Genomic DNA, 71,922 nt, shown 5'->3' with positions numbered 1-71,922 from the left:
GAAGCCATCGTTGCCTTTAAACCTTTAATCTCTTCATCCCGAAGAACTAAAGCAGCTGTGGCGGAAGCAAGATCCGCGTTTGCAGAGGCAATGGTGGAATTGGCATTCGCTATCTCTTTTTCTAACCTTTCAATGGTTGCCCTGTCCGCCACGTTCTGAAGAAGCCCATTTTCCAAAGTACGCAGACGGGCATACAGCTATAAAAGACAAAATGATTTAGTCCAAGGGCGAAAAAGAGGTGAAGGAATTACCATTATCTACATTCTTTTTGAACTCACCGAAAGAAGCTCCGATTTCCCCTTCTGGACGTGAGTTGGCCCAGGGATTTGGTTATAGTTCCTTTGTACCTCTCCCACCTGACCCAAGGCCTCATCCAGATCATTCAGAAGGGATTCATTCTCAAAAGAACCTTGGGCCCCCAATTTGGCGGACCAGTATCCTCCAATATCGGGCTTCGCCATCTGCACAAACAGAGAAGAGCCATACATCGCTTTAGAATCGGATGAGCAACAGAGGAAATCAAAAGATGGATTACCTGAACAATCTTCTCAGCAGGTTTGGCGGATCGTATCGCGTCCGCCATAATCTTGGTACTACCCATAGTGTTGGGCCGCCTCTTCTTCAGTGGTGGATCGACAGCTATCTCTGCAGGACGTTTGCCCGTATCGGCTTGAGGATTAGCCGCTTGACTTTTCTTGCGCGCTTCATCTTCCAAAAGCTTCCTGCGCATCTCTGCAAGAGCGTGATTGGCCTTAGATACACCCCTGCCAAAGAAGACATCAAGATAATCAAGACTTCTGAAGTAACAGAAAGGTACCTTGATCAAACTGAGTAATTTTCGAATAAATAAATTGATCCCCTTCTCGGCAAATCAATGGAATGTCACTCATCATGAAGGCTAAGGCATCTGCATAAGTCCATGCATCCGCCTTGATCTGCTTCATGAGATCCGCCACCTCTTCATCACTGCTTGTTAAGATCCGCATGTCACCCGCCATATGTAGCGGACGAGAATTCCAAACTGAAGGGAAACCTAACGGTTCATCCTCCTTTATCTTCACATAGAAGAAACTCTCATCCCAGCTATGAACGTTGGACATTTTGTCGTAAAAGGGCGAATAGACACCAAATTTGGCAAATGTAAGATAAGATTCTGACTTCCTCTTGGAAGGTTTATGAAAGGCCCTAAAAATACGGCCCGTATAAACAACGCCTAAATTTGAAGCGAGATAGCAGTCTAGGGCCATGTCGAGCCAGCCATTAGGATGTAGCTGACTGACGGCAATGTCAAAGTATGAGAGGATATCCGCCATCATCTTGGGAAGAGGAAGGCGAAACCCTCTCTCTACATGACTACAGAATACAGTAAAGAAGCCGTTAGGCGGATTGGAGGGGCGTTGATGAGAAGCAGCAAGTTGGGTTTCGTAATTTTTGATCCACGGAAAGCGATCCGCCAGATTCGCCAGATCCGCGGCATTCATACGGGATGGAGTGGACTCCGCTCGAGGATTCTTTTTCTTAGCAGGGAAGGAAAAAGTGGCCATTGAACCCAAAAACCGGTTACGAGCACCGGCCGGAACGACACCGGAAACAGAAAAAAAGAAAGAGGGATTTCTGGTGGAACGAGTCTGGTAATGGTTACGCGCCGAGTTATTGAACTCAGCTAAACCGGAATTAATCGCACCTACAGAAGATTGGGAGTCCTCCGACGATGAAGTTGTCCAACTAAAATCTACTTCAATCTTAGGAGGAGATGTCGAGTTAAAAAGTTCAGAAGTCGACCCAGAAGACGAGGATGAACTTCTAAACATTCAAGATAAAAGGAAAGGGCACTTACATGGAAACGTAGAAGTTTGAAGAAGAACTCTGGAAAACTTCTAGGAAAAGCTTCGAAGACGGAGAGAGATGAAGAAACGAAGAAGAAAGAGAAATTAGAAGGAAAAAAAGGTTTCTTTTGAACTTGCCTAGGACAGTGTGCCACCACACGTGTCAACCATCAAATGGCGTTGAACAGAGCGCACATTAATGATGGAGCATATGACGGCGCGCGGAAGTCTAAAAGCCCTAAAGGACTTTAAAGGCATTTTAGGGGGGCTTCTGATAACATCGAGATATTATCATGAGGACCAAAAGAGATATTTTCCTTTAAGTATGCCACATAGCAAAGGAAGTCAGCTGGCGGATCTCCCTGGACTAGCTCTAGGAGATCCGCTGGCGGATCTCTAAGGCGAATCTCTCCATTCACCTTGGTAACGGCTGGCCGCCGGTTCGGCCATAAAGGATCATTAAATGAATCATTTATTGTTTTACCCGCCAGGTTAAGAATAACATGTAACCGCCATTAAATGAGCATTAATGGAGACTCTCTAGCTACCTAGAGGTTACGAACTTCTCAACTATATATAGCCTACTATCTTGGGCTACCAAGGTACACACACACACATTCCTATATTCTCTAAGCTTTGTCAATACAGTTATTTCTCCATACTCTATACTGAATTTAGCATCAGAGTTTCCCCCGTCGAACCCAACGACGCCCCCCACAGGGACGATCTCCGATCAGAAGTTTCTCCCTTGTTATCACTCACGATAGAAAATAATGCTCGCCTTTGATTTATCCCTTAACCGAATAAAGTGTTTAGCTACACATAGTCATGAATTCGACTATGATAACCATTAAAGACAAAAAATAAATAAAGCTAACTAAGAATCCAAAAAGAGAAAAAAAAACCTAAAAAGAACTTATCCCCTAAGGTGTAAATTCTCATCTATTTATAGAGAAAAACCCCCTCCTAAAAGTTGGGTAACAAAATAATATCTATCTAAATCATCAACCTCTTTTACAAATTTCAAATCCCTGATTTTCTGCCTTCTATTTCGAGTTGGAAAAGGTCCTGGTCAATTTGAACATCAGAAGATTCGGAGGTCCTTAGTCTTGGGCAAGACTAACTCCAATTTCGCTTCAGCTCCTTTAATTCAGCACCAAATTCCTTTCTGGTCCAAAGTTTCTCCAATTAAGCCCAATTCTGCTCCTTTTAATCATTTAAGTCCTGTGGAGGCAAATCAAACCAAAACAAGCAATAATACCCAAAATAACACCAAATTAATTAATAACCTAGCACTAAAGTGGACATTTGAACGTTGAATTGGAGACTTATCAGAGCCTCTGAGTCATCAATACAAGGGCTGACCAAAGGTAAGCAAGAAATTGAAATAACCTTTGCTGACCAATCTATTCCTGCAGAGATTGTAGAAACACCTGTTCCAAACAACTCAACATTGCCTAAAGAAATAAAAATCCCAAGAGGACATTCGGAGAAGTCCATTCTTGATGTTGCTGACAACAAGCTGATGACAAGAGATCAGCTTAGGAAGTATCTCAGCAATGTTGCCTTCGTCTCAATGCATGAGCCAAAGAATTTTGCTGATGCTGAGCACGATGAATATTGAATCAACGCTATGCAAGAAGAGCTTTATCAATTCATAAGAAATGAGGTATGGGATTTAGTACCTAAACCTAGAAATCAAAAGACCATATGAACTAAGTGGGTCTTTAGAAATAAATTAGATGAGCAAGGAAACGTAGTCAGAAATAAAGCCCGACTTGTAGCCCAAGGCTATAGTCAGCAAGAGGGCATTGACTACGGTGAAACCTTTGCACCCGTTGCTAGGTTAGAAGCTATACGTATACTGTGTGCCTATGCTAGTTTTATAAACTTTAAATTATATCAAATGGATGTTAAGAGTGCATTTCTTAATGGCTTTATAAACGAAGAGGTATATGTTAGTCAGCCTCCAGGGTTTGAAGATCCAAAATTTCCAAACCACGTTTATAAACTCAAAAAGGCCCTATATGGCCTAAAGCAAGCTCCAAGAGCTTGGTATGAGAGGTTGACCAACTTCCTGCTGACCAGGAATTATGTCAGAGGCAAAGCTGACACAACCTTGTTCATTAAGAAAAAGGGTAAAAATACCCTACTTGCACAAATTTACGTAGATGACATAATTTTTGGTGCTACTGACGATTCTATGTGCAAAGAGTTTAGTAAACAGATGCAAACTGAGTTCGAAATGTCTATGATGGGCAAACTCAACTTCTTCCTTGGACTTCAAATCAAGCAAGGTAAGAATGGCATCTTCATTAGTCAGTCTAAGTACGCCAAAGAAATGCTAAAGAAGTTTGATATGGAAGAATGTAAACCCATATCAACCCCAATGGGTACTGACACTGTCCTTTGTGCTGACGAAAAAGGTAAGTCTGTAGATAGCAAATTATATCGAGGTATGATAGGCTCTCTACTCTATCTTACTGCTAGTAGACCTGACATTCAGTACTCAGTATGTTATTGCGTAAGATATCAAGCTGACCCTAGGGAATCTCACTTAATAGCTGTAAAAAGAATTTTCAGATATTTGCAGAGCTCAATTAATGCAGGTTTATGGTATCCAAATATAAGTGACTTCACACTGATTGGATATACTGATGCTGACTATGGGCGAGATGAGCTAGAACGAAAAAGCACTTCAGGAGGATGTCATTTCTTAGGAAGCTGTCTGGTTTCGTGGTTCAGTAAGAAGCAGTCATCAGTGGCCTTGTCTACAACTGAAGCTGAGTACATTGCTGCTAGAAGCTGTGTGGCCCAAGTCCTATGGATTAAGCAACAGCTTGAGGATTATGGTGTCAAAACAGAAACAATAGAGGTCAAATGTGACAACAAGAGTGCCATTGACTTATCTAAGAATCCAATCCAACACAGCAGGATGAAGCATGTTAGCATAAGACATCACTTCATCAGAGATCATGTACTTAAGGGTGAGATCAAGCTGACCTATGTATCAACAAACGAACAACTTGCGGATATCTTTACGAAGCCCTTGGCTCGTGAGCAATTTAACATATTAAGGGAAGCTATCGGTATGTCTAATCCTCTTCAATAATTCTATGTGCTTAATTGAATGTTGAGTGATTACCATGCTGGGTGATTTATGCTAAATTAGTAATCATTGCATGCTGAGTCAAAATCACCCTATGCTGAGTAGACATACATACTAAGTGATTATTCCTATGCTGTGTTACTAAGCACGCTGAACAATTCATCCACACAAAACTGACTACTCAAAGTTCCAAAACGTTTGATATTCCAAATGTTGAGTAAAGTTTCGTTACGTAATTAATGCTAGCACGCGTATTGAATAGCCACCTAGGATGACGTAAGCATAATTATTGGAAAGATACATACGTCGTATGTGTCATAAATGTTAGAATGATTGTCGATTTATCATCTCGAGGAAAAATGGCCAATTCAACGAATCAGATCTCCTCGGTAATAATATAAATAGTGGAAGAATCCCCATTTCCTACTCTTTACGCTCAAAAATCTCTGGCATTCTATTTCCAACTCTCAAATATCCCAGATCCTTCAAAAACTCTTAAGAAAATGTCTGACTCCCAAAATCTCTCCGGAGCTGATTACGATCAAAATCACTCCGATGAAAATCCTTCATCTTCTACTCAGGAGGAGTATGAAGAAACATCAACAGAATCCCAAGAAGGTGGTCAGCCTGACCAAACTCAGGTCAGCACCGTCGCCAAAAACCCCAAAACTGACCAAGCTGGCTCGTCGAAGGAGACTCAGAAGGAGAAAGGCAAGAAACCCAGAACCTACTCACTAGTGTACAACCACGTTAAGGGGGACAAGATTGATCATTCACGTTGGTTCTCAAAAGGGTTTGTGGAAGCAGAGAAACCCTTCTGCGAATGGATATCTAAGAACGGCTGGAAAGAACTATTCTCCATTCGTGAGGCTACTTATCCTGAACTGGTGAAGGAGTTCTACACCAACCTAAAAGTAGCCAACGATAATAGGGATTACTTGGTCACTGAGGTCCGGGGAAAGGAGATTTTCATCAATCCTCCCTATCTGGCTAAGTTGCTGAAGCTGAAGAACAAAGGGATAGAACTTCGAACCACAAACGACCATAGTAAGATTAAATTCCCAGCTGAATTCTGTAGACCTCCTGGTTACGTAGGAGAAGTATCTAGTACTTGCATGGGTCGAGACCAAAAGATGGCCCATTACATCCTGACCAATTTTATCTTCCCGAAAGTCAACTGTTCCTCCTCAGCAACGAATTTCGAGCAGTGCTTCATCTGGCACATGCTGACCTACCAGCCTCTGAATATGCCAGTCTTTCTCATTGGTGGATTTCTACGAAGTTCTGGTACGCTTAGGTTAGGATCCCTCATCACCAAAATCCTCAAGGATTATCAAGTCAGTTTGGTTGAAGAGATCGAAGTCTGGGGAACTGAGATCACTGCTGGTATCCTGTTTGGTTTGGCTTTTGACCAACCAACAAAGTTGAAAAAGGGAAAGAAGGTAGCAGGGGAAGCTGAGGAAGATAAGGGTATGCTGACCAGGAAGGGAAAGCAAGTGAAAAAGGCTGATGATGACCGAAAAAGGAAAGCTCTGCAAACCTGCTCAAAAGATGTACTTGCTGTCCCAAAGAAGTTTAGAATTGTATCAAGGTCAAAGCAAGTTGCTGCAGAGGAAGGTCATGAAACACCTAAGTCAGCAGGCAAACTCAAAAGGCAAGCTGAGCCTGAAGAAGAGAGTCAAGATACTCTTAAGATGCCCCTGAAGAAGAAAAAGAAGTCCTCTGAACCCAAACCGATCGAAGCACTTCCTACTGACTTCGTCATACCTGAAGACTAATACTTTGTGAGAAGTTAGGAGGATAATGTTGAAAAATCATCTACTGACCAAGGTGATGACTTTGAAAATCTTGGCGGTCAGTTTAATGATGATGCTGACGCAGAGAACGAAGTTGATGCTGAGCCAACTAATGAAGCTGATGCTGGTCAGGTTGAGGACACTAATCAAGTTGGGGATGCTAATCCCGTAGGTGATGCTGAGCAAGTTAGGCACACTGAGCAGGTTGAAGAGGCTGAGCAAAGTGAGGATATTGAGAGAATTGCCGCTGATCCCTCTCCTCCAAAGAACCGTAAAAGAAGAAGACTCAGGAAAAAGGCTCAAAAGTCTTCTGTAGAGGATATCCTGGATGACTCTCCACCAGAAATCCAACTAGCTGCTCTGACCAATTTCTTCAACAAACCATGTCCTGACAAGCCAAAGGAAAATCCAGTCTTTGTTCATTATGCTGAGGAACAAGCTGCTCCCAAAACTCCTGCCGAGCAAATACTCGATGATTCTGCTATTCCAGCTAAGGAACCTCCTACTCAGGTCAGTTCTAAACCGTTTGGTCAGCTTCAGACTGATCCTGCGTTAGTGAATACTTCTGCTAATCATCCCCTTCCAAATCCATCCACACAGCCTGAAAACCAGTCAGTTCCTACTGGTAATCAAAATACAAGTCCAGTTGCTGACCATGCTGGCAACTCCAACTCTGACCAGCCACAGACCACTCCGGTCGCTGAGCAAAATCCTCCCACTTTCACCTACCTGAATGCAACTGCATCTGGGCGAGGAATCATTGACTCTGCTCAATCCTTGCTTCAGGATCTGAATCAGACTCATACTTAAGCTGCTGGATCAAGTCGTGCTGAGCCAAACCAACTCTCATCTGTCACACAACTTTTAGCTGAAATCAAAGGACTGAAAGATCTTCTAAGTGTCGTGACAACCTTCCAAGCTCAGCAGTCCAAGCAAGAATCTGTTGAAAAGCTGGTAGAACTTCAACTCAAGATGGTGCAGCACATGGATTCCCTTCAAGGGCAAATCAACAATCTTCCTGCTGCCCACTCAGCATATGCAACCTCTGCTGAGATTCATCAACTCTTCATCCAGCTCAGTTCTGAACAGAAACGGACAAGTGAGTTAATCTCCTCCACCTCCCAATGTTCCATTGCACAGATAAGTGAAGTTGTCCGCATACTCAACCTGAATAAAGCAGAAATGGACACTGACCAACTGAAGACCAATGAGCTTCTGCGATACACCCAAGCTGTTTGGAAACATGTTCGGCACACTAACGGACGACGTCAGTATTATGATGCAAACTTACTCAGGATGTTTCATAAATCTTTCGCCACGCTGACAGATTCTATGTCTTGGGTGACCAAATCTCATGAATATTTGTTGAATATGATCAGTGCTGCTATCAGAATACCAAGTGCAACTGTCGATGATGGTGTAGCCATTTTTGATGGTCTTCGGGAGAGTATTTATCAGTTGAAAGAGTATTCCTCCAGACTGACTCGTGCCGTTCAAACCAATACCTTTATTCCTCCTCCACCCGATGCTGGCAAAACGGGGGAGAGACAAACGCAAGCTGATGGAACTCAACATATGGGAGGAGCATCTGGATCAATAAGTCAGCAACAAGGGAATGCCAAAGGCAAAGGAATTCCTGCTCATCATGCACAAGTCAATAGGAAGAAATAGTGTTATCTACTTTACTTTACTTGTAATCTATTTTGGCATATCTATCTTATTGTGCTGACTATCTATACACTTGTTTGGCATCTTTCACTCCAACTTTTATATCTTATGTGATGCTTACTTACTTACTGTACTTTAAGCTGATCTGTCTTAAGATACTCAAACAAGAAGTTGCTCTGATACATTACAATGAACAAACAAAAAGTTAAAATGCTCAGTATGCACTATCATTTTTTTGCTCTAATACATCCTTAGGTTATCTCTGATACCTAAACTGACTAAGTATCAAAACTGAGTAAACAAATAAACTCTTCTGAAAGCTGACCTAGACTCATCTGAATTAGATCTTGGAAGGTCTAAAATTGAACTAAGTCAGTATAAGCATGTCTTAATTTCATTCGATTAAATCTTGAAAGGTTTAGAATTAAGTTAAGTAAACAAATGCAACCCTTACTGGGGAGTAACTTCAGAAGAATGAAATTCAATCATGGGGAATCTCAAAACTGAGTTCCATTAAACTTAATTAAATATTTTGCCAACATCAAAATGGGGGAGTTTGTTGAAACACCTTTCCACATGATTTTGATTTGAAAAAATTATTTAATCCATGATTAAGAGGCAATTAAATTTAAGTGCTTTGATTTAATTGTACTAATATGTTTGTTCAATGTTGAGTATAAATATAGATGTAAACAGAAATAAAAAAGTAAGATAGGACACAGTCAGCACAAACAGCACAGCACGAGCTGAGTAAAGAGCAACTCAGCATCGTAGAAGATAAGTCACCTTCAGAACAGAAGTCTGAAGATAAAGCTAGATATAGAAGCTGAGTGGAACGCAACTCAGTATCAAAAAAATAAAGTCTTCTATACAAATAAGGCATGCAGACCAAGCTGACCACAGAAGCTAAGTAAAGGCAACTCAAAAAGAAAGAACAAGAAGCCACGACAGAGTCAAGCTGAGTGTTCTTCAGGACAGCATGATTTGTCCATTTACTAAAAGACAAATTCTGACATATGTCTGCACCAATAATAGAAACCTTAGAATCTTGCAAGGTAACGGTTTCGAGAGACATGGGTCAACTGGCAGGTTGCTAAAAGATAAACTGCCACTAGAAGACATACTTGCGGAAAAGACAAGCCTGACATCTGCCTGATTCAGACGACAAGATTGGCCTGCACACTGAAGCTGACCAGTTGTCTGAAGATAGAGCCGTTTGGATTCAACGGAAAGATCCAAATTCAAATCATTTGAACCTCTGATCTCAACTATAAAAGGACGAAGATCACTCTTGGATCAAATGCACAAGTACAATAGACAGCCGATCATAGAAAGCCAAAAAGATCTAAAGCCAAAGCACACAAATACAAAAGAGAGATCTTACACCAACTTTCTTATTCTGTGTAAAAGCTAGAGTGAATTTGTGTTCATCTAAAGTGTTCTTCTTCTAGAAAGAACAGTTTTTGTATCAATTGTTAAGATTGAGAGAGTCAAGCTGAGTGCTCGGTCTTTGTACTCAGTGGTAGAGAAAATCTGAGTGTTCGGTTATAACATTCAGTAGGATTGAGTAGACGAATAGAGGACGGTACTCTTGCATACTCAATTTCTTGTAAAGGGTTTGTGCTTTACCTTTAAAGAGCTCAGTATTGGATTCTAAAAGCCCGGAGGAGTCTAGGGACTGGACGTAGGCGAAGAGGCCGAACCAGGACAAGTCATACTGAGTAATTTCTAACTCTCTTAATATATATATGTGTGCTTGTGTTGCTTGTTATATTTACTCAGCATATAAATTGTTTAAAGCTGGCACTGAGTAAATTAGAGTGCTGAGTTGGAAGCTGACCACAAAAGTGTCAATTCCCAACTCACAAGTGAACCAGTCTTAGTCAACATCTGACTAAAGCTGTCTTACACTAAGATCGGCCAAGCTGACCAAAGCTGAGTTGATAAACTCACTAAAATTATCAAGTCAGCAAGATTAGTTAACGAAAAAGTTACATTAGTTCCTAACCCCCCCCCCCTTAGGAACTAATCACACGGGACCAACAGAAAGCTGGGCTATATTGCCTTGCACAAGAAGGTTTCAGATTTGTGGAAACCGATTGCCAACTTTAAGATGATGGAAGTTGGGAATGGTTTTTATGTTGTTAAATTTGATGACCCCCTGGACAGAGAGCATGTAATACTGGATGGACCTTGGATTGTTCAAGGAAATTATCTGACAGTTCATACCTAGTCCCCCACATTTTCTCCTTCGGACTCCCTGATTGAATCTACCCTTGTGTGGCTTAGGTTCCCTCAAATACCATTGTTCTATTATAATCAAGATGTTCTTTTGGCTATTGTCGAAGCTATTGGAAAGCCTATTAAGGTCGACGATAACACGGCCTTTGCTGATCGTGGTAAGTTTGCAAGGGTCTATGTTGAGATTAACCTGCTGAAACCCCTTATTGCTTGTTTTGATCTTGATGGGATGGAGCAGAGAGTAGAATATTAAGGTTTACATACCGTGTATACTGGCTGTGGTTGTTATGGTCATCTTAGACAGGTTTGCTCCTGGCCTAGTGTCAATGAAGTTTTGTGCACAAGAGTGACACGAGCTGAGAGTGATACAATGGAGCAGACTAAGAAGCCTATAATGGACCCTATGATTGAAGGAAACAATAGTGAGTCAATTTCGATTCCCGCTGCTACTATTTCAAGTCGGGAGGAGTATGAGTATGGACCTTGGATGGCTATGCCCCGAAGGAAGCAAGCTTCTCATGTCAGAGTCCCTTCTAAGCCGCTTGTTGTTGACCCTGGGAATGTTGATGTGAATCCCTTTAAGGGAGTCCACTCGGATTGGGGCAAGAGTAAATAAATTGGTAGCAAGGTCTTTGCTAGCTCAGGGCTAAATGAGGCTGCTGCGAGTCGAAACAAGAAAAGGAAGAGGTTGAATGTGGTTACAAGTAGCAGCTCTTTTGTGAGCAAGAACTCTTTTGGGGACTTGGCTGGTCCTGAGTCGAATGAGGCTAACAAGGCCTTGAAGTTGGCTCCAACTGGCTTTGATGCAAGGAAAAATAAAGGCAAACGGATTCAGTTGCAGTCGGATGCTGGGGGACAGACTAGCGGCCTCCATCCTAGTCAAAGTGAATGTTTGGCTACTGGTAAGATATCTGAGGAATTAGAGAACATGGAAGGAGTTGTGGAAGAGAGGTTGCACCTCCCTAGATAAGCGTTGTTGGTGCTCTTTGCTTCTCTTTTTGTTTTTCCTTTAATGCATTTTGTCATTTGGAATTGCTTTGGCACTGGAGGAAGGGTCTTCCAAAGGTCGTTGTTTCATCTTATTAGGACCCATCGTCCTTCTATTGTTGTTCTTCTTGAACCTAGGATTCCTGGCTCCCGTGCTGACCAAATTCGGAAAGGTATGGGGTTTAGTTCTATGGAGATTGTGGAAACTGATGGCTTCAGGGGAGGGATTTGGATGTTCTGGGACGCTGCTGAGGTGCTAGTTGATGTTCAATACAAAAATTACCAGTTTATTCATGCCTGTGTCACTATCCTGGTTGGTAGCTTACTGTTGTTTATGTAAGACCCCAGGGCGCTGCTAAAAGTCAGTTTATGGCCGATATGGTGAGTGTGAAGTCCTCTATCAGACTTCCCTAGGTTATTGCAGGAGACTTCAACTGTATTAAATCCGCTGAGGAAAAATTATGAGGCTCAAGTGTTTCTGCTTCTCATTGTGCTTCTTTTTCTAATTGGATTAACTCTCTCCAGCTCATTGATGTGGGGTTTGTTGGCCCCCCTTTTACTTGGTTCCGCGGGTGCTCCCCTCGCACTCGTGTTGCCTGTAGGTTGGATCGGGCTCTGTGTGATTTTGGCTGGAGGCATTTGTTTCCTAACGGGATTGTTCGGTATCTCCCGAGACACAACTCTGACCACACGCCTGTTTTGATTGATGTAATAGATGGTAGCCCGAGGCGTAGCCGCACTCCGTTTAGATTTCAGGCTGCTTAGGCTGAACACCCTGGTTTCGCTGCTGTCCTTAGAGATAACTGCGATGGGTCGAATGGGTTGGTTAAGGGCCTCCAGCATCTGGCTTCTAGTCTTCAGAATTGGAACTCTAGAACTTTTGGTAATATCTTCTATAGAAAGAAAAGGCTTATGGCTCGTCTTGATGGTGTTCAAAAAAGGTTATGTCAGGTTAATGATGGAGGCCTATTTAAACTGGAAAGACGATTGTCTAATGAGTTGTCGGCGGTTCTTCTACAGGAGGAACTTCTTTGGTTCCAGAAATCCCGTGTTCAATGGATTAAATGTGGTGATCGGAACTCTAGGTTTTTTCATACTTCGACCTTGATCTGTAGGAGGAGAAATCGCATTGATGGCCTTCAAGATATTGGGGGTGAGTGGATTTGGGATGATAGTCGTCTGAAGCAGCTGGCAGTTAGCTACTTTCAGGGGGTGTACACGGATGACGTGAGGGGTAGACCAAAGCTCAGGACTTGTCAGAGTTTTTCGAATTGGAATGCTACGGCCATTGATGGTCTGAACAGGTTGTTTTCTACTGAGGATGTCAGGAGAGCAATTTTTGCTATGCCCCCTTTTAAAGCGCCTGGTAAAGATGGGTTCCAGGCTTTTATCTACCAGAAGTTCTGGGACATCCTTGGGCCTGCTTCTTACACTTGTGCTCTGAAGGCGCTCAATTTGGGAGTTTTGGAGGAGGGTTTGAACACAACCCTGATTACCTTTATTCCTAAAGTGGGTAATCCTGTTAATCTGACCCAATTTTGGCCCATTAGCTTGTGTAACGTGTTGTACAAGGCCATCACTAAATGCTTAATTCTAAGATTAAAAGAACACCTCCAGTATCTCATTGGCCCGTGTCAGAGTAGTTTTGTTCCGGGTAGGCAGATTTCTGATAATGTTATTCTTATGCAAGAGGTTATGCATTCCCTTAAACGAAGATCAGGTAGAATGGGAGTCATGATCCTTAAGCTTGATCTAGAGAAAGCTTATGACCACATTAATTGGGATTTTCTCCGTGATACGTTGGTGCTTCTTAATATTCCTCCTCATTGGGTGGACTTGATTATGACTTATGTTTCCACTCCGCGTATGTCAGTTCTGTGGAATGGAGAAGAGTCTTAGGAGTTCAGCCCGAACCGTGGTCTTCGTCAAGGGGATCCTCTGTCCCCTTATTTTTTTGTGCTTTGTATTGAGCGGATGAGCCATCTTATTGGTGATTCCATTGGGAATGGGAGTTGGAAGCCAATACATGTGTCTAGAAGAGGTCCTAAGCTCTCTCATTTGATGTTTGCTGATGATATCGTACTGATGGCGCAGGCGTCGGTAGATCAGGCCATCATGATGAAAGGCGTCCTGGACAGTTTTTGTTTTGCTTTAGGGCAGTGTGTTAGCTTCTCCACATCGAGGGTCTCCTTCTCCTCTAATGTTCTGGAGTGGGTTGCTTCTAGGATTTGCGCGGTGTTGCAAGTGGCACCGACTACGAACCTGGGTAAGTATCTGGGAGTGTTTCTCTTCCATAAACGTGTGGATCGCAGTGACTTTTAGCATGTAGTGGATAGAGTGCAGAACATGTTGAATGGGTGGAAGAGTCATTGCATATCCCTTACTGGTAGAACCACCCTGATTCGTTCTGTTGCCTCCTCTATTCCTTTTTACATTATGCAGACGAAGATTATGCCGATAAATGTGTGTCGCCTTTTGGATCGTTTGAATCGTCAATTTTTGTGGGGTAGTGTGGGTAGCCGGTGTAAAATTCACCTTGTCCAATGGGACATTGTGTGTCGGCCAAGATGTTGGGGTGGCCTGGGAATTCGCCCCACGCGGGAGTTTAATTTGGCTATGGTGGCGAAGCTTGGTTGGAGGTTAATCATTGAAATTCGACCCTTTGGGTTCAAGTTTTGAGGAACATGTATATGAAAGGTACGTCTGATCTTAAGGAGATTCGTGCTAAGAAAAATTCTAGTCATGTTTGGAAGAGCATTGTGCAGGGTTCTGTTTTATTGAATCATGGGCTTGAAAGGCTCATCGGGAATGGTACATCAACGAAATTCTGGACTGATAGATGGGTAGGGGATAGCACTCTTGAGGAAAATTGTATTTCAGTGATTCCTGAGACTGTTAGAGGTAGATCTATAGCTTCCTATTGGAGGAGGGAAGGGGGCTGGGATTGGGAGATGCTTCATGGTCTGATTCCGAGCTCTACTTTGTTTCATCTGGCATCAATGGTTGTTTTTCCTGGCGATGAGCAGCAAGATTCCTAGAGGTGGCGGCTCACTAGTTCAGGTATGTTTAGCGTCAAATCTGCGTTTAGTTTAACCCAAGTCCAGGGGAGGGATTTGATGCATACTAAGAATTAGAAGATGATTTGGAATTTGCGAATCCCGGAGAGATTGAAATACTTTATTTGGTTACTAATGTATGAAGCTGTTTTGGTTAATACGGTTCAGATGGTGAGACATCTGAGTGAGTCTGATGTGTGCTTAGCGTGCGGTTTGTCGGAGTCATTATTGCACGTTTTGAGGGACTGCAGTGAGGCTGTGGGGCTTTGGCGGATCCTAATACCTGCTGCGGATTGGATTGAGTTTTGTCGCGTTGATCTTAGTTCTTGGCTATTAGCTAGTCTCAGTAAAAAGGGGAATTGGCGTGGTATAGGCTGGAGTACCGTGTTTGTCTATACCATCTGGTGGCTGTGGCGGTGGAGATGCTCAGCGGTGTTCGATCCGGATACTGTTGTTTGTCGAAATAAGCTATAATTTGTATATGGTAAAGCTGGGGAATGTCAAAAAGCCTTTTTAGATGAGCAGCGCATGAGAAATAGAAGTAGAAGGACTGTCATGGTTAGTTGGAAGCCCCCGTCGAAGGGCTGGATCAAGGTGAATAGTGATGGCGTTTGTAAGGGAGCCCCGGGTTCGGCGGCTCAAGGGGCATTGCTCGGAATGACAATGGAGTTTGGGTAGGAGGGTTCGCTGTTAACTTAGGTATTTGCAGTCCTGTGCTTGCGTAGCTATGGGGTTTGTACTTCGGGTTGAAGTTTGCTTGGGATAGACATTTTCGTAGAGTTGTATTCGAAGACTCGCTTGTGGTTGTGGATTTGGTGAAGAATGGTAAGGATCATAGGCATATGTTCTTTTGGATGATTGATGAGTGTCAAAGATTGTTAAGACAGGATTTGGAAGAGGTTAGGTTGATTCATGTTCTCCGCGAAGGTAACCGTGTCGCGAACTGGATGGCGAATTACACAGGAAGTTTACCCATGGGTCTTCACGAGTGTGAGGTGCCCCCTGCAGGCATCCTGGATATCTTATTTTCTGATATTTGTGGTACTTGTCTTCCTAGGATGACTAGTATCACTTAGCTTGTTTTTTGTTGTGCTCCGGGGTATCGTCCCCTCCATTAAGATAAAAAAAAACTATGTGATTTAAAAATTGGCAAACAAGTACATTAAGGTTGATTCTGTTAGCAAACACAGTCCAAATTGACTAATAGTGTTAAAAAAATTCAAAAGGAAAAAGGAAAAAGGAAAAGAGTTAATTTTGTCTTTATATTTATTTATTTTATAAATTAACCCATTTATTATCTAATTATCACAAGCAAACTCCAAAACAAAAATAAAAATTCAAACTCATCGTCTTTTTTCCAAAAACCTATAGGTTTTTTTTAGCTTCTTTTTAAAACCACTGCATTTCACCCCTTGTTTTCTATATTTTTCCTTATTTAACTTTTCTACCTTTTAAATGAGAAGGTGAAAAAAGTTTATTAATTATGATTGAAACAACAAATGAAAACTATTCAAATTAAAATCTTTGTTAAACGCACATTATAAATACGAAGATTCGTAAATATGGAAAAGGCAAGAGATATATTAAGAACAATACTATAGTATGGAAAATGGCATTAGTGTAATTTCATGGTCAGTAGAATTTCTTATATAAATAACTCAGTTTAAGCTTCTCTACTTGTACTACATAGGAAGCACTAAACCTTGCTCTGCCATGCAAGTGGTACACCTGCTCTCTAACCATCCATTCCAATGGATGATGCGTTCTTCTTTCCGTCGTCTTCTGTTCGTGGGAATTGACCCGAAGAATCTATTGAAACTTAAGTATAGGCTCATTAGATTGGAGAGCATTAAGTGGGATTGCACTGGTGAGCTGATTAGATTGGAGAGCATTTGAAGAGAGACGTGAAGGAGAGAGAGATTGAAGACGGAGAGAAGATAGATGGTGAGTTTGAATTTTTATTTTTGTTTTGTAGTTTGTTTGTGATAATTAGATAATAAGGGGGTTAATTTATAAAATAAATAAATATATAGACAAAATTAACTATTTTTCCTTTGACTTTTGACTTTTTATAACACTGTTAGTCAATTTGAACTCCGTTTACTAAAGGAATCAACTTTAAGATACCTGTTTGTCAACTTTTACATCGGATAGTTTATATTTGAAAATGACACAACCCACAATGTTTATTTTTGTTCTTTTCCCTTAAAATTATATAAAGAAAAACATGCAGGGAGAAGATGAGAAGAGATGTTAATGCATTAAGTGGGGAATTTTTCGCAATGGGTGAAAGCCTGACGGAGCAATGCTGCGCGAGTTTTTAACTTCCTTTTAACTTCCGAATATCTAACTAAGATTATATAAAGAGAAACATGCGTAGGGAATATGAAAAGGTATATGTTAGGTAAAGGCATTAATTAATATAATTTAAAGAAAATCATTAATTTGAGAGTGGAAAATAATATTTAAGACATAAAAGTTTTTAAAAGAAATAGTTATTTTATGAAAATGACACGTCAGCATTTAGCTAATGTAACACTTTTATAGAAATGCTATATAGTTCATTTTCATTGAAAAAATTCATCTTTTTTTATACGTACTAGTCGAAGACTAGCGCGTTGCACGGGTTATATAATATGATTTAATTAATTTTATAATTGTTAGTTTAAAATATTGAAAAAAAATACTGATCTTCTTCTTCAACAACACTAAACTATATTTGCAAAAATTTTAAGTTCATATTCACATTCTTTTTTCTATTAGATCTTGAAGAGAGAAAGAGAGTATTAGGAGGAGAAATTTGATAATGAATTTTTATCTACATAGTAATTTTTCAATTAAATATGTTTATCATTATACTTTTTATGAAAATAACAATAACTTGTTTTGATTTTTTTTATTAATGCGGAAGTTTTGTTAACTAAAAATGCTACCATAAATCATAAAATATAACGAAAAGTTAAGCATGCAGAATTGGGCATATTATTAGAAGCATCCGATTCTCCATGTCAATTGGAAGACCTCTCATACATATTTTGACACGTGTAACATGAACCTACGTATATTATAAGAGACTCCACTATTTTAATTATTATATGAGGTCATAATATACGTGTCCAAATGTGAATTAGGGGTCCTCCGAATGACATGAAAGACCTGATACTTAATATAAGAACTCGCAGAATTGACATTCAAAAACTATTATTTTTATGATGAAAAAGAAGCATAGTATATCATAATCTAATAACAAAATTACCCATCTTTATTTTTTTTATAAAATAGAAAGGAAACAACAAAAAACGAAAAGAAATTAACACCCTAGGAAAGCCAACTCCCACGAGATCATCCAGCAGCAGCCTTCGAATATCAACCGGCGTGGACAGAAGATGAATAACACCTGGTTCAAGAGCATGAGCCCTGGTAGCCATAAAATCAGCAACCCGATTTTGCTCCCAGAACACATACCGAAAACGAACACACTCGAAGTTCCTGAGAATCTGCTTGATACCTTTGATAATCTAATAACAAAATTACCCATCTTTATTGAGTTCTATCCCCTTATTTATTTTAATTTTTAACTACCAATTACAAATTCAGTTCATTAACTTTCATGTTTTTATAAAATATACTCGTTAGCTTCTGTTTATATGCAAGCAAAAAAAAATTGAACCGGTACTCTTAATTGATATATTTAATTCATATACGATGGTTTACCGTAGTTTTTTTTTTTTTTGATTTAGCCATAGTTTCTTTAAAATCTATAAAATGAAATAAAAAAATAAAAAATAAAGGCTAAATCAACTTCAGTATCCAAATTGTAAAGACATGATATATATAGGACATGCATACAAACGCTATCTAAATTAAATATACCTACACTATCCAAATTAAATATACCCTCATTCATTTTATTTTTCTAGAATAAAAAGTTATATAAGATGAATAATAAGAAGACAATGAGAAAAAGGCTAATGAGAGACTAAATAATATCGTTTTGACATTATATAATGATAAATGTGTTTTGAAATTCAACTAATTTTAAAAACCTTTATAAATTGAATTTAAATAAGATGAAAAGGGACCTCTAATGAATCTCAAATAAACTAAACAAAAGGAAATATGAACCAAGAAAGGAAACCATCCATAATTTTCAATTATATTATTGTTTAGATCGAAACTAAAAAATCAATATAACTAAGAATATTACGACTGCAATTTTATGTTAATTAGAAAGACAAAGAGACCTCAACTCAATGAATAAACTTCAAAAGGTAAAAAACCAAAGTCAAATATCATACTGCTATGCATGTTCCATTAGGATAAAATTGACAATGAAATTCAAATTTCTATCTACCACTCCATTTGAATGCTTAATAACAACTTTTTGGTTTATAATTATAAAGTAGTTGATTGGAAATATGAAAATTGAAAGTTTGTGGAGATTAATAGTAAAAGAATGAATAATTTTGGAGAATTGTTGAAAGAAAATTAAAAGAGGAAGAAGAAGCCAGAAAATTAAAATTGAAATGTTAATGGTTTGCATGTTTGTACAATTTTTTTGTTTCGAAAATTATATGTTAGTAGATTGGATTCAGCTAGTCGATTGACGATGACCTCTCCCCCCCCCCCCCCCCTATTGTAGTAGAATCAGTAGCAACAATGAATGGAATCATGTAGAATTAGAAACGGTAGATGGAGTATTTGCTTCTTCGCATTGTTGTTCTTCCTTTTTGTTTGCTTGTAAAACTGGTATTGTGAATGAAAGACACCACAAAACTGCAATTGGGTTTGAATGTTTAAATAATAACTTTTAGCTTACAATTACAATGGAGTGGTACTTAATTGGACATTAATTTGAAGAAATTGAAACGTTATGAAAGAGTAATTGATTGGATATTAATCTGAAGAAACTGAAATGTTACGAAAGAGTAATCAATTGGACATTAATTTGAAAAAACTGGAACGTTAATGAAGCCAATGATAAAAAAAATTAATAGAAATGTTGATTTGACTGTGTGACATGTCAGCAAATTTGATAATCAAATCTCTCGATGTTTTGACATCTAAGCAAGTAATGTTGACCTCAATGATTCACCTTTTATATATTTATTATGTCTATTATAGATAGATATAATAGATTAGATTAATTCAATTAATAAAGAATTAATCTTACTGGCGTTAATAACAATTAAAAGCAGTGTAACTACTAATATGAATTGATTAGAAAACTTATGAAATTAATGTGTGTTTATGAAATGTAATTAATATTTGTAGTTTCATCTAATATATCAAATGTATGAAATGCAAGATCTTATTTTAGGGCTATAAATATCAAAGGAAGGAAGTATAGTAGTAAACAATTAACTAAAATGGCTCAAACTTCAAGTTTACTATTTGTTAGTATATTTTTATTTGCAATTGGTATGGCAACATGTGATCCAGATTTCCCCAACTTCTTGAAATGCCTTCCAAATTATACCAACTCCTCCAACCCAATTCTTGAAACCACTTATACACATAACAATTCATCTTTTGAATCCAAATTAAGAGCCTATATTAGATTTCGCAAGTTTCTAACCCCTGAAACCCCTAAACCCCTTGCCCTAATAGCTGCAAAAGACGAAACTCATGTCCAAGCAACTGTTATCTGCGCCAATTCAAATGATTTGCAGATCAGGATTCGAAGCGGTGGACATGATTTTGAAGGCCTTTCATATATATCTGATGTCCCATTTGTGATCCTTGACATGTTTAATATGAGAGCAATCAATATTGATACTGATTCTTTTTCTGGATGGGTTCAATCAGGAGCAACCCTAGGCGAGCTTTACCATACAATTGCTACTAAGATAAGCAAAACCCATGCATTTCCAGCTGGTGTGTGTCCAACTGTAGGAGTTGGAGGGCATTTTTCAGGCGGGGGCTATGGAAACCTGATGAGAAAATATGGGTTGTCTATTGATAATATCGTTAATGCTAGAATTGTTGATGTTAATGGAAATATACTTGATAGACAATCCATGGGTGAGGATTTGTTTTGGGCAATCAGAGGTGGAGGTGCAGCTAGCTTTGGAGTTGTTCTTGAATGGTATATTAACTTGGTTAGGGTTCCTGAAACTGTCACTGTTTTTAGGGTTAGACGAAACGTAGATCAAAGTGTGACAGATACTGTTTTCCAATGGCAAGAGATTTTCCCCAAACTAGATAAAGATGTTTACATAAGAGTAATGCCAATACTTGTGAATGGTAGCAAAGTAGGGGAAAGGATAGTTGAGGTATCATTCATTGGAATGTTTCTCGGAAAAAGTGAAAAACTCGTGGAATTGATGAACAAAAGCTTTCCTAAATTAGGGTTAGTGAGGGAGGATTGCAAGGAAATGAGCTGGATTGAATCAACAGTTTTCTGGGCAGAATCCCCAAATGGATCATCCATTGATGTTTTGATCCAAAGGCCAGAAGGATCAAAAGTTTCGGGATGGTTCAAGTCTGATTTTGTAAAAGATGTTATTCCTAAAACAGTTATAAATTCGATGTGGAAATGGATGCTTGAATATAAGGTAGATTGGATGGAAATGAATCCCTTAGGAGGAAGGATGAGTGAGATTTCCGAGACGAAAACTCCGTTTCCTCATCGAGGTGGAAACTTGTTCTTGATGGAGTATGCAAGTATGTGGAAAGAAGAGGGCGTGGTACAAAGAAGAGTAAACTTGTTAAGGAAAATGTATCAATTAATGACTCCATATGTGTCGAGGAATCCAAGAGAGGCATTTCTCAACTATAGGGATATTGATATCGGTAAAAACCCGAGCAATTTAACACGTTTCAGGGAAGCTCAAGTTTATGGGCGCAAGTATCATAAGAACAATTTCGTAAGATTGGCAAGAGTAAAAGCTAGAGTTGATCCCGGTAACTTTTTCAAGCATCAACAAAGTATTCCTCCTCTTTTTTCTTAGGATAACATATTTATGTCCTATATAGTTTTTTTTTCAACACTCAACATGTTGAATGTTGCGAATGTATAATCGGTTCGGTTATGAAATCAATAATTGAATAATTTTATATTAGGGAAGCAAATTGCAGCCTTTTCTAACTTTTATTATCTTTTGGAGACATTTGTAAATTTTCATGACCATTGGTGTTAATTATCCATTTCTCCATAGTTACACATCAAAATAAATAAAGACATCCTGATTAGGGTTGTAAATAAGCTGAGCGGCTCGGTGGTCGGCTCGATAAAAGATCGGCTCGACTCAGTTGGATTTGTAAATGAGCCACTCATAAGTAGACCTGGACATGGGTCGGGCTGGGCCGGGTCTGTCGGGCTTTTAATAAAGTCTGGTGAGCCCAAGCCCAGTCCAGCCCAGCCCGCAAGAAATTTAATCGGGCTCGGGCCGAAGATATGAATCCTAAACCCGCCCGTCCAAGCCCATCTCTATATTAAAAAATATATTATAATTTATTTTTATATATTATAATTTATATTTATATATTATATATTATAATTTATATAAATATGTATATATTATAATTCATATAAATATATATATATTATAAGTTAAACAAGCAACCTTTTTTTTCTGAAATATATAAGAGCAAAGTTTTTTTTGAAAAAAAATTATTTATATTTATGTTTATAAAAATATATTATATATTATAATTTATATAAATATATATTATAATTTATATAAATATGAGGTTAATACACATATTTGCCTCTGTGTTTTCGCGAAAAAACAGATTTACCCTTAAATCAAATAAACCCACAAAACTGTCCCTGAATTTTCCATAAACCTGCAATTATACCCTAATCTGACGGAGCTGCTAAACGGTGATGACATCAAACCTTCTTGTCTCCAAAAAATTGGATGACGACAATCAAAATTCATTTGGTTTCTTATTGTTTTCTATTGCTATTGTTTTTGGATTAATTAGGAGGTTTAGACGTCATTTTATTAGGTTGATTGAGCTTTTATGAAAATGAATTTTGACCAATCTGTTCTTCTAACTTGCTTTTAATCGAAATTGAATGTGCATATTTTTTTTCTGTTTGTGATTGGTTGTTCTTTTCTGAAGTTTTTCTGGAGATAAGAAGGTTTGATGTCATCGCCGTTTAGCAGCTCCGTCAGATTAGGGTATAATTGCAGGTTTATGGAAAATTCTGGGATAGTTTTGTGGGTTTATTTGATTTAAGGGCAAATCTGTTTTTCCGAGAAAACACAAGGGCAAATATGTGTATTAACCCTATAAATATATATATTATATATATATAGTATATCGGGTCGGGCCGGGTCTGCCCAATATAAAAATTGTAAAGCTCAAGCCCGTCCAGTTTTTGGCGGGCTTATACGGGCTTGGGCCGGGCCGGGCCTAACAGTATTTCCATGTGTCCAAGCCCGGCTAAATGGGCCTGGGTCCAGGCCGGGCGGGCGGGCTCGCCGGTCCATGCCTAGGTCTACTCATAAGCACGATTTACTGGCTCGATTCGTAAAAGAGCCGAGTTTGAGCAGGCCAAAGCTCGGCTCGAAAGCTTGCGAGCAGACTCGATTAGAACATTTATGAACAAATTTTAGTTTTGTAGAAAACCATATAAAGAATAATAGATTTATGAACATTTATAACCAAATTTTAGTTTTATTAAGGAAAATGTATCAATTAATGAATCCATATGTGTCGAGGAATCCACGGGAGGCATTTCTCAACTATAGGGATATTGATATCGGCAAAAACCCGAGCAATTTAACACATTTCAGGGAAGCTCAAGTTTACGGGCGCAAGTATCATAAGAACAATTTCGCAAGGTTGGCAAGAGTAAAAGCTAGAGTTGAGCCCGGTAACTTTTTTCAAGCATCAACAAAGCATTCATCCTCTCTTTTCTTAGGACAACGTATTTATGTCCTACATAGTTTTTTTTTCAACACTCAACATGTTGAATGTTGCTAATGTATAATCGGTTCGATTATGAAATCAATAATTGGATAATTTTATATCAGGGAAGCAAATTGCAGTCTTTCCTAACTTTTGTGACTTTTTGGAGATATTTCCAAACTTTTGTAACCATCGATACTAATTACCCATTTCTTAGTAGTTACACCTCAAAACAAACAAAAATATTCTGATACATTTACCTTACCGTGATAAACGATCGCATAACTAATAACTATCATATGGGGTAAATTACACCCATGGCCACTGATCTTTATCCATTTAACATTATGACCACTGAACTTCAATTCTTCACAGTATGGCCACTCAACTTTACACTCTTTAACACCGGTGGCCACTCAACGTCTCAAAACGACCACCGACGATCTGAAAATAATTTTTTTGAATAGTTAATGATATTTTAAGGAACTTTAATTATTGAAATTTTTTGTTTTGAGGTCATTTAGGTGTTGTTTGGTTAGGAGAGAGAAAGTGAATTTTTAGAGAGAGAAGGCTCCAAAAAATGTGACTTTGGAAAATAAAAAATGTGGTTTCATGGTAAATGTCATTCTGAACAACTTTAATTCTTGAATATTTTCATTTTGAGGTTGTTAACGGCCGTTTTGAGGACTTGGTTAAAATTTAGTGGCCACCAGTGTTAAACAGTATAAAGTTTAATGGTCATACCGTTAGGAATTGAAGTTCAGTGGCCACAATGTTAAAATGGATAAAGTTTAGTGGCCATGGGTGTAATTTACCCCTATCATATGTTACTAGGGATGACAACGCGTATGGTACTCGACGGCAGTACCAATTCCAAACTCTTATCCATTTATTTTTTCATTACTCGTTCCCGTCCCATTACCCTAACGGTTATATTTCATGAATCTTATAACTTTTCCATTTAAATCGAGGGTATCCATACCCGTTAAGAATCAATACATAAAACAAAAAATATTACAAATTTAACCAAAGATAAATTTAATAAACCATCCATAAACAATTCATTTACAAATTTAACAAATATTCTAAATTCCAAATTTCTAAATCAGCCTTAATCAATAGAAATAAATTGGCTTAGTAGTTAAAATCAATGGATGAAAGTCAAATATATGACAGGTAGCGGGTACCTGAGATATTCTCATACCCGTCCTATATTTATTTTTAGAGTTCATATTTGTCTCATACTCTTTTATACAGGGTATGAGAAATTTCAGTAGGATCGGATAGTGTCGGTACCTATATATTATATGTTCCAATTTTATTTTCTCTTTTTGGATGAAAGGAACTAAAGAAAGAAAGTGGGCCATTTCTAATTTAAAATGTAGTGGGTTTGGTATTGGTTTGTGGATTTCTGTCAGTATATGCATACATACACCTATCATTTTCAACAATTTATATAAATTCTGCCTTTCAAAAGAAATAAAGAAATAAATTATTATGCCAATTTAGAAGGGTGTGGCTTTTTATATAATTATATTATCTTATATTTTATGTTATGTTGATTCAGTCAGTTGAGAAAGACTGATTAAGAATATTCTCTAATTATTTGTGGTATTAAGCTCCACTCTCATGAATATTCCATTCAAAAAATTATTAATTTGTGAATTCCATTTTACACCTATTTTCCTACATTAATTTCATTATAACAAAATCATTATGGTGTTAAATTATTATTTAGGTTTATGGTTTTTGAAGAAAGTATTAATTAACGTTAAAAAAAAAAAGATATCAATTTAGATTTCGATAACGGAATGTGACACATCATTTATATTACTCCGTTAAGTTCTGATTTAACGGAGTAATACAAATGATGTGTCACGTTCTATTATCGAAACCTAAATTGATACCTTTTTTAAACGTGAAACATATATTGCTGCTATTTTATATGTGGAGGTCACAAGTCGTTTCGGTCATTATTGAAAGTTGACTAGTGCCAACGTAGAAGACAAGTCATTTTTCCAGTGTCTTTATGCCGAAGTGATAATTTAATTGAGACAAAATTCAAATTAAATGACTTTATAGAGATAAATTGAGGTTAAATGAACATTTTAAAACAACCATGAAAGTTCAGTAACAAACTGTGCATTTAACCCGCGCATTTAACAAAAACATACTAAAAAAGTAGATAAACTTTTGATATTATAGACATTAATCTTTTCAAATTGTATTTACATATATTTCATTCATAACAAATCAATTTCTATGATCTTAATTTTCAGATTATAAATTCAATAGAAAAAAAAAAAAAAAAAAAAAAAAAAAAAAAAAAAGCTACTTTTGTATCTACAACGAAATTACATGTGATGCAGGGATAGTTTGAGTTTCATCCAATTCGCGTCCGCTCGTTTCGAAAGGAAAGAGCAGCACGCAGATAACCGCAACAGCAATTACAGCTTCGAAAAGAATAATAGCTTCCTTTAAATGGCAATTGCTCACTAATGCAACTGCTACAAGAGGGCATATCATCCCACCTATTCTCCCCATAGCACTCGCTGCTCCGGCACCGGTTGATCTAACTGATGTTGGATATAGCTACAAAAAAATACAGAAACGGACACCCGAGAACGTTATTTCTAATAAAAGTGGATCATTAAATACCGCCACCTTTTTATTAGTTACCGCCTCCGTTTGGACTTTTTTGCCAATTCTCATAATTTTGATCAAAAACTGAAAATTCTCTCCAAAATCACAAACTCGAACAACAATAATTACAATTATGAAAATAATTGATGTGTGACAACCCGAGAACCCCGGAAATGGATGATTTCGAGTCGGAAACATGAAAATAATGTATTTTTTGTAACGATTTTGTATTTTTCATCACAAAAATTGGACACTTTTGATTTTTTTTGTCACAAAAAATTGAACGAGTTAGTATTTTTCGTCACAAAAAATTTGACGATTTTGAATCGGCCAAATTATGCCTAGGCGGATGCAGAAACCCGCCTGGCCATTGGGCGGGCGGATTCTGCATCCGCCTAGGCATAATTTGGCCGATTCTCTCAAATTCAGTTTTGAATTTTTTTTATGAAAAGGGTAAAATTGTTCAAATGGGGACGGCGATAAGTAATTTGGGAGCGGTAAATAGCAATGTCCAAATTTAACTAGGAAATGGTAATGGAAACGGATATGAAACGCTGAAACACTAATGAAAAAGGGTTCCCGTGCAATGCAACATAGGTTCAAATTAGAGGGCAAGGATCTTACTTCCGGGGCATATATGGAGGCAACAGTAAACGTTCCGACGGAGAACATTCGACTTCCGAACAACAACCCTGTCGTTAAAATACCGGATTGACGAGAAACTAGTGGCAAGAGGCAGATGCCGGCTAAGATAAACATCATTGCCATAGAAAGTTTCCGCCCAAATCTATCGACAGTAATAGCTGATAAAAGCAGCCCAGGAAGCTCTGCATAAGTAACGCAAAGTCATAACCGTTAGCTAACACAAAAATGTTCGAAAGATTTAAAAGTTCGAGCGTTTTTGCGGAAATTATTCCATTGGAAACAAGTTTGAAAATGAAGAATGCGTATGAAAGTAGATGCAGGACCTCCGAAACTAGTGATAAGCTGATATGCGTAGAGACTGTCATCTTTGAGATTCACCGAATGCAACAACCCGGAGCTACAATTGTTCTGAGAAATGCTTAATTGGGAGGTGAGCAATATGATACCATAATACAAGAATACATTTCCGAAGAATGCCATCCATAAGAGGAGAGTTGTTTGAATTAGTTTTGGTGAGAAAAGCATAGAACATGTTGAGAAGAGTGATTTGAATTGAGACGTTTTTCCTTCAGCCGGAGAGAGTAGATGCATATGCTCTGAAGAACTACATTCTTCGTTCGTAGTGGCTGTTTCGTAAGAATCGAGCATGCCAAGAGGTAATTCTCTTTTGTTCACTAAAGCCATCGTCTCAATAATCTGTTGTGCTTGAATTGTTATTCCTTTCTGGCATAAGTATCTCGGAGACTCCGGTGCAAAACCATATAATGGTAGTAAAGATAATGATGGTATAGCAGACAGCACCAGTAGCCATCTCCAATTCAGTATCGGCATCACAATCTGCGATTATCATGAAACAAACACAGAATTTTAGAACAGTTTCGAAGTCTTGGGTTTATAGTTTTTTGTGCAGTATTAACAATGAAGTCCGATCAGCTTGATCTTGACTCGATCCATCTGAAGACTCAATTACGCAATAGCAACCACAGCACGCGTCCATACGTAACTTTAATTGGACACAAATCCAAGCATCTGTATATCCTCATTGACACTTATCAAAGACTCGTTGAACTCAAAAGCTTAGGTAAGATTTATTATCTTTAATACTCCCTCGTAAGAGCGTGTTGCTGTGATTCAAATTCTAGACTCGAGACTCTGATATCATGCGGAAAAAACCATTTCTAACCCAAAACCTTATGCAATTAGGTAAGATTCTAAATGGATTGAAAAGAAAACTACAAGATTCTAAAATACGCAAATGGACTAGAAGCCGGAACTGAAAATGCGCCTTAAATTTCAATTCTCCGTTCAGAAGAAAACACATAAGCACTCGAAAGAAGATAATAAATAGATTGATGTGGCGCAAAAACGTCATAGAGGACTAAGAATGCAGAACTATAAAAAGGGCGGCCCGGTCGCACTACGCGTCCCCGCTGAGCGAGGGTCCGGGGAGGGGTCCCACCACAAGGCTGGGGCAAAGCCTTCCCCTGCCAAGTTATTTGGCAAGAGGCCGCTCCGAAGACTCGAACCCGTGACCTCTTGGTCACACGACAACAACGTTTACCGTTGCGCCAAGGCTCGCCCTCAATGCAGAACTATATGTTCATAAAATAACCAAAGACACACGGAATCAAATGACATCCCTTACGGAAGTAACAACAATTATCAGAAAATAGTAAAGAAAGAAATTGCAGCCGTTCGTTCTTCTTCGAAACAACAAACACGAAATAAGAAATATAAAACTTGTGATAAGACATACCCATGCTAGTGCAGCTTCAAATATAGTTCCAAGAGTCCAGAAAGTTGAAAAGATAACCATCCATTTGCCTCTATGTGAAGTAGGAATAAACTCGAGAAACCAAGATAAGAATACATGTCCGCCACCGAGCCCAAAACCAACCAAACCGCGAAGAACTACTAATGATGTATAGTTCGGAGCGAATGCACTAATTACTCCAGTTCCGCTAGTAATCACTGTCATGCTTAAAAAAGCTCTCCTTAAAAGTGTTTGAAGGTAGATTATGAAGCATAAAAGGGAAAACCGAGTATTAGAAAGACGGCGAAACATTATATGCAGGTATGCAGTACAGCCTAAAAGATGAAATTTTTATACAAAAAGAAACATAAAGCACACTGAAAGATAAATCCTTTTGACAGTGCTTTCTTTCAAATCATATTCACCTGCAATGAATGCACCAAATTCAAATGGATACAATGGAAGCTAAGCTAAGCGAACAGTTCAAGATGTTCGTTTCTTTTTCTGTAAAGAAAACTTGAATTGACCAAATCGAGAAGTTCATGTTCGAATATGTTTAAACTTTCAACAGAATTGTCCACTGTCACTAGTTACACTAGGATTTTCTAAAGAAGACAATGTGTTTCTTTTGGTATTTTACATCCGATTTTTGGATTTGAGTCGCCTCAAAGGGGCTAAGTTCTCCCCCGTAACTATTTTTCGCTGCACACAACACCTGAAACTGATACCATTAGTCATAGGCATATGGTGAACTAACGCGCAAGGGGTCTTGGAGCCTTGGAACAAGGTGCAGGTGCGCGCCTGAGCGACACAAAGCGCACTAAAAGATTAAAAATACATAAAACCATTTTAAAATATAAGAAATTCTAAATTCTAAAATCAAAATGCAATAAATACTAAATCATGATTCATGACAATATTCTTAATCCTAAATTCTAAGATGCATTAAATCCCGTATTCTAAAGAAGGCAACGTGTTTGTTTTGGTATTTTACATCCGATTTTTGGATTTAAGTCGAGAAGTAGCCTCAAAGGGGCTAAGTTCTCCACCTGCAACTATTTTTCGCTGCACACAACACCTGAAACTGATACCATTAGTCATAGGCGTATGGTGAGCTAATGAGCAAGGGGGTCTTGGAGCCTTGGCACAAGGTGCAGGAGCGACACAAGGCGCACTAAAAGATTAAAAATACATAAAACCATTTTAAAATATAAGAAATTATAAATTCCAAAATCAAAATGCTGTAAATACTAAATCATAACAATACTCCTCAGGTTGACTACTACCTACTTCTCTTAGAAAGTTCCCAAATTCATCAATCATCATTCATCAAATTCTTCTTCAAATATCTAATCTTATTCATCCTCATCATATTCATCTACAAAATTCATTTTCCCATTGGATATTTGCATCTCTTCAAAGTCTTTCTTTTTTCTAATTGTTTATTTTGAGCACTAGATGTGTCTAATCTAACGGCCATGTGACATACAGAGGCGCATCTTATAACCATGGCCAGGCAAGCCTTGGCGACAACGCGCACCTCTGGGTGTGCTAAGCCACAAGACCTAGTGCCCTGTGAGCAGGGGCGGAGAAGGGGGGCCCCTGTCTCCACAGCTTTCGAAGTCCCCTAATTGTGAGCTTGGAGCCTTAGGTGCGCCTTTAACAACTAAGCCCCTAATTAAGGAAAAGTAGCTCCTAACCAATAGAAGGAAATGCATTTAAAATTGAACATTCTGACCTTATTTTGCTTCATAACTAAAACAAGAAAAATGTAAATAAAGTTTACCTTCTGCCATAGTTATCTGATACAAGACCCCATGAATAGGCACCAATAAGAGTACCAGCAAAAACAACAGAGCTTAATAAGCTCTCTTCACTTGAAGAAAGCCCCCATTGCAATTTAACAGCAGGACCAACAAAAGAAAGAATCATAATCTCCATTGCTTCAGAAAACCACCCAATTCCAGCATAAACAAGTATGAAACCTTGAAATTTCCCAAATCCAACAGCAGCAAGTGCTTCATCTAGGGTATATGCAGCAGCGCTCTCACATTCCATCTAAAAACCCCCAAAAAGAACATTTTAACATGAATCTTGAAGAATAGAATACATTATCCAAATGAAAAATAGAGATGTAAATTAAATAAGAAACTGAAGAGAAGTGATTTACCTTTAGTAATCGGAATGACTGAGTTGTCGAGTTTTTCCCAGGTTTTTCGAGATTCAACTCACAAAATCTCAGATGGAGGCCATTAAAACACAGAGTTTTGAAGTTTCAGGATTCAACCTTTGTTAGTGATTATGAAAGAAATTAAAATCTTTGGGTTGGAAATTGGAAATTCGGATGACCAAGCAACCGTTGATGTTAACCATTAACCAATGATTGAGTTACGAGTGTACAAAAAAGGTTATATATCTTTGTGGAGTCCTACACGCACACGCAATAAAGGATAAAGTTTCGTTCTTCTTTTTTTCGCCTAGGCATTGATGAATTTTAAACGTTTTAATTACAAAACTGGCTGAACCGAAGGTAAGGCATGCGTCGGTTCAAAACCGAACCAAATCGAATAAAAAAAATCGAATATTGAAATTATCAAAATAATTCATATCGATATCAAACTGAATAGCATGTAAAACCGAAATATTCGACCGAACAAACCGAATTTAGTTAAAAAATAAAAACAATAAATAAAAATTACTATATTTCAGTATTAAATTTCCTTCCACAATAAAAAATTTGAAATACTTTTCAAATATATTTATATTAGCTTATTATCTCAAAAACAATAATAAAAAAATTAACATTGTAAAATCAAATATATTTATATATATATAAAAAAATAATGTAAAATATGTGTAATTCGGTGCAGGTTTTTTATATTTTTTGTCAAACCGAACCGAATCAAATACCGAAATACACCTAAAAATAAAACCGACGCTGAACCAAACTATCAAAAAACTGAATTCAAACGGTTTAGTTCGGTATGCGGTTTAAACTGAACCGATGCACACTCCTACTGGTAGGCATGTTTACACTATTAAAGTTAATTTTTCGAAATAGATTTAATATATATTATCACCATTTATATTTCACTTCACTCCTCATCCTTTGCAATCCAACTTCAATTTCATACATCAATCGAAGACTCAAGCTCTTCATGTAAGTGATTTGTTGATTTTACATGCATAAATTCTTTTGTAGAGTTTAGTTCTGTGTATTTAAAATCAGTTTTACACCTTGGAGACTAAAATTTGGAGGTTTTATATAACCCGTTGGGTTCGCAATTTATGATTTTACTCCGCAAAATTGTAAACTACGAAACACATTTAGGTTTCGGATTTATGAGAATAGGGTTCGATGTTAATTTAATTATAAGTATTGTGAAACAAGTTGTTTCGCAATTACATTAACTGCAAAACAAATTTATTTCGCAGTTTGTTGCGCTGTTTCGTGGTTGTTTGAACTGCAAAGCAAATTTCTTATGCCTGTTTTTCTTTAAATTTGTTTTGACAATGTGTTTATTTCTCAACAGTAGCAGTATGTCCACCGCCCATGTTTTGTGTGTGATCACGTGGAACGATCAATGAAAAATAGAGGGGAAAACGATGATATACATGAGTGGTGAATGGAAGTTGCTTCGGCTTTCAACAAAAAAAATCAACTTCGAGATTTTACAAGAGAGTCTACACTTATGTACGTGTTGGTTCAACATCATTTTACTTACATATGTCCATGCTACGTATGTCCATGCAAACAACTTACAGTCCAAACAAAGTTTTTGGCTTAGTAGTTCATATTGTTGATTCTAGTTTGAGTACTTCATAGGGTATTGCCGAATGAATCCAAGCTATGTGATCCCACTATATGTTACTTTTGAACTGTGAACAATAGATGCACGATTATTGTGAGTTATGAAGAAGGAGAATGTTGTTTAATGAAGTTGTGATCCCACCATTAAAGTTAAAGAAAAGATCATGAATTTTAACCTCACATCCAACACCGGTTTAGATGATATAAGCTCAAATCCATTTTTTGATTCCGAATAAACGGTATATAAATAAGATAGTTGGGGTCCTTATAACCCTAGTGATGATGAAGAACAACCTATCTGACGGAAACAACTCCATCGCGAAAGTTTTTATGAAACAAATGCACGAGTTGACCATGTCTCATTAAGTATCTATAAGATGGATGATGAAGAAAGAGGAGGAGGGGGAGGACTTATCCATTTCGATGTCTATTAGAGGTCCATGATGCACCTATGATTCCTGTTGAATATAATGCATCAAAATGGATGGTCAGTTTAAAGGTGCATGATATATTCTCAAGCAAACGTTGCAAAGATGCACTTGGAAAATATGTAGTTAAGAATAGGTTTGAATGGAAATTGTACAAATCTAACAAGTCATTGTTTAAAGTTAGATGTAAGCATGATGAGACATGTAAACGGTGAGCTAGATGTATTGTGATACAGAATTATGATATGTTCAAACTTTAAATAATGAATGAGATGGACCAACACACATGTGTCATAGATCAAATATTACTACATCATAGGTAAGCGGGGAAACGAGTTACCGTCATACTACTTGTGGCATACATCTCCAAATTTGAGTTCAACTCATTTGACGTAGAACCACATCTCTTTATGTTTTGGTTTTGGTGGAGTAATCTCTCTAGTTCTTACACTATGACATATGGGAGTAGATAAAGTGCACAGTTCCATATCCACCAAATGCTCAAAAGAACTCATCTTAAATAATTCCATTTGCTTTTTTGACAGTTTACTTTTTACTTTCTTCATTACTTCAATGGAAGTCCTCACCGTGATTGATGCTTTTGTATTCAAGCAGGGATACTTGAATCCTTTGATGTCCTTCACGCTATCATCAAAAGGTACCCCCATTTCCTTCTCTTCTTGGAATCCTTCCTAGAATAATCCTTGGTTGAAACCTTCATATTATAAAAAAAATTTGCAATTTAATGTAAGGGAAATAAGAAAATAAAACTATTTCGTAGCTAACAAACTCCTTCGCACTATGAAGCTAGATGAACTTAAAATATTTTGCAGTCGAAGCAACTAAGAAAAAATCATAAAAATACAAAGTTAATTGCAATCCCTTTGCAGTGTTAGAGACTATGAAGGTAATCCTCAACTCAATTGTTTTTGGACTCATGAAAAACCTTTCGCAGTGGAAGCAACTGCGGAGGAAATTCAAATGACTAACATGATTTTTCTCTACAGTTGCTTCCACTGCATAAGATTTCTCATAACCGTGAAATTATCTTTTTGCTGAAAGAAGAGGATTTCTAACACATTCAATCACGTAAATACGTCCCAAAACAAGTTTTCAATACATAAGCATGCTACTAAACATAACTCTAACCTTAATAAAGCTTTAAATCACTAGAAAAATGAAACCTAAACCCTAAATCACACCAAAACCCTAAACTAAACCATAAACATGCAAGGAGGTTAAACATATCTTATTTTCGACCTTTGCCTTCGAATCGAAGCAAAAGTCGCACTAAATTCACTCCACAATTGTTTGCGCAAGGTATGTTCTGTAAAAAAAAAATGTTAAGTGATAATATATATACTAAGGGTATTTCAAACAAATTAGCTTCGAAAATGTCTAGTTTGGTAATAGATGTAATGAGTCTAAATATATAAATAAACCTTTCAGTTGGACTAATTTTGTAATTAATCCTTTTAAATATGTAATCACACTTAAAAAACACTTAATACAATTTATCCAAAATGATTGATTGGGTCCTTAAACTTTTAAAGTATTCTAATAGAACCCTTAATGTACTATTAAAGTATTTTGGTAGCCTCTTAACTTGCTTAAAATATAGCCAATTAATCCATTGATTGCTAAGAAGTAACTGCATGTGGAGGATGTATTGCATGTGCTTTGAAAAAGTCAAACGAATTGACACGTAAGTGACAAGTCGGACTTGACTAACACGTAGAGAACAAAAAGAGGTTAATTATTATTTTTACCGTGAAATCCAATGTATTTTGTTGTTTGAGCATAATTTTTGACGTTCCTTGCTACAGTTGTGACAACTATTGCTTCCAGTGTACTAGACCATTGAAACACATCCAAAAGTGTACAATGTTATTATATAATTCACAAGTTAGGCTTTCATGGTGAAAAAAATTAACACCATTTCTTTTTCTTACGTTCTAGTTCAAGTCCGGCGTGTCGCTTATGTATCAATTTGTTTGGCTTTTTTAAGGCACGTGCAACACATATTTTGCATGCAGTTTACTTTTTTGTAATCGAGAAATTAATTGACTATATTTTAAGTAAGTTGTGTTGAAACACCTTTCCAACATAATTTTGATTTGATAAAATTATTTAAGTCAATCCATGATTAAGACAATTAAATTTAAGTGCTTTGATTTAATTATACTAATGCGTTTGTTCAATATTAAGTATAAAAATATTTATAAGAACGGGAATCAAATTAAGACAGAACGTAGTCAGCATGATAACATAGCACGGGCTGAGTAAAGAATGACTCAGTACGAAAAAATGAAAGTCTTCTTCAGGACCAGAGCTTGCAGAACGAAGCTGACCGTGGAAGCTGAGTGAAAGGCAACTCAGTATCGAAATTGGCAACAATCAAAGACAACGGCTATCAAAGTCATGCTGAATGATTTTAAGACAGCACCAATGATCCGTTTGCTAAAAGACAAGATCCGACAACTGTCTATACCAATAATAGAAACCTTGGAATTACGCAAAGGTTTAATTTCGAGATGCATGGGTCAAATGTCCGCTGGCTAAATGACGAAACCTACACTACAAGACAAACCTGCAAGAAGAAGACAAGCCTGGCGCCTGCAAAATTCAGATGACAGGATTGGTCTGCAAATCTGAAGCTGACCAGAACATGTCGCAAGAAAAAGCCGTTTGAATCCAACGAAAAATTCCAGATTCAAATCATTGTATCTTCAGATTACAACTATAAAAGGACAAGTACACTTCTTGGATCCTTTGCCGAAAATACAAGAAAAAAGAGCATACATATAAAGCACATCAAAACAAGAAAAAGATCTTACACCAAATTTCTATCTCTGTGTAAAAGCTAGTTTGATTTTGTAATCATCTAAAGTGTTCTTTGTTTGAAAAAGAACAAGTTTGTATCAATTGTAAAATTAAGAGAGGTGTGCTGAGTACTCGGTTTTAAGTACTCAGCGGTAGAGAAATCTAGGTGTTCGGTTATAGCACTTAGTAGGAGTTGAGTAGACGAATAGAGGAAGATACTCTTGCATATTCAACTGCTTTGTAAACGGTTTGTGCTCTACCTTTAAAGAGCTTAGTATTGGATTGAAAAAGCCCGGAGGGATTCTGGGGACTGGACGTAGGCAGAGAGGCCGAACCAGGATAAGTCGTGCTGAGTAATTTCTAACTCTCTCTCTCAATATAAATCTGTATGTGTTGCTTGCTATATTTACTCAGTATATAAATTGTGTAAGCTGACACTGAGTAAATCAGAGTGCTGAGTTTGAAGCTGACCACAAAAATATCATTTCCCAACTCGCAAGTAAAACAGCTCTAGTCAGTATCTGACTAAAGCCGTCTTACGCCTCACTCGACCGTGCTGACCAAAATTGAGTTGTGAAACTCAAAGAATTATATTAAGTCAGCATAATTAAAACGAAAAAGTTATATTAATTCCTAACCCCCCCTTGGAACTAATCACACGGGACCAACAAGTTGAATGTGCCATCAAAATATTTAAGTAAATTGAAAAGGCTAACGAAACATTTTAAAAGTTCAAAAGTCAATCAAACTTTTTGGAAAAAAAATCAGAGGGCGAACAATGCATTAAGCATGTTTCAAAAAATAAAAAAGTTTAAATTTGCCAAACAAAAATATGTTGATGATTGGAAGAAGATAAATTGTTGTCTTGAGAAAATTATATATCATAATTTTATTTGAAAAAGTATAGTAGGAATCTGATTTTTTTCTTGCATCTTGCTAATGTTTTGTTTTTTTAAGGCAAAAAGCATTATTAGGCCCCTGGTCTTTCATTTTTTGGTTCATTAAATTTTTGATTTTTGATTTGGATATATTAAGCCCCTGGTTATTTATTTTTGGTTTCATTAAGCCCTTTATGACCAAATTAGTAAGTTATGAACATCTAATTATGTTAAAAATACATTATTAACTTCATCTGTATTTGAAATTATTAAAAAATATATTTTTTACAGTTTGAATTAAGGTTTTTACAGTTTTTCTATAGCCACGTTACACATCCAAAACTGATTTCAGATAGTGAAAAAATAAAATTTTTGAATGCAAGTGCACTGAATAACAGTATGTTAACCAAATTTTATGTTCAATTTTTTTTTTGCTATCAAGAGCTTAATGAGACTAAAAATAAATGATTAGGGACTTAATGTATCCAAATAAAATATTAAAAGCTTAATGAACCACAAAATAAAAAATCAGAGACCTAATAATGCTTTTTCCTTTTTTTAAAGCTAAAACTGACATGTGTACAAACCTAAGAAATTGAGGGGTTGAATTCTAAGTACATGACTCGGCTAATTAAAGGAGTCTTTGATAAGAGTATAGTTACATCACTGATTTTCATATAGTCAGTGACCGAGTGAATTCGATCAATCATCGTTAGATTTAAACTTATTAAAATTCTAAGTAAGGTTTAAATTCACACATTCTAGATCTAACGGCGATTGACCAAATTCATTTAGTTAGTCACTGACCAAGTAAAAACCACCGATAGTTATATTATTCACAAGTCTATTAATATGAGAAACACTCGAACACTCCTCCTTACGCCACTCTTTAGTAATTAAATCTATTTTTTTAACACAAAAAACAATTCATTAATAGAAAAGATAAGTTACATAATTGATAAGAGAAAATTGAGTAGCCACCTAATGATGATAATCAGTCTGAGAGCTGAAAACCCAAACAATAGAAAGGGTTATACAGTTCGTTGATCATCTAGAACAAGATACCTCAAAGTATCAAAAAGAAACTAACTTAAAAACCAGATCCATAAACAGATAAAAAGACTCCTGATCTTGAACTTAGATGGTAAAACCACATATCTGAAGTTCAATAAACCAGACCCAATAAACACGCTCAAAGCAAACGTAGTCAACCCTAAACCATGAATTGAAAATGACAAAAAATACAGCATGAATGATACACTTCAGCCACAACTTCAGTGGAGGAGACCGTTGGTAGAGCAAAGGTACTACAGTCAATAAACTAAGACCATACATACTGATTAAAGAGTTGGGGTTGTAAAATTTCACTCTCCCTTTCCCACGATCCACCACTTACTACCACGATTCGACAAATCTGACCCGAGATGGGATTGCTCCCCGAGTCCTAGAACACCCCAAATTTATCCTTTAGTTGAGTTATTCAGATTTGTCATCCTACCAAACCTCAAAGATAACGAGGCTCAAGATGTGCGAAATAAAGGAGAAAGAGACGGATGAAGGATAGATCTAGGATTGGTGTGAAAGAAATTCTACAGAAGAAATCAAAAAAAGAAAGAAAACCCACAACAAGAAGGTAAGAGTATGAAGAAGAGATTGAAAGAGCTATTGTAAGCAAAAGAAAGAAAAAAAACCCACCAAAGGTACTATTCTAGAGAGAGGTTGCACCTGAAAACCATCAAACGAACAACTATTTAGATGATTAAACTACATTTCGCATCTGACTCAATGTTCACATTCAATATATGTTGCGTTTTAAGCCAACTCAACGTTTCGACCAACACACATCGTAATCTGCCCTAAATCATCCCTACAAACCACACAAAAAACAATACGCTCCGTCAAGTGATCAAAAGCAACATCAATATTTACCTTCACACCCATATGCAAGGAAAACTCCACTTAGACACCCTCATACTAACAATCTTCCACATAAAAGTACGCACTATGAGAGGGATATTCGACTTCCATATGTATTTAGCTTTTGACCTAAAATTTGGTTAATAAAACGTTATTCATTTTATCCGTGTTTAAATTTTATATTTTTAATAATTCCTAAATGATTTTCTATAAGTACAATATCATGATGTAATATGGAGAACCGTAAAAATCTTATTTCGAACTGTAAAACACATAATTTCAGATACAATTGACACAAGAAATGTTATTTTAATCTATTTTTATATTCATAACTAACTAAATTGATAAATAAATGCTTGATATGACTAAAAAAAAAATAAAAATAAAAGATCAGTAGTGCAATGAACCAAAATCGAAACGATAAAGGACTAAGAATGCTTTTTGCTAAAAAGAAATTAGGGAGGAGCAATTTTACCCCTAACGTCTAAAATTGTGCAATTTTACCTCTAACGGTGGAAGTCAAAAACAATTTTACCACTAACGTTGATAAATTGGATAAATTTGAGAAATAATTCATCAAACTGCCCTCTCGGTCATGAATCTTATCATCTACACTTCACACTGCGTCATTTTATAAGTAACAAATCACAAACATATGTTGGGATGTGAAAAAAATTTAAAAAATTCACCGAATTTATAAATATTAATCTTCAATTTTATTATTAAATAACAAAAAAATGAAATCTTTTTTTAAATACGAATTGATATGTAATTGGTGCAACATAAAGAACAAAAATATATGTGTTTTATAATCTATATATAATATAAAATAGTAACGATGGAACTGAGGTGTCACTTCCTCCTTTTTTAGTGATAAAAAATTTAATATATTAATTTTAATTCTATTATTATATTTATCTATAAAAAGATTATTTTATCCGTACTATATCTAAGAGTTCTACAGAATTTAAATTAATCCCTAAAATCTCTCTAATTCTCTATATATCTATCTATATATATATAATATGAAACAGCAACGATGGAACTGAGGTGTCACTTCCTTCTTTTTTTAATGATAAAAAATTTAAATATATTAATTTTAATTATATTATTATATTTATCTATAAAAAGATTATTTTATCCGTACTATATCTAAAAGTTCTACAGAATTTAAATTAATCCCTAAAATCTCTCTAATTCTCTACATATCTATATATAATATAAAACAGTAACGATGGAACTGAGGTGTCACTTCCTACTTTTTTACTGATAAAAAATATAATATAATATATAATATATTAATTTTAATTCTATTATTATATTTATCTATAAAAAGATTATTTAAAGTAAATGTGAAAATAAAATAATAATATTTAATTTATATAGCACCTTTATGTTATTAATTGTAATTATTAGATTATATTTTTATTAATATCTATATATACGTATATAATAATATAAAACAGTAACGATGGAACTGAGGTGTCACTTCCTCATTTTTCACTGATAAAAAATATAATATAATATATAATATTAATTTTAATTCTATTATTATATTTATCTATAAAAAAATTATTTAAAGTAAATATGAAAATAAAATAATAATATTTAATTTATATAGCACCTTTATGTCATTCATTGTAATTATTAGATTATATTTTTATTAATATTTATATATTAAGATGAATCCGTGCATCGCACGGGCCAAAAACTAGTAGTGTCTTAAATTGATCCAAATTATCAACATTAGGGATAAAATTGTTATTGGCTATAAACTTTAGGGGTAAAATTACACCATTTTAGATGTTAGGGGTAAAATTGCTCATGGTCTTACTCTTTAACCCAAGAAACAATCTAATACAAGGACCATTTTGGGATTTCAGAAATTATTCACAAACACTGTCATTGGACCATTTCCTTGGCGTCCAAAACCCTACTTGACTTTGGAACAAAAAACCCTCTGCCTGCGCCTCTTCCCCAAGATAAAGAGCTCCATGGATGAAACAACTAAAGCAGTTTCCAATCTTTCAATGGAGACAGCAGAACCAATGGATTCCGGTGAAACTATCAGCAAAAAGTTTGTATCATTTCCTAATAACTACTGGATTGACTTATGGTGTTTGTGTTAGTGTTTATGGTATCGAGTTATAAACTGATTTTAAGTAGAACATTTTTTTTGGCGATCATGCTTCTCTAGGATTTTATGTTTTGATCAAGTTATGGCCATTTTTTTTTTTTTGGAGTACATTGATGATTTGGTTGGATGTTTGCTTTTGGCCAGTGCACGCAAGAAGGAGTTGAAGCTTAAACAGAAGGAGGAAGAGAGACTCCGCAAGGAGGAGGAGAAGGCCAAAAAGGTAATTTGCTTTCTGTAAGACGTACTGATTCGTCTCATTCCTTGAAAAAAGTGCTTATTTCAAGTTTGATTGTTACTAATGTAAAATCTAGATATTGAGTTGTTTGTTTGGGGATGTATGTTGGCATTTACTCATTTCAGGTTTTGTTTATGAAGTCCATTATCAGATAGGACTGTGATTATTTTTAACTGAACAAACATTCGCATGTGCCTTTTGTCCAGGCTGCAGCCAAGGTCAGCTCCGGTGGCGTCCAGGTTCAGAAAGCTTCTGCAGCAGCTGATGATGAGGATATGGACCCAGCGGTATGGATATTCTTATTTTAATCATGGAAGTATTGGAGAATGATATTCAGTTCTGTTGATTATTCGAAGTTAACATAATAACATCTATCTTCACCTTCTAATGTCTATTTTTCTTATCTTGCAGCAATACTTTGAAAATCGGCTGAAATATCTTGCTTCCGTGAAAGGTGAAGGAGGAAATCCATATCCTCACAAATTCTTTGTTGATATGTCCATTTTAGAGTACATAGAGAAATATGGAGGCTTGGGCAATGGAGAGCATCTTGAGGATGTGTCTATATCTTTAGCTGGTAAGTAAACCCGGGACTTTTGTCTTACATTAGATAAAATATATGACCATGTTCATTTTGTTGAAGTCTTTTATCCTCACTCTTTCTTCATCAAGGACGAATCATGAGCAAACGATCTTCCTCTTCAAAGCTGCTCTTTTATGATTTGCACGGTGGTGGTGTTAAGGTACAAGTGATGGCTGATGCAAGGTATCTAATCTGTTGGAACACTTTGTTTACTTAAAGCTTTTTATCATGTGTATTTCTTCTTTTATCCTTTTTGTTGGCTGAGAATGTGATTAATCGTTATTAGTTCACTTTGGATTTGTTGGATTATTGTTACTGTTGCCTAAATATTTCATCTAAGGGTACAATGTTTGTGTCATTTTGAGTTCTATAAAGTAACTAGTTTTCTAGTAATTTCCATGTCAATCTGTTCATTGGACTTCATATTTGAAATTATTATCTTATTTGATAGTGTGCCAACAAGCCAAGTATTTTGCTCCTCCCATCTCCTCCAGGCACTGTCTAGTTAGTAACTTATTATTAGTGTTGTGGCCAATAAAGGATCTTCTAACATGTGTCAACTTTGAAGTCCAGCAGTGCAGCGAACAAACTCTTGCTATCTTCATTTTGTTAATTGCTGAGAAATGTTGCGGATTGCACATAGAGTTGGGGGTAGAGGAAATATTCCAGTTTACTCCGGAGAAGAATTACCAGAATCTGTTTTTAGTATTAGATGAAGCTTCTGTTCTAAAAAATGAATTGACAAACTTAAATTTCTGCTTTTGTCATAATTTTTTTACTTGTTAAATGAGTTTATATTTAAGCTATTTTCTTTGTAGCATGGTCATTTTATGGAGAAAAAGCTGTATGTTTGGCAATTTTTCTCTTCAATGCTTGTGTTCATCTCCACTAGTACATGATTTCTGCTTAGGAAATTATAGAAAAAAATATGAACTTGCTGTAGTTATTAAAGGTGCGCCAAAGACGCACCAAGCGCAGGCCTTAGCGCCATGACATCCCCCATGGCGGGCGCAACCCCCGTGCCGTGTGCCTGGTGTGCCATTTTGCACCAAGGGGCAGTTGCCAAAGGCGCCCTTGGTGATATAGGGGCAGTTTTAGGTTTTTTTTTGACAGTTACATATCTGGAACACGTGTTGAAACCATCATCTGATCTGAGGGTCCCAAATGAGAAAAAAATCAAATATTAAAAAGGACGAGATACACTTAATGTTTGATGATGCTTTAGATGCTTTAATATTCAACTTTAGCTTTCTTATATGGGGTTTATTTTGCATTTTAAAATTTATTTATGCTTAAGAATATTGTCATGATTTAGTATTCATTGCATTTTTATGTTAGTTTTATAGTTTTATAATTTTTGTTTTTGTAAGTGCGCCTTGTCTCGCTATGGCGCGCGCCATCGCCAAGGCTCCAGGACCCCTAGCGCCTTAGTGGGCCATGTGCCTTTAATAACTATTGCTGCTATTTCTTCCTACTTCGTAGAGCCTTTGCTGAGCATGCTGTATTTCTTTTTTATTCAGTACATCACGAATTAGGTGCTCATAGCTTATATTTGTATATGAATGATGATTGATACATCTTTTGTTAAGATAAGATGCACAAATATCTGTATTGCTTTTTTTTTTCTTGTTTGTCAAGGCTAAGCCTTTGCATCTTATTTTTGTCCTAAACAGTTTCCAAAGTCTTATATTCTGTGTGTCTCTCCTCCTTTTCATTTTATCTTATCTGCATATGGTATATTTTCTTTCTTGTTTTTAATGGGTTTAGGTTTCTTATTTATGTAATTTCAGCAAGTCAGGCATGGATGAAGCTGAATTTTCAAGTTTCCACTCTAGTGTGAAGCGTGGTGATATTGTTGGTCTCACTGGATTTCCAGGTTGGAGATTTTAAGTAGTTGTTTATTTGATGTTATGCTCGTTTCATATATTTTCTTCTATTTTCTGATTTTTGTTAGAGAACTAGATAGTGTCCGGTTTTGGCTGTCTATTTTTTTTTAACCTTTTTTGCCACTTAGTATGCCTGTATTTAGCATGTAGTTGATGGACCTATAGGAGTAAAACTTCAAGTGTGAAGGACAGGTTCATTGATGCTGAGTGATTGAGGTGAAATGATTGAGATTTTTCCATGGCCCATTTGTATGGCAATGGTGATGATGGTGTAGAAAGAACATAGAAATCCTATTATTTTCTTAATACTAGAATTGGCTGGATAGATAGGTTTAAGATGCTTTTCAATGTCATAAATTTGGAAATGAATTTTAGGAAAAGTACTGTGTTTTACCAATGCTTATATTTAATACATCTATTAGAAGACAGTCAACTTCTCCATTAAAGTAAACCCTGAAGATCTTGTATGCTTTTTTGGGGTTGCGAGTTAGTAGAAGAAAGAGATATTGTTACATCTTTGAAGAAGTAAAAATTGTTTGGCTTGGCTTTATAGAACTGATAAAAACTGTATACCATTTTTGTGTGCACATGCTTGAAAATTTCCTTGTGCATTTATAGTTTGCACTAGGCTGCTAGAAAAATAGCCAATGGTTTCGTCTGATTATAAGGTGGATTGTTTTGTGTAGCATCGTTTTGTGGCCTATCAAACCATAAACTTTCTCTGCTTCCTGCTGCATTTAATTTTTCTTGGAGCCTTTCTGTACTTTTTCCCCTTGTCTACTAGCCATGTATGCTGAACAAAGTGTTTCCTTGATATGAATTATGATTAGAAAATAATTACTGCCATTCTTGTTTCTTCATAATGAGGTACCTTGCTTCTTTCCTTGTGTCAGGAAAAACTAAAAGAGGAGAACTGAGTATCTTTCCAGTATCTTTTCACGTCTTATCTCACTGTCTTCATATGATGCCAAGGCGCAAACCTGGTCCCTCTAGCACAGATAATGCCATTGTGAGTGTGGAGAAAGTTATCGCGGATTTGAGAATTTCTAAACCTGGTCACCTAATAAACATTTTTTTTGTTATACAGAAAACTGACATTTGGGTCCCAGGAAGTGCCAGGAATCCTGAAGCTTATGTTTTGAAAGATCAGGTATTTAGCCAGATTGAAAAATGTTTTTTATATCTGTCAAAAGATTGGCTAGTTTTCAACCTACAATTTGTTTATTTTGTAATATAATTTAGTCCATTTGTCCATATCAGGCACACATAACTCTTAGATTTCTTGACTAGGGTGGATTTCTTAATGTAGATCAGTCCTGTTATGGGATGATATTGACAAGGTTTAATTACTTTGGAGTTTTTTTTTTTTTTTTTTTTGCCTGTAAATGCCAAGTTGCTAATAATTCCAATTACACACTAAAACCTGAATTCTGAATTTCAAAATTCCTCTTCTTGAAAAGGATCTTGATCAAAATATTTAGTTCGAAAATGTTTTTATGGAGAGATAAAAAGGAAAATAAATATCATGAATGGGCAAAGAGTTCTTTATACTTGGTTCTTAGCAGTAAATAATACATTCAGTTTTGATAGAGAAGTTGTCAAACTAAATTTAATTTTCTTATCAAATATGTTTTGAGATCACACATCATCTTATGTTAAGATTAGTTTTTATGGAGATTTGGTTTCTGTTGGGTGTAATGATGAGGTGGATTTTCGTAAGTTTTAATTGATAAAACTTCCACTTTTTCACAGGTGCAAAACCAATTTGAATTAGAAACTAGAATATGAAACATTCTATTGTATTGAAAAGTAATTTTATAGCCTTCAACCTTTTTTTCTCTCTTTTTTAATTCTTTGTTTAGCAATTATCCAAATTTACATCTCAAAGCTTATTCTATTCTTGTGTAGTTACTTCAAAAAGCCTGTTAATGATTTCAGCTTTTCCACCTTTGCACTTGTATTTATGAATTGCTATTTGCCAGACTCCAAAAATGTCATGTTAACTAACTTTCTTTTAGTGTTATGTTTTTCATTTTCATCCAGTAAGTTGCGAAGGTAGTTTTTTTGGTACTTGTTTTCAGATCATATAGTAGGATGATGGACTTTATTTCCCTTTCCTTAACCTCTGTTGTGATTGTTAGCTACCATAAAAACTTCCTACCAACTTGCTTTATACATAGGAAACTCATAACTTGGAGTACTGCCCTGCTTCTTTTTCTGAATCTTGCTATTTGTTTTCAGATCATATAGTAGGATGATGGAATTTGTTTCCCTTTTCCTTAACCCTTGTTGTGATTGTTTGCTACCATAAAATCTTTCTATGCAAAATGCTCTATACCTAGGAAACTCACAACTTGGCACACCGCCCTACTTCTTTTTGAACCTTGCCTTTCCTTCAACTTTTATCAAGCTTACCTAATCTTGATTGAGTCAATTCTTTTAGTACTAGATTAGCAGTAAATTGATCCTGTATGCTAGATAACTATGACGAGACCACAAATGTAAGAAAATTTCATTTCCCTTCAGCAATTATATGGTTTCCTTTACCTTTGTTGTGATTCTTCTCTTCTCCAATTTATGCGAGCATGCATTATTTGGTTAAAACCAAATGACTGAAGTAATCTTATTAGGTGTTGTTAATTTAGAGTAGTCTGCATTTGTCTGACTTTTGGTTAGTAATAAATTCTTGTCTGCTCCGTTAATAGTTCTGTTATCTCAAAAATGATATCCAAATTAGCCGAACTAACTCAGAATTTTTGGGTGAACTGTCAAAGTGGGCTGCTGCAGTTTTTGTCATTAATTATTGCATAGGTGTCATCAACTCCAAATTTGATGTGGCACTATAATATCCTTTTTTGTCATAAACTGTTCTAAAAAATAAGTTCATTTGTTTGTGCTGATGGTGATTTCTATTTTCAACTTGCTCCTCTTTTCTATCCTAGTACACATAAACTGGAAGTGGACCTGCTTTGCTAAATAATTGAACATGACCAATTTGATGTGCTAATTGGCATGCAGTTTTCAAAGTTATGGCAGTATAAATGTAATGTTATTATTTATTGGTTCTCATATGATGGTTATTTTCTCTTCTCAAGTTTTCATCAAGTTATATATCCAATAAAATTTAATTATGTTTGAAAAAGTATTTTTCTGTCATGTTAGGTAGGAGTTAATCCTGTACTATTTAATAGTGGAAATCTCAGGCACCACTTTGATTCGACACAACAAAGTCTCTATCAAAACTAGTTGAGATTGACTATATGGGTTCCTCTTGTTAGAAATGTTTCACTGCATGACATGTTTCTGAACTAAGTTCATTATACATTTTTTCCCTAATGGGATAACCGAACTAAGTACTGTTTTTTTATTTGATTTTTGCCAGGGTTTAAATTTAATTTAATCACATCTACTGCTGCTACCTCTTTCCTCACCTGGCATTCTCTTTTAACAATTTGATTGACTTGAATGTAACATGGAGCTTAAATTATGCAATATATTTTAGTCTAGTTCAAAGGCTTGGGTTCCTAAAAGCATTTCCTGCTCTTTTTGATGGACTATAAAAGCTGATTCACTTTAACATTATTTTTGCAATTGGCTTTGCATGTATTTTGAGTACTAACCTATTCATTTCCATGATGCTAGGAAACACGTTATCGCCAACGCTATTTAGATCTAATGCTGAATATGGAGGTTCGGCATATATTCAAGACCAGATCTAGGGTCATATCATACATTAGACGTTTTCTCGACAACCTGGATTTCTTGGAGGTTAGCTATTATTATAAATTATTATTTTTAGAATTAACTCTTATTGTTTGATAATGTCAATTCTGTCTTAGGTTGAAACTCCTATGATGAACATGATTGCTGGTGGAGCTGCTGCTCGCCCGTTTGTGACCCATCACAATGAGCTAAACATGAGACTATTTATGCGAATTGCACCTGAACTTTATCTTAAAGAATTAGTTGTTGGTGGACTTGATCGTGTTTATGAGATAGGAAAACAGTTTAGAAATGAGGGTATTGATTTGACTCACAATCCTGAATTCACAACCTGTGAGTTCTATATGGCTTTTGCGGACTACAATGACTTGATGGAACTCACTGAGAATTTGTTGAGTGGTAAGGCTCATGAATGCAACCAAATTGGTTTACTTTCGTATCTTTTGCTTCTTATTGGGAAAATATCAACTTTCTTTTTCTTTTTGTGGCTTATTTTGCTCTTTGTTTCTATTTAGGAATGGTCAAGGAACTTACAGGAGGGTACAAAATTAAATATCATTCAAATGGACTGGACAAGGATCCAATTGAGATAGATTTTACACCGCCTTTTAGGTAAATGAAATGTAGTGTGTGCTCACGTGATTTATGTTCTTTCATAATCTGCATAATTGTTATTTGCAGCCGAACCAACAACTGATGGATTTCTTGTTGCAGACGGATTGACATGATAGAGGAGCTAGAGAAAATGGCCAATCTGAGCATACCAAAGGATCTTTCCAGCGAAGAAACTAACAGGTATCTCATCGCTGCATGCCAGAAGTTCGAGGTCAAGTGCCCTGCTCCTCAAACAACAACTCGTCTGTTGGATAAGGTAATTCTTCTTCCTTTTCTTTGTTCTTTTCAAAAACTAAATGTTTAAAGATGCAAACCTGGTGGTACTACATGGTGCCAGTTTCATTATGTATAATTGAACTTTACTTGTTCGTTCAAGGCTAAAGGCTTGTTTATGAGGAAAGTTAAATATTTGAAAAGTTGTATATGGTTGTGCTGTTGTATGTTTTTTAGTCCATGTGATTCCTGTATCCAAATAAATTATAATTGGTAAACAGCTATTTGCCACATCGTAATGCAATATGTTTTTCCTCCAAACTTTCCTACAAAATTTCTCACTGTTTGGTAGTTCACGAACTAACTGTAACCGGTCCAAAAGTGACGTGGAAAGAAAGATAAAACCTACATCCTTAAGCTGTGTATTTTTGGATTCATTTAACCAGGAAATAGGTGCAGGATATTATTCCTTTTTTTGTCAAGTAATGTTAAAATCTATTTACAGCTGGTGGGGCACTTTCTGGAAGAAACCTGCGTCAATCCTTCCTTCATCATCAATCATCCTGAGATCATGAGTCCCTTGGCAAAGTGGCATAGATCAAAACCAGGCTTGACTGAACGTTTTGAGTTGTTTGTGAACAAGCATGAGGTATCATTGCTTCACTTCGGAATTTGGGCTAATATTTTCTCGAAATTCTTTTGTTTGCTCCTCTCTTTAATTCCTGCTGCTTACGGTTATTGCTCTTTAACTGCTTAGATTTGCAACGCATACACTGAATTGAATGACCCTGTGGTGCAACGACAACGATTTGCTGACCAACTCAAGGTATGCTAATTATTTCGAAGTTTGCATTTTCAACAAATTGCTTTGAACTCCCCCCTGAAGGGTGATTTTTTCCCCCAATACTAGGACCGACAATCAGGTGATGACGAAGCAATGGCTTTGGATGAAACATTTTGCACAGCTCTTGAGTATGGTCTACCCCCAACAGGTGGCTGGGGACTGGGTATCGATCGACTGGCCATGTTGTTAACTGATTCACAGAATATCAAGGTTTGTGCTTATCCTGTCAGTGTGACGGTGCATGTGATTTTTAGCAATTGCTGACTGTATTTCTGGACTTTTGGGGAAACAGGAGGTGCTGCTATTCCCAGCTATGAAGCCTCAAGATGAAGCTCCTCCCGCTAAAGGTACTCAGTTGTTTGGTATTTGTTGAAGTTGTGTTAGCATAATGAAATTTTATTATATTCAGGATGAATCAGATATTTCTGGTCACCAGAAAGTCTAACTGACAAATAGGCACAAAAGTCCTCAAGGCTCAAGAGAGGGCTTTCTTTCCCCTCTTTTAGTAGGGCTGTAAATGAGCCTAGCCGGTCATGAGTGGCTCGGTGTTCTGCTAGATAAAAACTAGGCCGTGTTGGGCTCGATTTATAAATGAGCTGAGCTTAAGCACGATCAAACTCGGTTCGAAAGTTCACGCGCACAAGCTCATGAACAAGTTTGGTTCGATACTTTTTTTTAATAATAGTAAATGTAAACTACCTAGTTTTGTAGGTTTCAAAACTATATAATAAACATAATTAATGAACTGTTTTTGAGCAAAGTTCCTGAACAAAATTAATAAGCTCCCTTCGAGGAAAGCTCGTGAACAAACAAAACGACCTCTTCTCGAGCAGATAACGGACAAGATGTTGAGCTCGAGCTTGTCCATTTTTTTTACAAGCCGAGCATGAGCAGGACAAAGCTGGGCTTCGCTCAATTACAGCCCTATCTTTTAGTGCTTAATGTAGGGAACTAAATTTCTCTTCTACTGTGGTCTGGGACCACTCGGAGATTACACGTGACATGTCACCACATGAACTGTATAGGACCAGTTTGGCTCTGAAACCATTGTAGAAATTTTCCTTTTGGTTGCTTTGTGGTCATCAAAGTTTTGTTGTGACTGCAGCAGCAACTTAAGGAGCTGGAGGGAGCCGAGTCTAGTTTCATGTTGTGGAAGACGTCGGACATATTGTCCAGTTGCTGATTCAATTTAACATTAATTTTCATTACGATTTTCCATTAATACTTATAGGAATCTTTTTATATTAGTTGAGAAATCGAGATATTATATTATATATCAGATCAGGTGCATTTTTCTCCATTCTCATGTTTCATCTGTTTGATTTTGTAATCATAAAATATATGCCTCTCCATATTCCTTTACTTAAATTGTAGACATAATTGATATTTGGAAGATCTAATATTCTTAAAGTTGTTGATGAAATAGAACTTTTGAATTCATAAATTTATATTCCAAAAATCATAAATTACATCATGTATAGATATGTGTATATATACAACCTAAAAGAAGAAAAATTCACAACTAATAATGCAGAATCATTCTTCTTGTGTGTTGGGGTATATACGTCATTTACAAAGAAATGATGGTTTAGTTACCAGTAGATTGATTTGGTGGTGAAGATATGACATCACATGGATTGATGAGGTGGTAGCTCTCTGTTTTATCTTTGTGTATTGTAACAGATATTACGATTAAATAACATTCAAACCAGCATTTTCAATTTTTCGTTAACATAAGTCTAAAATTTTGCTTAAATTTTCAATATTTCATATATTAGGATCAAATCTACCTTTTAATAAGATTAACTTAAATTTGAACGTGTCTTTAATAAATAGATTTTAAATATTAAAGAAAAAAAAATCAAAGTGGATAAGTTTGACGGATCAACCTGAGATGTGACTCTACTAAATTACCAATTGAAGACCAGTCACAGTATTCATTGCACCAAGTATTTGTTATAAATAGATTCATAATAAGTAATTGTTATTTAATAAATAGATTTTAAAAGTTAGAGAAATAAAAAAAAAAAGATTGTGATAAGTTTGACACATCAAGATGATGTATCGCTCTCTTTTTATTTGCTACTCTTACCAAGTTACCAATTCAAGTCTTCAAATTATTTAAAAGAATATTAAAATATTGTTTTAATTAAAAGAGAGTGAGTGATTTTCAATATAAATAAGTGCCACTTACATGAACTGGTACGCCTACATAATCATTTCTAAAAGTTTTGGGGGTTGGATATTCTAGGACGTGCCATTATCCACATTTCCTTCTGGCCGGAGAACATATGTAATGACAAAGAGAGATCAAAGGTCCATGGACACTTGTTTTTCCATTGATAGGACCCATAAATCAGCATCTCCTTTAAGGATAGTCATGAACCCATACAAAATTATCTTTATAATTAATAACCTCAGTAGCTGCTGCTGGGTAAATCTTTCTACTTTTGCTTTCTTGGATCTTATGTTTTAATGGGAATTATGAAGATCTAAATTATTATTTGGAAATAGCACTGCTCTTTGGATCATTGTCTTATTTGCCTACTTGTTTTCCTTTCATTTTGAATGACAAAATTTTAAGTTTGCCTCCCATTTATAACGTCAACATAGAGAATTTTGTATGATTTTGAACATATAAGTTCCAATTTTTTTTTTTTTTAAAAACCCATTTTCTTTTTCTGAATTGTTGACGATATTTTCGAAATATCCCAATTTTCAACCTTGATACGCGTTTGCGGGGATTAAAAATGGTAAAAAAAATGCGGGCGTGCCAGAGAAGCTAGTTTTCAAAGGGTTTGCGGGGATTACAAATTCCTTCATTCAGAGGACGGTATAATCAACCAATACGATATAAGACAGTATATGTCTACCAAATGAGTTCACACAAAATAGAATACCAAACTTGGTAAAGGATATGACACACTTGTACAAAGAAATTATCTAGTAACACAAAAACAAGATATTTAGTGTATTACTAACAAAATTATAAAAATTCTGTTAAAATACTAAAAACTAAATCTGCTAATCACAATTTCTTTTATCGAACTGTCTAAAATATTAGACTAATTAATTAATTATTACGGCTCCATTCATTAATCTAATGATTTTGCTTGCTGCATATCAAAACTACAACAACATTGTTAGAAGGCGAAATTAAATAGCTCCAACAAAGCGTACACTGGATTTACATGTGCAAATTTCACATTAAAGCGAGAAACTTGGATTATTGCCTACATGACAACTACTCAATATTCCATATATAAATAGATAAAGAGGACATGTCTTCATCAACAACTTCTAATGATCTGAAAATTGATTTCCTTTTTCCTCAAATTGCTTTATTTTTCTTCAACTTTAGTATTCGACTTGGTTAGTTTAGTAGCTTGTCTTTCCTTTAAAAGATAAAGACAAGGAATTAAGGTAAATTTTGGCTTGGTTTTTTTAATTTTAATAAAAATCGATGTAGAAATCTGAATAGATCTAAAGAGATCCAGAATGAATAAGGAAAAGACAGAACATATCTAGATAGCTAGGATGGTTGAGAATGCAAAAGAAACATGAAAAAACTTGTTAAAATGCTAATAACTTGTATTTGGAGACTTAGTTATTATCATTTTAACAAGTTCTTTATAACTGTATTAGTGGCACATTAAATATAATAGACGTAATTGATATTTGAAAGATCTAATATTCTTAAAGTTGATGATGAAATAGAACTTTTGAATTCATAAATTCATATTCCAAAAATCATAAATTACATCATGTATAGGTATGTGTATATATACAACCTAAAAGAAGAAAAATGCACAGCTAATAATGCAGAATCATTCCTCTTGTGTGTTGGGGTATATATAAGTCATTTACAAAGAATTGATGGCTTAGTCACCAGTAGATTGATTTGGTGGTGAAGATATGATATCACATGGATTGATGAGGTGACAGCTCTCTGCTTTATCTTTATGCATTGTAACAGATATTACAGTTAAATAACATTCAAACCAGTATTTTCAAATTTTCGTTAATATAAGTCTAAAATTTTGCTTAAATTTTCAATATTTCATATGTTAGGACCAAATCTACCTTTTGATAAGATTAACTTAAATTTGAACGTATCTTTAATAAATAGATTTTAAATATTAAAGAAAAAAAAATCAAAGTGGCTAAGTTTAACGGATCAACCTGAGGTGTGACTCTACTAAATTACCAATTGAAGACCAGTCACGGTATTAATTGCACCAAGTATTTGTTATAAATAGATTCATAAAATAATAAGTAATTAGGGAGTGCACTACAGTGATTCGGGTAGCTTGGGGAGACTCCCGTGGTTCCTGCTATCGTCTCTGTGCGGGGAGCGGTCCCTGCGAATACTCTGACGATCAAGACAGTTAGATATTCAAAGAGGATTTATAAAGGAAATGTTCGAGTAGATATGGGGTTACCCGGAAGGTTTGTCCAAAATGGTCTCTCCTCATCTTCCCTTGTTAGGGGTATTTATAGGAGATTGGTGTGGGCTCCTGGGCCCTTGGACCTAGTCTTGGGCCGGGAAATATATATATTTCGAATAATGTAGTCCCCCCGCGAACATGTTTGTCGAGCATTTCATGCGATTGTAGCTATTTGAAGGCATTGAGTTTGACGTGGTTGTGTTTGTTTGACGTTGGTAGAAGCGGATAGCCGAATGTCTCGACGATGAGTAAGACCCCTTGACTTCCGTGCTTTTTGAGTTTATGGGTTACAGTTGTAGTTATTGCCCATTGCATGCGCCGCCGTGTGCATTGGAAAGGGGGTTTTGCCGGCGCTGTCACTTTATGTTGTGATTATAAATAGTGGAGAAAAGGCCTCCCCTTCTTTTTTGCTTGTGATTTTTACTTAGGGGCCTTTCTTGTTTCTGGAAAATCTTGAAGCGAAAAAACTTCCCTCGTACTGCGGGGTTCGCTGGTTTGGATTTAGGAGGTGCCCGGTAGCGCCGCGTCTCTCGTATCATCCGGTGGAGCTTGCCTCTAGCCGTTTCTTGTTTAGGCTTTGTCGGAGGTCAGTTAAAACTTGCTTTCCTGTTTTTGCTTTGCTTTTCTGTTTTCTTTGGGGAGAGGGATTATGTCAGAGGGTTCTTCCCGGGGAGCCTTCAGACGTTTGCCGCCTGTTACTCCGGGTGACTTTATTCTTCGTGACGCGTCGCGTACACGCTCGTCGAAACGGAGGAAACGGGTGGAGTCGGAGGGGGAAAGTAGTTCTCTTGCTGTAAAAGTGAAGAAGAGAAAGGCGGTTGTGGTTAGGGCTGCCCCGAGTGCGGAGAGACCTGCTGGTGGCGTTCGGCCTGGTGTTTTGGAGGTTGTTGTAACGGTGCTGGATAACTTGATAACACCGACACATCACCTAGGCACTTTGTACGAAGAAATAAGGTCGAAGATATGGACGAGGCAGGCGGGTGCATCGGGCACCGATGGTAAGCGTTTCGAGCGGGCGAACCGTCCTAGAAGACCCGAGTCGTTTGCTATCGAGGACGCTCATAGCATAATCGTGTCCGCAGACTTAACGTCGATCTCCGCGGCATATCAGATAGGGCAGCCGTATGAACTGGTGGCTCTGAAGAAGGACGATCACGCTCATCATGCTGGTGGGGCGAATGAGTTGATTGTTTACGAAGAGCAGTTTGAGTCGGGCATGCGGCTTCCCCTCCTTCCATTCTTTGTGGAAGTTCTGAAGGAATATGACCTTTGTCCCGGTCAGATTCATCCGAATGGATGGCAGATGATGGTCGCTTTTTACTCGTTATGTCGGTCTGCGGGATTTAGAGCAACGGGTCTTGTATTCCGCCAGTTCTTCCGCCCGAATCAGGGGCTGAGATCGCAGCATGTTACATTTTCCCATCAGAAATTCAAGGTCCTCGGGGGGATCAAAGACAAGGTTAGTGAGTTTAGGCATCGGTTCTTTCTCGTTCGGAAGTTGGATGGTGACTTCCCATTCCGAGTTGAATGGAATGGAGATCCGATGGACTCTGGTCGGTGGTTAAGGTCGCGGGAGATGTTAGCCTCTGAGACTCATTTGGTGAAATATTTGAAAAACTTGCCGATTGGAGAGGACCAGAAGAAAGACATGAACGAACTCGTCGGACACTTTCTTGCTTCCGGATACTATATCTGGAATCAGTGGCGAATGGCGCTGTTGAAGGGATGGGTAGCGTCAGACTTTGAGAAGTGGAAAAAAGGGTACAATTTTTCTGCTGGCGAGCTAGCCGAATTGGAGGCTATAACTGTGAATATTGCTGTAGTAGGTGAGGAGTGAGGGGTTTGTCTAATGCTTTTTGCTTCTAGTTAAAAATTGTGTTTGAATGGTTTTATGTATTTTCAGGTGTTGGAGATCCACGGGTAAGCATGGACTTCGACCCAGATGAGGATGCGAATCAAGTTATTCAAAGTATGGGCGGGGTGCTCTCCGTAGCCGGTGATGCTGAGGTGGCCGCAGAGGTTCCCGAGGGGCTTCCTCTGAAAGATAACGAGCTTGTTATGGTGCAGGAGCAACCCGAACTTATTCCTGACGATAGTTTGATGGATGAGGGGCAGATCGAGGCCGTGTCGTCCCAGAAACGCAAGTTGAGCAAAGGGAAAGGCAAGCTTGGGAGTGAACAAGAAGGGTCGGCCATTCCCGAGGGTGTTGGTGGTGCAAGTGAGAATTCAAAACGAACACGCTCCGAGGCCGAACTACTGGACCATCTGGTTGATAGGGTGGGCGATCATCATGAGATGGTGAAAAGGATGGACATGAAGCTGGCGAAGTACCGCGAGTTCGTCATGGGGTTGTCTGTTCATTCAGATATGACGACATCGGATTTACCCTGGGCGATGGCTCGGATTGCCAGGATTCCGGGGGAGGTCTTCCGGATGGATGGTGCGTCGAAGCTTAATCTTGGTTTGGAGACCTTGTCGGCCCTTGGTGTGGTAAGCTGTTGTATAATATATTGATGCCTCTGCTTAGGATAGCGCCCATTAATTTTGTGTTGTTTGCAGGCTATTGCTGATGCGAACATGGTGTTCGATATGTGTGTCAATGATGAGAAATTGTTCTGGGAGATGGAGCGAGGTTTGCGGAGTGCCGTGGCTGACTTGGAGAAGGAAAAGGGGAAGTTGGCTAGTGCGAATGAGCTGCTCGCGGGGCGTGACGTGCAGATTGTGAGTTTGTCCGACCAGCTGTCGGATGAAAAGAAGAGAAATGTTGATCTTCTACAGGGGCTGTCCCGTGATGCCGAGGAGCTGCGGCGCCATAAATTACTATTGAGGTTGGCCGTGTCCTGGGTTCATCAGACGAAATCAGATTTGCTGGGCAAGACCAGGAACTTGCCAAGGTAGCCGAGGAGAAAGGAAAAATTCAGGCGGAGAAAGAGAGGCTTCGTCAAGAACTTGAAGTGGCGCGGAAGGAGGCGGCGGACTTGCAGGCTTTTGCCAAGCAACGTAAGGAGAAACTTGTCAAAATGGATCGGATGATGGTGATGGCCGCTTCGCATGGTGTTGGTTATGAGGTTCCACCTGAAGTGGTTTTCTCTCCGGATGTCTTCGATAAGGAGGCCCAGGCTAAGGCTGTTGCTTTTTGCGGGCGCTTCAAGAAAAAATAGATCAAAGTAGCACTATAAGTATGTTTCTCGCCGGATGGTCTTTATTATTTCTGTAATGATGTATCTGTACTTTTGAGATCTTTTTGTAAGATCTTCTGAAACTCTTTTCATTATAATTCTGTCTTTGATTGGATGCTTAATTTTCTTGAACTGTCTTTCATGTCAAATCTATTTTTGCTATAAATGGGGGGCCGATTCTGCGGTCAATTTGGGTGCTTCTCTTGTTTGTTTCTGAGTTTATAACTTGCTCAGTTAGTTGCTGCTTTAATGTCTCTACGGGATGTCGTCGATCCTGCGCGTGTGCTCGAGATACAGAAAGCTATATCGGCGATGCCACACCCTTATGTTTATTGCCCGCCAAATGAGGATCATGACTTGGAAAGGAAAGCTCGATATGCTTCCCCGGTGTGGATGAGGCGGGGCTCCGGCTCGCAGAAGAGAGTCATGGAGAGTGAAAGTTCTGTGCCTTATACGGGGTCGGTAACTGATTCGTGCGAAGTGGTGGTAAGTGCGTTTTCTTCGACTGAAAAGAAAACTTGGTCACAAGAAGGCATTGGTTACCTTAATCCTGACGAGACGGTTGTTCCCGTACTGAATCCCCATCCCTCGTGGATTAAAAGGCTCCTTGCCGATGAGCTGGAGAGAGTAGTGAATTTGCCTTCTGAAGTGGAGTATCGACGAGTGGGGCGCCATGCTTCTCCTACTCATCCATATGGTCTGACGTTTGTTGATCCTCTGAAGCCTCGAAGCGTGGTATTTCTTGAGTTTGCTAGGCAGGGTAGTCTTGGGCCTGTTCCGGCTAATACGAATCATCGTGTTACCCATGTGGGAAAAGCATGTTTGTACCATAGACAGAATGGTCATAACACCGACGAGTGTGTTGATTGGCGAGCCATGTATCACGACTTGATGGATGATGAGGCCATTCCTAACCCCGACCGTGTGAACGTCTTTCCTTAATGGGAGCTTGTTCCCTGTTAGATGCTCGTGATTTTATCTGTACTGTTTTTAGATGTATGAGTTGATGTGTGTCTTGTCTAATGGATTGTGTTATATCGTTTGATCCTCGGGATGTCTTTTCTTTCATATGTGGCTGTAATTTGGACGTACTGAGTGCCAAGATTTTTATCTGGTAGTTCGCGTTTTTTGAGGGTAATGGGAAATAATCTGAGGTTGATTACGCGATTTGTGAAAAGGCGTTCGAGATGCCTGAGAAACCTTTGTTTGCTAGCGAGGACATTACTGGGTGGCTCGCAGCTTGGTTAATCAGTAATAATATGTGGTTGATTACGTGATTGTAAGTGGGCGTTCGATATGATCGAGAAGCCTAGGAATAACATTTAGAGTTATTCTTGGCGAGGACCTTATGAGGTACCTCGCGCTTTGTTTAATCGGTAACAACATGGGTTTGTTTACGCGATTTTGCTAAGAGGCATTCGAGATGATCGAGAAGCCTAGGAATAACGTTTAGAGTTATTCTTGGCGAGGACCTTATGAGGTAGCTCGCGCTTTGTTTAATCGGTAACAATATGGGTTTGTTTACGCGATTTTGCTAAGAGGCGTTCGAGACGATCGAGAAGCCTAGGAATAACGTTTAGAGTTATTCTTGGCGAGGACCTTATGAGGTAGCTCGTGCTTTGTTTAATCGGTAACAACATGGGTTTGTTTACGCGATTTTGCTAAGAGGCGTTCGAGATGATCGAGAAGCCTAAGAATAACATTTAGAGTTATTCTTGGCGAGGACCTTATGAGGTAGCTCGCGCTTTGTTTAATCGGTAACAACATGGGTTTGTTTACGCGATTTTGCTAAGAGGCGTTCGAGATCAGGGGATAACGTGGTAACATGTACTTTTATTCATGATTTAGGTGACAGGAGTTTATTGATAATATTTCTTCAGCGTCTGGATGTTCCAGCTATTGTCGAAGATCGTCCCGTCCAAGGAGGCGATTTTGTAGGCCCCGTTGTGTAGGGCTGTGTCAATTACATAGGGCCCTTCCCATGTCTGGCCCAGCTTTCCTTTGGCGAGTAGGGACTGAGTGGCCGCCGCATCTCGGAGCACTAGGTCCCCTACTTGGAAAGTGCAGGGTCGCACCCGCTTGTTGTGATACCGTGCTAGGTTTTGCTTATGGGTCGTGATGTGGAGCAGTGTGTTAAGGCGCTCTTCCTCCAAACGCTCTCCGGCCTCAGCAAGCTCTGCGTCGTTGTCGGTTGGACTCGAAAGTTAACTGTCGAGGAGATCGAAGAATGACCTCGGATGGTGCCATTGCCTCCGTCCCATAAGTTAAGAAAAAAGGGGTTCGCCCTTTGCCGGAGTGCGGGGTTGTGCGATATGACCATAATACCGCTGGGATGTGGTCGGGCCATGTTTGCCCTTTGTCAAAGAGGCGTGCTTTTATGTCGCGCAAGATCGTGCGGTTGCTAACTTCAGTGAGTCCGTTGCTCTGAGGATGCGCGACTGAGGTGTAACGACCTCTTATGCCCCATTCGCTGCAGAAATCACGAAATTGAGTGCACTCAAATTGTCGCCCGTTGTCTGTGATGAACGAATGAGGGACTCCAAATCTGTATATTACTGTCCGCTTTAAGAAACTTATAACATTGTCGGCGGTTATTTTGGCGATAGCCTCCACCTCAATCCACTTTGTGAAATGATCGATTGCGACCACTATGAAGCGTTTTTGAGCCAAGGCGATTGGAAAAGGGCCAAGTAGATCAACTCCCCATACTGCGAAAGGCCAGGGTGTGATGATGCTCTTGAGGGAAGCCGTTGGTGCGTGATGAGTATTTGCATAGACTTGACATGCTTGGCAGCTGCGCACTAAACGGACTGCATTGGAGTCCATGGTCTGCTAGTAAAGTCCTTGTAATCGGGCCTTCTTTGCGATAGACTGGGCGCCCTGATGCGAGCTGCACACGCCCTGGTGTATCTCTTTTAGACAGTGATCTCCTTCCTCTTCGGATATGCAACGCAACCAAGGGTGTTTGGAGGACTTTCGATAGAGCAGGCCGTCGTTCATTGCTTAGCGCTAGGAATGCCGAACTACGAGGGATGCCTGCGTCCGATCCTCCGGCAGTGTTCCATTTTCTCGATACCTGATTATGGGGCTCCTCCAGCCGCCCGCTGCTGCATCTGCTATGTCGATCTGTAATGAGCATTCCGCGCTAATGGCTAGGGCCGCAATAGTTTCTATCAGGGTATGCGGGTCTCGGGACTGTTCGCATGCTGTGAGGGCGGAAATGGCGTCTGCCTCTTCATTTTCTTCTCACGGTACGAGCGTAAGGATAAAGGTTACTCCTTTGTTCTTGAGATCCTCGAGCAGGGATTTGGCGAGCGTCAGGTATTGACACATCGTTGGATCTTTTGCTTTATAAGTACCGCTGACGTGGCTGACGACGAGTTTGGAGTATGAGTAGATTGTCCAGTGGTCGATTACCATTGTTTTGGCTAGCCGAAGAGCTGCGATCACGGCCTCGTATTCTGCTTGATTGTTCGTGGTCGGAAAGTTGAGTCGGACGGCATACCGTAGTCGGAGGTTATTAGGTCCCTGAATGGAAATGCCTGTGCCTGCCCGTCTTGGGCCGCAGGACCCGTCCACACTCATGGTCCATAGGTCACCGTTGTGAGATTTTGCTAGTGTAAGGTCGCTAGTGGATGACCCGGTGAATTCGACAATAAAATCAGACAACACTTAAGCTTTGATTGCCGTGCGAGGCTCAAAACGTATGTCAAACTGTGATAGTCGAACCGACCAGTTGGTGATCCGACCGGAGACCTCTGGTTTCTGGACCGCCTTTTTGAGAGGATAATTGGTTTTGACCACAACAGTATGCGCTTGGAAATATGGCCGGAGATGCTCGGATGCTTGCGTTATGGCGAACAAAGCCTTTTCAACCTCGGAGTATCGGGCCTCTGCACCCTTCAGGACCCTACTCAAAAAGTAAATCGGATAGAGCTCCGTACCCTCCTCCTAAGTTAAAACCACAGCCACGGTTTGATCGGCGATAGTAAAGTAGAGTTGGATGTCCCGTCCTTGCTTTGGTACTGACAGTAGTGGCGGCGTGGCGAGGAAAGTTTTAATGGCGCTGAATGCCGCCTGACAGTCTGTAGACCATTTGAAAGGATGTTCCTTCTTGACTTCTTTGTAAAAAGGCAAACAACGCTGTGCCGAGCAGGTAAGGAATCGGCCCAAGGCGATAATTCTCCCATTGAGCCTCTAGACTTCCTGTAAATTGTGTGGTGCTTGCATTTCTAAGATCGCCTCGATTTTTGCGAGATTAGGCTCGATACCCTTTTCGAAGACCATGTAACCAAGGAACTTACCGCTACGAATACCAAAAAAACATTTCTCTGGGTTTAGTTTGAGGTTGTAATCCCTGAAAATTTTAAAGACCTCCGCCAAGTCACGCGGGTGGTTGCCTTCATCAGCGCTCAGGACGACCATGTCGTCGATGTATACTTGTACCGTTTTGCCGATGAGATGAGCGAACATCTTGTCTATTAGCCGCTGATAAGTGGCTCCTGCATTCTTTAGACCGAAAGGCATCACATTGTAGCAATACGTTCCTTCATGCGTTATGAAGGAGGTCTTTTCGGCATCGGCCGGGTCTAGAGGGATTTGCTGAAAACCAGCGATGGCATCAAACTGGGACAATATTTTACGACCGGCTGTTTGGTCTAGAAGCTGATCTATGTTAGACAGCGGGTAGGAATCCTTGGGGCATGCTTTATTCACATCCGTAAAATCTACACACATACGGTACTTTCCACTGGCTTTCTTTACAAGTACAATGTTAGAAAGCTAATCCGGATAGTGGACCTCTCGAATAAATTTTACAGCTAGTAGCTTTTTTATTTCTGCCTTGACGGCAGCTTGCTTGTCCTTCGCCTGTACTCGCTTCTCCTGCTTTCGGGGCTCGACGGAAGGGTCGATGTTCAAACTGTGAGTTGCTTGTTCGGGTGATACTCCCGTGATATCTCCGGTGCACCATGCGAATACGTCCGAATGCTCTGTCAGGACGGTCTTTATCTCGCTGGCCAGAGGAGGTGGGAGCTTGGTCCCAATCTTTAGTATCTTGTTCCCCCTGACGGGGCAGTCGCTGACTGGCTCAATTGGTATGGGGTTGTACCCCCTCATATCCATCAGACCGTCCTCAAGGTAGAGTGTCTTCCGAGGTTGAGTTGCCTCCCACTGCAGTTTCTTGGCCAGGATGCGATCTCCCTAGATGGTGATTTTGTCGCTTCTATGCAGTAGAGTCAAGCATAGGTCGGAGATATCAATTGTGGATTTGAGGCTGGCCAGCAGAGGTCTTCCGATAATGGCGTTATAGGCCAATGGGATGTCTACCACCATCCATTCAGCGGTGTCCTCTATTTGTTGGTCGCTTTCGGCGAAGTTCATTGACAGGGAGATGACTCCCTTTACGGGGACTTCTATTTCCGACAAACCAACCAGGGGAAAAGTTCCGGCACGGAGGGCCGTATGAGTATTCTTCATAGCGCGGAGCGCTCTCCAGGTAAGCAGGTTCACCGAGCTTCCTGTGTCTATGATAGGGGTCAAAAAACCCCTATCTTTGGGTACGGTTTTAGGACGGTTTTTAGCTTTATTTAGTTAATAAGCGAGCATTTCTCGCATTTAAATGCTTTTGTGTGAGTTAGTTAGGAATTGGAAACGTTTTATTTATTTTTCGTTGTTTAGGCTCGTTTTATGACCAATCTAGGCAATTACGACCAAAATAGCATGCATAGTATAATTCCGTTATCTTTTGAAGCTAATTGGTCCATCAAAAGTCGCACCAAACGAAGCGTTTGCTCAAAATAAGCGATTGGCAGATCAATTTAGCCTTTGGACTAATGTTATCTGGAGTTTCTGTACGTGCGCATGTATAAGTTTGGACGAAAAGGGCATCGACGGCAGTCGGCAAGCACGCGGGGGCATACCGGGCAAAAATGCTCGACGAGCGGGCCTCCGTAGGCCATGCCTGCTCGCCGAGTAGCTCGCCCTGCTCGGCGAGCAGACCTGCGGGAATTGGTCAAAACGACCAATTCCGCCCCCACGAAGCCACGATGGACCCCACGACTTCCTACATCAATAAGGACACGAAAATAGGTCAAAAAGAGGGCCGAGCCACGCCTATAAATAGAGTTTTTCCAATGTAAATTAGACATCTTTCAATTTTGTAAATTATCTTAGCTTTCCCCTTGTAATTCCTCTCCATCTCCTCCATCTTCTTCAAACCTCCATTGAAGCTCCTTCAAAGCTTTTCTCGAGGAATTATCGAGGTTCGTCCTTAAGATTAGGTCGCCGGCTGCAGAGTAAACAGGTTCCCTGAAAGGGATTTTTGTATCTCCTTTTATCTTTCCTTGTTTGTACTCTTTGATACAGTTGCCGAACTTAACTTATTGTATCTTGTGACATTTATCTTCGCCTTTAATAATAATTTAGCTCTTGTTTTGTTCTATGATTATTTGTCTAATCTCTGTCTTACGCTTTATTCAATTGGTTTAACTCATTCAAAAGCCCCAAAATCTAGTAGGCACATATTGCGAGCTGAATCTGACATAGTCAGAGCCTAGGAGATTGACGACCTCTTAGTTGATTAAGCGCCAATTTACTGAGCCTTAGACCTAGTTTCGGCCTTAGGGAATCACGCGCTAGGAACTTCAGGAGGGTAAGTAGGGTTAATCGCCTTGAATACGAGTGACTCAGATTAGGTTTTTATTCAATAGACCTAATAATCTATCTTTATTATTATCGTTCATACCATGTTTCTTCGGATAATTGCATTAGTGAAAGATCAATTAGGAGTAGTTTAACTTAATTAGGGGTAGAGTAACTTAATTAGGCATAGAATAACTTAGTTAGAATCAGATAACTTAGCTAGGATTAGTATAATTCAACCTAGGAGTAGATTAACTTAAACAAACAAACTCAAAACCCCCTAAGCCTAGATAACACCTGAAACCGAGTAGCTCGATACTTGCAGAAATAAATCCTGTGGACGATAACCTGGACTTAACCAGAAATTTATTACTTCATAACGACGGGGTACACTTATCCCTTAGTGAGGCTTCTTCACCGAATCCGCATCAAGTTTTTGGCGCCGTTGCCGGGGATTTATTTCTTCTGCAATATCGAACCAAAGGTCGATTTTTTTAGTTTAGGCATTCTTTGTGAATATATCTTTGTTAATATCAGTTATACTTGTTTATATATACTTGTTTATAATAACTATAAGTGTTTATAATCATGATACTTGTTCATACGTATCTATACCGTTTATACTTGTTTATATACACTTGTTTATATGTACTTGTTTATGATAGTCATCCTTGTTTATACTTACGCTTGTTTATATTCGTTTGTACGAACGTGTAATTATACTTGTCAACTTCATCTATACGTGTCAATATGTGTTTATTTAATACCGTTCTTGTACTTGTACAAAACTGTGCAACCTTGTATGATGTGTATGATTTTTCTTCCGCTTTCATTTATTTCTGTATTTATCTTTTCTCAGCGTATGCCTACGAGATCAGCGAAAATACCGTGTGTCCCTCTTAACCCCGAACTTGAACGTACTCTTCGCAGGAGCAAACAAATCGCTGACTGGGCAAGCTTTGGAATGGCTGAGAACACTGGAGCCCGGATCAATCACGACTTGGGCAGGATTGGAGAAGGAATTCTTGTCCTACTACTTTCCTCCCTCGAAGACAGCAATGCTCAGGGGTGAGATCACATCCTTCCACCAACCCGAGCACGAAGCGCTCCACACATCTTGGACCCGATTCAGAAAAATGCTGCGCATGTGCCCTCATCATGACATACCCAAGCATCAATTGGTAAGCGTCTTATATCACGGACTGACACCCACCAACAGAGCTATTGTAGACTCCGCAGCGGGTGGAGATTTGTTTAGGAAGACAGCAGCAGAGGCATATGACATGATTAATGAGCTGGCCAGAAAGAGTGTGCAGTGGCAAGAACAGAAGCTCGCTGGCCCCTCAAGGCAGCGGGTATTTGCTGTGGAAGAACAAGAGCAAAATTCGAGTGTTGCAGATATAAGTAGGAAGATGGACATCCTGTTGGCTCAATTCAGCCAACCTCCCACCTGTGTGCACTGTGGCGGCGACCACCATGGAAAGGAATGTCAAGCAGGTAGCCCTTTCGCTGGAGACGGGATGGAGATGGTCAATTACATTGGGGGACAACCGAGGTACAATCAGAACTATAACAACTACAACCCCAACAGCCACAACTCCTACAACAACAGCAACAACTACAGGAGGCCTCAGTACCCGAACTTATCTTACGGGAATTCAAATCAGAATGTGCTTCGACCTCCTAGCGGTTTTGTTCAAGAGCATAGAGAGCAGAATCAAGGGCCAATGCAACCTCCTAAGGAATCTGACGAGGTGATCACTCTTCTGAAGGAGATCTCGGCTAGGCTTGCCAACAATGAAGCCTTCTGCAAAGATTTGAGCAATCAGGTAGCTCAGATCAATAGGGACAGGCAGGAAAGGCCACAGGGTTCTCTCCCAAGCACAACGGAGAAGAATCCAAAGATCCTGAGAAAGGATTGAGTAAGGGGGAGAAATCGAGTTCTCCTCGGTTTAAATTCAAAGCTTGAACAATTTACTTCTGCATTTCCTTTTCTTTTATTTTTGTTTTTGGTTGTTGAATTTTAATCTCATTTTTTCCTTTTTATTGTCAAGTTTTGCCTTCCCCCATACTCCTACAAAAAAAAAAAAAAACGAATTTCGCCCAACCCGGACGAGTTAGGCACTGCCCAACTCGCCGGGCTAGTCGGCCGAGCCAGTCAACTCGGCCGACACGGGCTGTTCGAGATTTTTAAACCCCGAACCAAAAAAAAAAGAAGAAGGAAGAAAAAGAAAAAGAATAAAGGGGGGGGGGATGACTCATCATCCCCTTCCCCACCTTCTTCTTCCCTTCTCTCTTTCTTTCTTTTTTTTCCTTATTTCATACCTTCTTTCTTCCTTTCTTCCTCACTTTCCCTTTTAAAACCTAACCCCCCAAATCCACCATTCTAACCCGAATTCAAGATATAAGGTATGAATCTTTACCCATTTTTTATTTCTAACATGTTTCTAGGCTTAGATTTTAGCTTAGGGTGATAGTTTTTGAGATTCAAGGAAAAACCTAAGTTTTAGGTTTCTCTCTCTTTTCTCAAATAAATCTCTTGTTTGCTTTTAATTCTTGATTTCCTTGCAATATATGTTAACATCATGATTAATTTGTGGTTTGGGTATGATTTCTATTCTCAATTTGTGAATATTTGGAGAAATTGCTCAATTTGGGTAAAATCTCCATTTTAGCTCAAAGTTCAACTATTCAATTTATAGTTAAAAACTTGCCAATAGAGTTATGAATTGCATTCTTACCATGTTTTAGTCATTGTGCATCTCCAATTTTGCATGAATTTATGAATTACGAGTAAAACACTTAGGGACCGAATACTTATGTTTGTAGTCCCTAAGTTCCTAAACTATGGTTTATGCCTATGAATGGTTTATTTGGGGGTTTATGTTCAAAAATTGTAAATATACCCTAACTTGTCCACTTTTTTTTGGTCTATTCCTCAGGAACTATGGGTAAGAAGGGCAAAGCCAAGGTCGTAGTTGAGAATGAAGCCGAGTCTGACGTCGAGTTCAGCGATACACTCCAAGCTAAGTATGACCCACCCTTTGGGCTCGTTGATGAACGTGAGGGGGTATTGTATGATAGATTTTCTAAGCAAGAACTTGCCACCCATATAGTTGTTGATCAAACATATTTAGCGTCTATAGGCTTGAAAAAGGATTTCAATGAAATCCTCAAATTCAACGGCTGGTTTAGACTAGCCACAAAACCGACCCCAGTTTATCACAACTTCACTATGGAATTTTTGACTACTTGGAAAAAAGAGCTACCCTCGGGCTGTGGTAAGCATTGTTTTAGACTGAATGGTAAACCTTACCATCTCAGTGATACCACACTAGCAGCCCTGATGGGAGTCTATAACAACCCAGAGGCAATCTCAGATTTTGAGAAGCCCATGACAAAAGATATGGCATGGGAACAATTAACAGGCATATCGGAATTTGACTCCCAGACTGCTAGCCCATTCGCTCTTTTGGACCCACTCCTCAACCTTGTTCACAAGTTTGTGGCTCACAACCTGTTGGGCAAAAACGAGAGCAATAAAGTCTCAAAGACAGAATTGCTCATATTGTGGTGTGTGGCCAACCACAAACACGTGAATAATGTCAAGACCATCTTTGAGGGCTTCTCAAGCCAAACGAGTAGAAAACGCGGTTCCCTTGGCCTTGGACACTTAGTTACCAACTTACTTGAGAGCCAATTCAAAAATTTGGACACTCAAGAAGTTGCTTTTTACCCTACTTTGCTTAACTCTGAGTTTTTGGGGAGATCTACTTTTCATGAAGTCTTAAACAGGAACCCAACTGAAGGAGCAAGCTCTAGCAGAGGGGGACGGAAAAGAGCACGGATTCCACCACAGCATAGAAACGAGGGACCTGAGGGAGAAGAACCTGCGACAGCAGGAGACCAAAGGGAAGACCAAGCACCGGGGACGGAGGCCCAATTCCAAGCCATCAACACCATGATGGCAGAAATGCGAGACCTGAACCTTCGGACATTCAACACTGTTCAACAAATGGACCATCGGTTCACAACCTTCGAACAGAACATGGACCGGAGGCTCACGGGCCTTGAATATGTAGCGTTAGACTACTGCGAGCGCTACAACATGCCATGGCCACCTCCTCCGGCCGATCAGTAAGTTGTCTTCTCCACCCTGACTTTTTACACTCGTACTTCATGATTTGTAATGCAATGTTGGAACTTATTGCATATTTTTAGTGTGAGGAGGAGGGGTAGACAAACCTACAAAAATTGTATAATTTTTAAATTTTTGGTGCGTCGTGTCTAGTTTAGTTTAGCGTTTTTGGGTTTTGTTTATGTTTTTGCATGTTTAGGACCTAAAACCGTGAACCTCCTTCGAATCTAAACTTCGTTATTTGTCCTTGAGGACTGAGAACCGAATCTTATTTTGCATGACAACTAGTTTAGGTGTAGGACACAATCCTTGTATCGATAAGAGCATGAACTAAAGTTTGCATTTAGACCCTACTTTTGAAGAAATGCTAAAATCATTACTTAGGTAGATAACTTAAGAATTGAAGGCATGTGATGTTGAACTTGAGTTTGGGAAAAACTAGTAAACACAAAATTGAAACCCAAAGAATTGTGAGTTGAATTTGAGCCTAAGAGCGAACATCAAAAAGCTCTTCTTCTTGACATTTTTGTGTAAATGCTTTGACTTGTGGAAAGATTACAGATTTTGCACCTAATACTGTGTTGAACCTACATGCAATGATTTGAGATGATAAACGATGAATCAGCCTCATTAGAATTAACCCTTTTCTTTACCTTATTTTTTCTTTTTCATCCACTCTAGGAAGCCCCTTTGAGCCTATATTTTTGTAGTTTGTAGAATTTTTCTTTCGTTCTAACCTATTTTTTTGCAAGCCACAACTTGGTTTGCTACCTAACCCAAAGTTTTTGCAAAGCTCACATCGAGTCTTTGTCGTTTCTAGCGCTTTATCTTTGTTTATGGCATCAAAGTAGCAAGCCAAAAGGCTAAGAAGTGAATGAGCATTACTATCCAAAAGGAAAATAAAAACAGAAAAAGAAAAGAAAAGAAAAGAGATGAACAAAAAGGGGAGAACTTCGTTCCCCAGTTCTTAAAATCAAAACGTCTCAAAGAAAAAAAAAGCCCAGTCACTTCATAATTGCTAAAGCCATTTGAACTTTGTTTTTCTAGCGCTAGAACTATTAACCCTTGTTGTACCTTTAACCCTCTAACCACATTACAACCCAAATTCGAGGCTGTTTTTGATATCATCGGAGTCATATATCATAGTAGAGGAACTCGAATGAACGTGCAAAATCAACGTAATCATGAGCAAGAACATAAGCCGAGAGTAAACACTTTAGCCACCAAAATTGTGTGAATGAGTGAACTACCTATGGTGAGGTGTTTTACTTAGCGATCCCCTCAAGCTCGTTTAATTGAAGATGTGTCCTTTTGCTTAAAACTATGACCTATGATAATTGAAATGCGGCTTTTGGATATCGTGTCTCTACTTTGTATTTCCGAATGCATGTAATTACAGATGCTCGAAATTGTGTCAAGCACCCAGTCAAACCGGGAGGTTTTCTAGCTTGCTTGTGATTGCGGGTTTAGTTTTTTAGTTTACTTGGGGACAAGTAAAGTTTTAAGTGCGAGGAGGTTTGATAGGGGTAAAAAAATCCCTATCTTTGGGTATGGTTTTAGGACGGTTTTTAGCTTTATTTAGTTAATAAGCGAGCATTTCTCGCATTTAAATGCTTTTGTGTGAGTTAGTTAGGAATTGGAAACGTTTTATTTATTTTTCGTTGTTTAGGCTCGTTTTATGACCAATCTAGGCAATTACGACCAAAATAGCATGCATAGTATAATTCCGTTATCTTTTGAAGCTAATTGGTCCGTCAAAAGTCGCACCAAACGAAGCGTTTGCTCAAAATAAGCGATTGGCGGATCAATTTAGCCTTTGGACTAATGTTATCTGGAGTTTCTGTACGTGCGCAGGTATAAGTTCGGATGAAAAGGGCATCGACGGCAGTCGGCAAGCACGTGGGGGCATACCGGGCAAAAATGCTCGACGAGCGGGCCTCCGTAGGCCATGCCTGCTCGTCGAGCAGGCGCCTGGAGGCCTGCTCGGGCGAGCAGGATGCCTGCTCGCCGAGCAGGCCGCCAGGCGCCGAGCAGGGCGCTGCTCGCCGCGAGTAGCGCCGGCTCGCCGAGTAGCTCGCCCTGCTCGGCGAGCAGACCTGCGGGAATTGGTCAAAAAGACCAATTCCGCCCCCACGAAGCCACGATGGACCCCACGACTTCCTACATCAATAAGGACACGAAAATAGGTCAAAAAGAGGGCCGAGCCACGCCTATAAATAGAGTTTTTCCAATGTAAATTAGACATCTTTCAATTTTGTAAATTATCTTAGCTTTCCCCTTGTAATTCCTCTCCATCTCCTCCATCTTCTTCAAACCTCCATTGAAGCTCCTTCAAAGCTTTTCTCGAGGAATTATCGAGGTTCGTCCTTAAGATTAGGTCGCCGGCTGCAGAGTAAACAGGTTCCCTGAAAGGGATTTTTGTATCTCCTTTTATCTTTCCTTGTTTGTACTCTTTGATACAGTTGCCGAACTTAACTTATTGTATCTTGTGACATTTATCTTCGCCTTTAATAATAATTTAGCTCTTGTTTTGTTCTATGATTATTTGTCTAATCTCTGTCTTACGCTTTATTCAATTGGTTTAACTCATTCAAAAGCCCCAAAATCTAGTAGGCACATATTGCGAGCTGAATCTGACCTAGTCAGAGCCTAGGAGATTGACGACCTCGTAGTTGATTAAGCGCCAATTTACTGAGCCTTAGACCTAGTTTCGGCCTTAGGGAATCACGCGCTAGGAACTTCAGGAGGGTAAGTAGGGTTAATCGCCTTGAATACGAGTGACTCAGATTAGGTTTTTATTCAATAGACCTAATAATCTATCTTTATTATTATCGTTCATACCATGTTCCTTCGGATAATTGCATTAGTGAAAGATCAATTAGGAGTAGTTTAACTTAATTAGGGGTAGAGTAACTTAATTAGGCGTAGAATAACTTAGTTAGAATCAGATAACTTAGCTAGGATTAGTATAATTCAACCTAGGAGTAGATTAACTTAAACAAACAAACTCAAAACCCCCTAAGCCTAGATAACACCTGAAACCGAGTAGCTCGATACTTGCAGAAATAAATCCTATGGACGATAACCTGGACTTAACCAGAAATTTATTACTTGATAACGACGGGGTACACTTATCCCTTAGTGAGGCTTCATCACCGAATCCGCATCAGTCTACCAGCACCTGATGCATTTTAAAGCCGGCGATGTTGATGGTGACTACGAGGGCCTCCGAATGGCTGGTCCGGAGTGGTGGCTATAGCGTCAGGGTCTGATCAGCTGCTTTTCTTTTTCGGGAGCTCTCTTGATGCGGACAGAGTGCCGGTGCTCCCTCTTTTATGACATGGATCTCTCCGTGGAATCTTGGCCGCTTTGCTTCATCTGTTCGGCCGGTGTCGCGCTGCTTCGGGCTCTATTCCCTCTGTCTGATGGTTTTTGCAGGTGCACTTTGCTCTGTGATTCGCTCGATTTCTTTCTACAGCTGATAGCAGTTCTCCGTGGAGTGCCCGGAGGATTTGATATATTTGCAGTACTCCTTCTCGACACGGGTCTTCCCTTTGTCCGCCGGTGGAGTTAGGTGTGCGTATCGACGGTGCTGGTTTTGAGCTGCATAATGTACTTCCTTTCCACGGGATCGGTCCCCCCTACGCTCAAGGTTTGCCCGCTCGACCCGCGCTGGGAAAGGCATGGGGGCCTCCCTACGCGGCCGACCTTCGTCTTGTGCTTCTGCGGTCGGTCTGCTTTTTTCCTCTTTGCACATATCTCCTCTGGCCTTGTCCTTTTCTGATTCCTCATACCCTGTTGGCCGATCACAGTTGTCATATCGGACGAAGGTTTGCGCCATGGTCATGAGCTCCTCAAAGGATCACGACATTTTTCTGAAGCACTTTTGCTTTAGGGGCTCGCAAGAGGTTCCCTTTGCTAGGGCATCATGAGCTACCTCTAGGTTGAGGCCCTTGACCTGAGAGGCCATGTGGTGGAACCTGGAAAGAAAATTGCGCAGTGGCTCGGTTGCCCGCTGCTTGAGTCCATTGAGGTCCGAGCTGATCTTTCTTACCTTTGCTGCCGTGACGAAACGGGAGAGGAAAAGGTCTTTTAGTAGATCGAACGAGTCAATCGATTCGGGAGCCAGTCCTCGATACCACTCTTGAGCACTGGATGAGAGTGTGGTTGGAAAAACTTTACACATGATGTCCTCGTCTTTTGAATATAAATTGATAGTGCTCATGAAGGAGGCCACGTGGTTGTTTGGGTCTTCGGTTCTCGAATACTGCGATAGGCGTGGAGCCTTCCAGTCCCGTGGGAACCTTGTCTCGATGATTCTTTGTACGAGCGGCGTCTTGCTGGAGGTGATATTTCCTCCCATGACGCCTCCAAGGGCTCTCTTTTCTAAAAAGCGCTGGATCTTCAGTTCCAATGTGTCTTCGCTGTTCGCGGCCGCTGTTTCTTCCCGCAGGACACCGCTTCCTCCGGCTATGGCGGCACCGGCCCCTCTCCCCGTGAGTATTTCGGGTCCTATAGACTGCCCCGGGGACACGCCCTCTCTTTGCGTTTCCGCTGTTGCTTTGAGGTATTGCCAGATTTTAGCGTTTTCCTCCTGCAGGCTTCTCTGTTGCTTTATGATCTTCATTTGCGCCGCCATGTGAACAGCTTGAGTTGTTTGAAAACCTTGTATCGCACTGAGGAGTTGTGTGGTATTGTAAGCTTCCTCTTCCTCCGGGCTCACCTCCTCCATCAGTGGTGCCAGGTTTCTAGGGGAAATAGGGATGACCAGTGCGGATCGTTCCACGTTTGTCATAGAGCTGTTTGCCCCAAGTTTTGGCGCTTCCGTTGGAG

At 38.6% G+C, this 71,922-nt stretch overlaps 3 protein-coding genes across 8 annotated transcripts; 2 read left to right on the top strand and 1 right to left on the bottom strand.

Annotated features, from left to right (window-relative positions):
• The first annotated feature begins 20,052 nt into the window (after positions 1-20,052).
• Positions 20,053-21,636, top strand: LOC136235989 (berberine bridge enzyme-like 17). Its single transcript, XM_066026117.1, has one exon. The coding sequence runs from the start codon at positions 20,053-20,055 to the stop codon at positions 21,634-21,636; it is 1,584 nt and encodes a 527-aa protein (XP_065882189.1).
• Positions 21,637-25,857: 4,221 nt separating this feature from the next.
• LOC136235434 (organic cation/carnitine transporter 7-like) lies at positions 25,858-30,952 on the bottom strand. Of its 4 annotated transcripts, XM_066025103.1 has the most exons (6): positions 30,760-30,947; positions 30,376-30,647; positions 28,593-28,830; positions 27,160-27,673; positions 26,816-27,018; positions 25,858-26,140 (listed from the first exon to the last, which is right to left on the bottom strand). In XM_066025103.1, the coding sequence occupies exons 2-6, from the start codon at positions 30,645-30,647 to the stop codon at positions 25,892-25,894; spliced, it is 1,476 nt and encodes a 491-aa protein (XP_065881175.1). In that variant the 5' UTR covers positions 30,760-30,947; the 3' UTR covers positions 25,858-25,891. The 4 variants fall into 4 exon arrangements, with proteins under 4 accessions (XP_065881175.1, XP_065881173.1, XP_065881174.1 ...); XM_066025101.1 differs by having other exon boundaries at positions 25,997-27,018; positions 30,760-30,952; XM_066025102.1 differs by having other exon boundaries at positions 25,997-27,018; positions 28,593-28,815; positions 30,760-30,952.
• A 9,389-nt stretch (positions 30,953-40,341) lies between these two features.
• On the top strand, positions 40,342-50,126 carry LOC136235575 (lysine--tRNA ligase, cytoplasmic). Of its 3 annotated transcripts, none has more exons than XM_066025324.1 (17): positions 40,342-40,523; positions 40,728-40,803; positions 41,025-41,105; positions 41,230-41,395; positions 41,491-41,584; positions 43,192-43,277; positions 44,181-44,296; positions 44,375-44,437; positions 46,930-47,055; positions 47,127-47,409; positions 47,526-47,622; positions 47,725-47,881; positions 48,344-48,487; positions 48,596-48,664; positions 48,749-48,892; positions 48,975-49,029; positions 49,442-49,762. In XM_066025324.1, exons 1-17 carry the CDS (start codon positions 40,441-40,443, stop codon positions 49,570-49,572), a joined length of 1,971 nt encoding a protein of 656 aa, XP_065881396.1. In that variant the 5' UTR covers positions 40,342-40,440; the 3' UTR covers positions 49,573-49,762. The 3 variants fall into 3 exon arrangements, with proteins under 3 accessions (XP_065881396.1, XP_065881398.1, XP_065881397.1); XM_066025326.1 differs by lacking the exon at positions 49,442-49,762 and adding an exon at positions 49,791-50,126 and having other exon boundaries at positions 40,343-40,523; XM_066025325.1 differs by lacking the exon at positions 49,442-49,762 and adding an exon at positions 49,788-50,126 and having other exon boundaries at positions 40,343-40,523.
• Positions 50,127-71,922: the final 21,796 nt, after the last annotated feature.

Source organism: Euphorbia lathyris, chromosome 7 (genome assembly GCF_963576675.1).
Source record: "Euphorbia lathyris chromosome 7, ddEupLath1.1, whole genome shotgun sequence".
NCBI classification, from domain to species: domain Eukaryota; kingdom Viridiplantae; phylum Streptophyta; class Magnoliopsida; order Malpighiales; family Euphorbiaceae; genus Euphorbia; species Euphorbia lathyris.
Note: the sequence above shows the minus strand (reverse complement) of the source record. Positions and strands in the feature narration are given on the sequence as shown.

What these genes read in the sequence shown, in the direction of transcription:
- LOC136235989 (XM_066026117.1), top strand. Translation starts at nt 20,053, where the DNA reads ATGGCTCAAACTTCAAGTTTACTATTTGTTAGTATATTTTTATTTGCA.
- LOC136235434 (XM_066025101.1), bottom strand. Translation starts at nt 30,647, where the DNA reads ATGGAATGTGAGAGCGCTGCTGCATATACCCTAGATGAAGCACTTGCT. An exon ending in TCAGATAACTATGGCAGAAG is followed by an intron (nt 28,831 to 30,375) that starts GTAAACTTTATT and finishes AACACTTTTAAG; the next exon opens with GAGAGCTTTTTTAAGCATGA. An exon ending in TTGAAGCTGCACTAGCATGG is followed by an intron (nt 27,674 to 28,592) that starts GTATGTCTTATC and finishes TGATAATCGCAG; the next exon opens with ATTGTGATGCCGATACTGAA.
- LOC136235575 (XM_066025324.1), top strand. Translation starts at nt 40,441, where the DNA reads ATGGATGAAACAACTAAAGCAGTTTCCAATCTTTCAATGGAGACAGCA. An exon ending in ACAACCTGGATTTCTTGGAG is followed by an intron (nt 47,056 to 47,126) that starts GTTAGCTATTAT and finishes ATTCTGTCTTAG; the next exon opens with GTTGAAACTCCTATGATGAA. An exon ending in CTGATTCACAGAATATCAAG is followed by an intron (nt 48,893 to 48,974) that starts GTTTGTGCTTAT and finishes TTGGGGAAACAG; the next exon opens with GAGGTGCTGCTATTCCCAGC.